Source organism: Salvelinus sp. IW2-2015, linkage group LG16, assembly GCF_002910315.2.
Source record: "Salvelinus sp. IW2-2015 linkage group LG16, ASM291031v2, whole genome shotgun sequence".
Classification (NCBI taxonomy): domain Eukaryota; kingdom Metazoa; phylum Chordata; class Actinopteri; order Salmoniformes; family Salmonidae; genus Salvelinus; species Salvelinus sp. IW2-2015.
Window position 1 is genome coordinate 117406 of NC_036856.1, and position 72089 is coordinate 189494.

At 40.7% G+C, this 72089-nt stretch overlaps 1 protein-coding gene across 1 annotated transcript; it reads right to left on the reverse strand.

The window, feature by feature from the left end:
- Nucleotides 1-6715: 6715 nt before the first annotated feature.
- On the reverse strand, nucleotides 6716-49621 carry vtg3 (vitellogenin 3, phosvitinless). Its single transcript, XM_024004506.1, has 28 exons — nucleotides 49582-49621; nucleotides 49476-49496; nucleotides 49221-49372; nucleotides 48738-48989; nucleotides 48462-48623; nucleotides 48159-48307; nucleotides 47393-47543; nucleotides 47085-47242; nucleotides 45737-45902; nucleotides 45214-45345; nucleotides 44765-44983; nucleotides 44155-44372; nucleotides 43964-44061; nucleotides 43707-43831; nucleotides 43525-43623; nucleotides 43285-43404; nucleotides 42934-43123; nucleotides 42743-42830; nucleotides 40649-40834; nucleotides 40413-40548; nucleotides 40154-40322; nucleotides 39709-39818; nucleotides 39518-39613; nucleotides 39075-39287; nucleotides 34646-34791; nucleotides 14181-14319; nucleotides 7081-7189; nucleotides 6716-6846 (listed from the first exon to the last, which is right to left on the reverse strand). Exons 1-27 carry the CDS (start codon nucleotides 49619-49621, stop codon nucleotides 7082-7084), a joined length of 3843 nt encoding a protein of 1280 aa, XP_023860274.1. The 3' UTR covers nucleotides 6716-6846; nucleotide 7081.
- Between the last annotated feature and the right edge of the window lie 22468 nt (nucleotides 49622-72089).

Consider the following 72089-nt stretch of genomic DNA (forward strand, 5'->3'; position numbering starts at 1 on the left):
AAAACACACCAGCTCACAGAAGTCTTGAACACTAAACAAAGAACAAACACACACAAAACCATGTGGGAACTAGAGGGTTAAATAGGGAATAAATTATAACATAATGGGAACCAGGTGTGTACAATCAAGACAAAACAAATGGAAAAAGAAACTTATATCGGTGGCAGCTAGAAAGCCGGTGACAACGACCGCCCAACGCTGCCCGAACAAGGAGAGGCACCAACTTCGGCGGAAGTCGTGACAGTACCCCACCAGACGAGCGGCTCCAGCAGCGCGCTGACACTGGCCTCGGGGGCGACCCGGAGGACGAGGCACAGGGCGAACCGGGTGGAGACGGTGAAATTCCTGCAGTAAGGAAGGGTCCAGGATGTCCTCCATGAGGTACTGAAGGCCCCTCGCCCGACGCCTTGAGTTCATGATGGCTCGCACAGTAGAAAGCCGGTGACGACGACCGCCGAACGCCGCCCGAACAAGGAGAGGCACCAACATCGACGGAAGTCGTGACACTCCACCTTTAATTCAGAAGTGTGCGACTTGTTCACTCTCCCTGTTGCTAAAAGCCTTTGATTGTTGACAGCATGGCTCAAGGATTTTTTGGACCATATTCCATTTTATACATTTTCAATCCATGAGTATGTGGGCCAATATCAAATCATCCCCTAAACCCTACACCAGGAGTGGGCAATTACAGTCCTCGAGGGCCTGATTTGCCCCAGCCCCAGCTAACCTGACTCCAATAAACATCTAATTATGATCTTCAGTTTAGAATGCAATTTGATTAATCAGCTGTGTTTGCTAGGGATGGAGAAAAAGTGTAACACCAATTAGGCCCTCGAGGACTGGAGTTGCCCACCCTGCCCTACACCCTATGCACTTGTGAAGATCTGAGAGGTTTTGATTGGTATAAGCAATGTTGAGCTATTACCAGATTGATTGCACCTGTCAAATAATTTCAGATCTCCACAAGTGCATAGGGTTTATGGAAAGATTTGGGATTGGACCACAGTGTACCTGTGTGTGTGTGTGTGTGTGTGTGTGTGTGTGTGTGTGAGAGAGATTGTAAAATGCTGACTTTGGGACAGTTTTGGTTATGCTTTCATGTGTTAAATGTTGCACTGGTTTTGTTTCATGTGTTTTTCAAAGCACATGTTCAGAACACATTTTTGTATAATTAAGAGAGCTCGGCTTCTCCAACCTTAACTCCCAGAAGTGTGCAGTTGTTCACTTCCCCTGTTGCTAGAAGCCTTTGATTGCTGTACCATTTTATGTATTTTCAATCCATGGGTATGTGTGTATGCCTGCGTGTGAGATTGTGAAATTAATTGGGTTGGGGGTGCTGCGGAAAGGTTCTGTTGACGCTCAAACAGCAGTAATAAAGGCCATATGCACAAATTTTGTGGGAATTTTTTTTTCTTAAAAAAAAACAAATTTGTTAATTGTAGCACCCTGAACATCCATTCTTCCCATAACTATGTTTTTGCTGATTCTTTATTCCTAAATTCAGATACCATACCTAAAGAGTAGTGCGTACGACCCAGTACATCACTGGGGCTAAGCTGCCTGCCATCCATGACCTCTACACCAGGCGGTGTCAGAGGAAGGCCCTAAAAAATGTCAAAGACCCCAGCCACCCCAGTCATAGACTGTTCTCTCTACTACTGCATGGCAAGCGGTACTGGAGTGCCAAGTCTAGAACAAAAAGGCTTCTCAACAGTTTTTACCCCCAAGCCATAAGACTCCTGAACCAGTAATTAAATGGCTACCCGGATTAACTGCATTGTGTGCCCCGCCCCCAAACCCCTCTTTCACTCTGCTGCTACTCTCTGTTTATCATATATGCATAGTCACTTTAACTATACATTCATGTACATACTATCTCAATTGGCCCGACCAACCAGTGCTACCGCACATTGGCTAACCAGGCTATCTGCATTGTCCCGCCCCCCGCCACCCACCACCCGCCAACCCATGCTTTTACACTACTGCTACTCTCTGTTCATCATATATGCATAGTCACTTTAACCATATCTACATGTACCTACTACCTCAATCAGCCCGACTAACCGGTGTCTGTATGTAGCCGCGCTACTTGTATAGCCTCGCTACTGTATATAACCTCGCTACTGTTATTTTTCACTGTATTTTTACTGTTGTTTTTATTTCTTTACTTACCTATTGTTCACCTAATACCTTTTTTGCACTATTGGTTAGAGCCTGTAAGTAAGCATTTCACTGTAAGGTTGCATTCGGCGCATGTGACAAATACAATTTTTATTTGATTTGAGCAGGCTACACAACTGAGGGAATGTTAGCATGTCCTAAATTTGGTTGAACCATCCCTTCAACACTGTCTTCTGGTGGAGTGGTGGGTGCTTAATGGGGTCTCCTGGTCACATTGGGAGGAGAATTTATAAGGTGTAGAAAATCATGTTTGTCATCACTTGAAGATGGACCATTGGCAATGCTTGACATGTCATGCAACATTTTGGGCATTTGCAGTGAGCAGTGAGCAAAATAACCATAACATGTCAAATAGACAGGAAGGTTTATAAGGTGAGGAAGGTCTGGGATGGTAGAGGTCTGGGCGGGACTGATTTATTCATCCCTCTCCTGCCATCAGCTTTTCATACCGCACACACATACTACTGCAAGAACTGGTCCTGAACCGAACTGCAGTCCTGCAATGTTATTTTAGACTGTATGTGAAGCAGCTCAATTGCCAGCCATGGTCTCAGCAATGTGGCACCATATAGGCAATATAAAAAACGACCTACGAAATAAGTTAAATTACCAGATTTTCTCACATTCAAGTGGCACATTATATCGCCTAAACTATATAAAATATAGCTGACCTTTTTAGGCGAACGATTTTCAGGCTGAAACAAGTAAATGGGTAATCAATATTTATTGAAAATGAAAAGGCACAACGCTTGCTCACCATGCTAGCCTATGTGTGCGTTGCACCTTCTTTTCAATAGCTAGGTTTCCATCCAATTGGCGACAGATTTTCATGAGAATATTTGAAAATCTCCATAAATAAAATATGCGCATTTTCCCCACCATCGAATTTACTTGTTACGGATAAAAGTCTGTGCATGATGACATTTCATTTGTGGTTAAATATCCATGTATCAAATAAAACGTTTTTTTTTGCGTTATATAGCGAATGTCCCCATTCTGGTATTGGCACTTGCGCTCTAGCCAACAGTTTGCAGATACAGTGCCGGTATAGCCTATATGATGAGATTATTATGGACAAAAGAGCAAGATAATACCCTCGATATTTATTGAAAATTAGTATCAAGATCATCACGTTGCACTTTCACCACCCTGTTGAAGTTCATCATCATTTATTTAATCGGTAGCCTTATGAACTGAATATCTTCCAGAGTCATTGTGGGAGGACCACACGGCATGTCATYGTGCGACTCCAAGTTTACTTCGATGGGATGTTTATTATATCAATATTTGCGGAAAAAAGTGTTTCTGACGCCATTTCTGTTGTAATAAATTTTACCGCCACAAAAAGATCCCTCCTTGTCTAGTGTATTTTGTTTTGTCAACATTTTTAAGTTTACTGATAAATTAACTGTTTCCATCAGGCCTATCATGAATTTTCTTTATACGCCATGTACTTTATGCTCATAAAAGGTTGGTTTAAAACCTGGTTGGTTTAAAACCTAAAAGGTTGGTTTAAAACCAATTTTTTGGATTGCACCTCGACTCACATTGGTTGAGCGCACTCCACTTCTTTCCATTTACCAATATATATTTACAGACACTGTAGTAAACTACAGTCTAATCATATTTAATTACATTTCCTTGTAAAGATAACTGCCACGTGATTCTCTGCCTAGATTCCCCACCCATGTATAGGCAGCCTACTCTATTTCATTGAGACCACACCTCCTGTATACTGGGCACAGTTGATCTTGTCACGCCCTGACCGTAGATTGCTTTGTATGTTTCTATTTTTAGTTTGGTCAGGGTGTGATGTGGGTGGGTATTCTATGTCTGGGTATTCTATGTTGTAGGTTTTCTGTTTCTGTGTGTTTGGCCTGGTGTGGTTCCCAATCAGAGGCAGATGTCTATCGTTGTCTCTGATTGGGAGCCATATTTAGGTAGCCTGTTTTCCCACTTTTGTTTGTGGGTGGTTGTTTCCTGTTAAGTGTTTTGTTTCACCTTTCAGGACTGTTCGTTTGTCGTTTTTTTGTTGTCAAGTGTTTTCGTATTTCCTAAAAAAATATGACCACTTACCACACTGCACCTTGGTCCTCCTCTCCTTCTCCAGACGACAATCATTACAGATCTCCCACGCCCAACTAGAAGGAGAAGGAGACGTAGGCTACTGAACTTGAAGCAGCGAATTCTGAGAGTCTGTGAATAATGCGACAAAGATGTCTTTTTATTAGAATAGGTAGGCCTAGGCTAACGCATACAAAGCCAAACATTTAAATAATCTGAGGGACAGCAAAACATTTTCATCCTAAAGTTGTCTGACCGCCCGCTCCCTTGAAAAAAATGAAACTGCACTGCAATGATCTTATAACACAATAATGKCTGGATAATTTTTGAAATATAATTCTCTAAACATTTTGGATATCCTTGGTTGGTTGTTTTTAACATAACTATAAAATAAAGTGCAAAGAATTTGAATACGTTCATTCTCTGTTGAGTAAAATTATTAAAGAATATTAATTTTACACACCAGAGAATTTACATATCTTTCAAATTCTGTGCACTTTTATTTAAAAGTTTTAACTTCTCTGCGCTACGGATCCCTTTAGCGGGATCATTTCCCTAAACAACCGCTGAATTGCAGGGCGCAAAATATTACTAACAATATTTATAATCATGCAATCACAAGTGAAATATACCAAAACACAGCTTAGCTTGTTGTTAATCCACCTATCGTGTCAGATTTTGAAAATATGCTTTGCAGCGAAAGCAATCCAAGCTTTTGTGAGTGTATCAATCAATGCTACAACAGCTAGCCCCAAATTAGCATGGTCACGAAAGTCAGAAAAGCAATAAAATGAATCGCTTACCTTTGATAATCTTCGGATGTTTGCACTCACGAGACTCCCAGTTACACAAATGTTATTTTTGTTCGATAAATATTACCGTTATAACAAAAAAAAACGCCATAATGACAGCTTTCCACACTCCTGGCATTCTCTCAACCAGCTTCATGAAGTAGTCACCTGGAAGGCATTTCAAATAACAGGTGTGCCTTGTTAAAAGTTAATTTGTGGAATTTGTGGAATTTCTTTCCTTCTTAATGCATTTGAGTCAATCAGTTCTGTTGTGACAAGATAGGGGTAGTATACAGAAGATAGCCTTATTTGGTAAAATACCAAGTTTATATTATGGCAAGAACAGCTCAAATAAGCAAAGAGAAATGACAGTACATCATTACTTTAAGACATGAATGTCAGTCAATTCGGAAAATTTCATTAACTTTGAAAGTTTCAAGTGCAGTCGCAAAAACCATCAAGCGTTATGATGAAACTGGTTCTCATGAGGACCGCCACAGGAAAGGAAGACCCAGAGTTACCTCTGCTGCAGAGGATAAGTTCATTAGAGCTACCAGCCTCAGAAATGGCAGCCCAAATAAATGCTTCAGAGTTCAAGTAACAGACACATCTCAACATCAACTATTCAGAGGAGACTGCGTGAATCAGGCCTTCAGGGTTGAATTGCTCCAAAGAAACCCCTACTAAAGGAAACCAATAAGAAGAAGAGACTTGCTTGGGCCAAGAAACGTGAGAAATGGACATTACACCGGTGGAAATCTGTCCTTTGGTCTGACGTGTCCAAATTTGAGATTTTTGATTCGAACCGCCGTGTCTTTGTGAGACGCAGAGTAGGTGAACGGATGATCTCCGCATGTGTGGTTCCCACTGTGAGGCGTGGAGGAGAAAGTGTGATGGTGTGGGGTTACTTTGTTGGTGACACTGTCTGTGATTTTAATTAGAATTTAAGGCATACTTAACCAGCATGGCTACAACAGCATTCTGCGGCGATACGCCATCCCATCTGGTTTGCGCTTGAGATGGTTTGGGATGAGTTGGACCGCAGAGTGAAGGAAAAGCATCCATAAAGTGTTCAGCATATGTGGGAACTTCTTCAAGACTTTTGGAAAAGCACTCCAGGTGAAGCTAGTTGAGAGAATGCCAAGAGTGTGCAAAGCTGTCATCAAGGCAAAGTGTGGCTACTTTGAAGAATCGAAAATCGAAAATATATTTAGATTTGTTTAACACTTCTTTGGTTACTACGTGATTCCATATGTGTCATTTCATAGTTTAAGCCTTCACTATTAATTATACTATGTAGAAAATAGTAAAAAGAAAGAAAAACCCTTGAATGAGTAGGTGTGTCCAAACTTTTGACAATTGCTGTATATCAAAAATGTCCCTAAATGCAATTTTTGAGGATTAGGATGGAATCAAATCTTCTAGTTATATTTTGGCATCTCATTTTTATTCAAATTCACAATATCTGTGAATAATATAATTTTGGGAATGTTTACATATTCGTGAAACCGACATTCTTTCAAATAATGAATGTTCAATGAATTTGAATGATGCAGAATACCATTTTATTTCACATCAATAGGCAAACTGTCAAGTGAAAGAAGGTAGACATTTGAAAATATTGATTTCAGATATGATATCCAAATGAAAGTCTAACACATCTTTTTGTACAAATAAGACTTATGGTCGGTTTGTAGGATGCCTTCTCCAGATCTTCACTTTTTAGAAATGGGAATGTATGCAATTTCCCTCATTGCTGATGAAAAGATTCACTGCATGGTCATGGATGTCTGTTCCTTTCGTTGTCCTTCTGCAGTGCACAATGGCAATGGTAAGACTAGTAAAACAATCAACATGATTCATAACCTTTATGCTAAAAAACAAAGGCCCCTGATGTTTTGAGCACAACACCTAATGAAGTAAGACGGGGGAATAATGGGGCGTTGAGAACAATCCATATCAAATATATAAAAGTCACCTGTACATTTATAAACTGAGCTCAGTACACACTTTTTTCAAACCAAAAATATTTATTGTAATTTACCTTATAGCTCTCTATCCATCTCCAATGTTGAGTTTCCCATGTACTGTTGACCATCCTCAAAATCGGTCACTTGGATTGGAATAGCGATCGCCTGATGATATACTGTCAACTGATGTAATTAGAAATACATAATGTTAGAAAAGCACCAAAAACAGCAAGAAACACATCATAATAAAGGTCATGAGCAAGCATGAAAAATATTAATAAATAGTAAGCATGTATTTTGTATTACAATTAGGGCAGCACAATATTGGCAACAAATCGAATTGCAATTTTTTTTTAACCAAATATTGCAATTTTACACTGAACAAAAATATTAACGGAACATGCAACAATTCCAAAGATTTTACTGAGTTACAGGGCAAATAAGGAAATCAGTCAATTGAAATAGATTCATTAGGCTCTAATCTATCGATGTCACATGACTGGGAATACAGATATGCATCTGTTGATCACAGATACCTTAAAAACATGGGCCTCTGGATCTCGTCACGGTATTTTTGTGCATTCAAATTGCTATTGACAAAATGTAATTGTGTTCATTGTCTGTAGTTTATGCCTGCCCACACCATAATCCCACCGCCACCATGGGGTACTTTTGTTCACAATGAAAATTTGGCAGACATCAGCAAACCGCTCACCTACACGATGTGATCAACAGATGCATATCTGTATTCCCAGTCATGTGAAATTGATAGATTAGGGCCTAATGAATCTATTTCAATATCTGCGGTTGTGAGGCCGGTTGGATGTACTGCCAAATTCTCTAAAACAACGTTGGAGGCGGTTTATGGTAGAGCAATTAACATTCAATTCTCTAGCAACAGCTCTGGGGACATTTCTGCAGTCAGCATGCCAATTGCACGCTCCATAAGCTACGGACAACAAACACAATTGGATTTTATCAATAGCAATTTGAATTCACCAAAATACCGTGACGAGATCCTGAGGCCCATTGTGAGGGCAATTTTTTAAGGTATCTGTGACCAAAACTTGAAATATCTGTGGCATTTTGTTGTGTGATTAAACTTCACATTTTAGTGGCCTTTATACAAGGTTAATCTGTGTAATGATCATGCTGTATAATTAGCTTCTTGACATGCCACACTTGTCAGGTGGATTAATTATCTTGGCAAAGGAGAAATGTTCACTAACAGGGTTGTGAACAAATTTGAGAGATATGCTTTTTGTGCATATAGAACATTCTTGGATCTTTTATTTTACATGTTTCGTTTATATTTTTGTTCAGTGTAGATCAAAACACTTCAGTAAACTTTTGGAATCATAGAAATGGATGATCATTAGAATGATCATGGTGAAGGTCCAAAATTGCCCTCCCAAAAAGCCTGTGTTTCAGACATAAGGAAGTGGAAAGTGGGAAATGTTGGACAAAACAGAGATGCTAATTCTAGGTCCCAAGAAACAAAGATATCTTCTATTGAATCTGACAAWTAATCTTGATGGTTGTACAGTTGTCTCAAATAAAACTGTGAAGGACCTCTGCGTTACTCTGGACCCTAATCTCTCTTTTGACTAACATATCAAGACTGTTTCAAGGACAGCTTTTTCCATCTACGTAACATTGCAAAAATTCAAATCTTTCTGTCCAAAAATTATGCTGAAAAATTATTCCAAGGTTTTGTCAATTCTAGGTTAGACTATTGCAATGCTCTACTTTCCAGCTACCCGGATAAAGCACTAAATAAACTTCAGGCTAGGGCTGATTTCAAGGTTTCAATGCTAACCTACAAGCATTACATGGGCTTGGTCCTGCCGTACATACCTACATGTACGCTACAGTCACAAGACGCAGGTCTCCTTTCTGTCCCTAGAATTTCTAAACAAACAGCTGGAGGCAGAGTGGGTGGGGTTATATCTGCCTGTTTGGTCCTGTCCGGGGGTATCGGAGGTATCGGACAGGGCCACAGTGTCTCCCAACCCCTCCTGTCTCAGCCTCCAGTATTTATGCTGCAATAGTTTGTGTCGGGGGGCTAGTGTCAGTCTGTTATATCTGCAGTATTTATCCTGTCTTATCCAGTGTCCTGTGTGAATTTAAGCATGCTCTCTCTTATTCTCTCTCTTTTTCTCTCTTTCTCTCTCTCTCTCTCACTCTTTCTCTCGGTGGACCTGCACCCTAGGACTACCTGGCCTGATGACTCCTTGCTGTCCYTAGTCCACCTGGTCGTGCTACTGCTCCAGTTTCAACTGTTCTGCCTGCAGTTATGGAACCGTGACCTGTTCACCGGACGTGCTACCTTGTCCTAGACCTGCTGTTTTCAACTCTCTAGAGACAGCAGTAAAGATACTCTGAATGATCGGCTATGAAAAGCCAACTGACATTTACTCCTGAGGTGCTGACCTGTTGCACCCACTACAACCACTGTGATTATTATTATTCGACCCTGCTGGTCACCTATGAACATTTGAACATCTTGGCCATGTTCTGCTATAATCTCCACCCAGCACAGCCAGAAGAGGACTGGCCACCTCTCATAGCCTCGTTCCTCTCTAAGTTTCTTCCTAGGTTCCGGCCTTTCTAGGGAGTTTTTCCTAGGCACCGTGCTTCTACACCTGCATTGCTTGCTGTTTGGGGTTTTAGGCTGGGTTTCTGTACAGCACTTTGTGACATCAGCTGATGTAAGAAGGGCTTTATTATGACATTTGATTGATCATTCTAATTGCATTGTTGCAATACAGTGAGCACTTGGAAATCAGTTTTGTTTGGCATGACAGCGGAACTAAGGGAGGAGATGGTTGTGACAGAGTAGGAACAAATTGAAATGGTACATTCACCAAGTATTGTATTTTCCTCTCTGGTTAAAAACAAGCTGTTTAACTAATGCTGATATACTCCACCGCTGGTACTGGCCTGTATATAACACAATTGATATGGTAGGAGAAAAGTCAAAGAAAACCAATGCTCTTACAATGGAAAGCTATGTGGCATATGCAATTCCATATGCTCCCAGATTGCAATTCCTGTTGCTTCCACTAGATGTCAACAGTCTTTGTTAACGTCTACTTGGTCACCATCCCGGATCCGGGAGCATCCTCATCAGTAAAAAAGCTGACTAGCATAGCCTAGCATAGCGCCACAAGTAAATTCTAGCATATAAATATCATGAAATCACAAGTCCAAGACACCAAATGAAAGATACACATCTTGTGAATCCAGCCATCATTTCCGATTTTTAAAATGTTTTACAGCGAAAACACTATGTATTTCTATTAGCTAACCACAATAGCAAAAGACTCGCATATTTTCACCAATTTTTTTACCGCATAGGTAGCTATCACAAAACCGACCAAATAGAGATATAATTAGTCACTAACCAAGAAACAACTTCATCAGATGTCTTATAACATGTTATACAATAAATCTATGTTTTGTTCGAAAATGTGCATATTTGAGGTATAAATCATAGTTTTACATTGCAGCTACCATAAAAAATATCACCAAAGCAGCCGGAATAATTACAGAGAGCAACGTCAAATACCTAAACACTCATCATAGAACATTTATGAAAAATACATGGTGTACAGCAAATGAAAGATAAACATCTTGTGAATCCAGCCAATATTTCAGATTTTTTAAGTGTTTTACAGCGAAAACACAATATAGCATTATATTAGCTTACCACAATAGCCAACCACACAACCGCATTCATTCACCGCAAAGGTAGCGATCGCAAAAAAACAGCAAAAAATATAAAATTATTCACTAACCTTGACAAACTTCATCAGATGACAGTCCTATAACATCATGTTACACAATACATATATGTTTTGTTCGAAAATTTGCATATTTAGCGGTACAAATCGTGGTTTTACAATGTGAATACGTAGCCAAACGGCACAAAATTATCCGGAGATATTTTGGACAGTCACCTAATCTAATCAAAGAACTCATCATAAACTTTACTAAAAAATACGTTGTACAGCAAATGAAAGATACACTAGTTCTTAATGCAATCGCTGTGTTAGATTTTTTTAAATAACTTTAGTACGACATACAGCTTACGTTATAGTGAGACAGCGCCTGCAATGAGGGCGGAAAATAGAACTAAACAYTTTCCACAGAAATACGAAATAACATCATAAATGGTTCCTACTTTTGCTGAGCTTCCATCAGAATCTTGTACAAGGAGTCCTTTGTCCAGAATAAATCGTTGTTTGGTTTTAGAATGTCCTCTTCGCCTGTCGAATTAGCAACCATAGCTAGCCATGTGACGCAAACGTGCCCAACTTCACGCAAAGAAAAGAAAATTCCAAAACTCGCAATTAACGTTCAATAAACTGATACAACTCGGTTGAAAAAAACTACTTTATGATGTTTTTATCACATCTATCAAATAAAATCAGAGCCGGAGATATCTAACGTGTATACCGAAAGCTTTTCAGAAGTCAATCTTGGGTTCCTTCTCGCGCCTTCGAAGACAATGACATTTCCAGACACGTCATTCCAAAAGCTCTTGTTCGGCCTCAGATCAAGCTAGACACCCCATTCCACCTCTCACTGCCTGTTGACATCTAGTGGAAGGCCCTGGAACAGGGCCTCGATTTCAGATTTTTCACTTCCTTACAGGAAGTTTGCTGCAAAATGAGTTCTGTTTTACTCACAGATATAATTCAAACGGTTTTAGAAACTTGAGTGTTTTCTATCCAATAGTAATAATAATATGCATATTGTACGAGCAAGAATAGAGTACGAGGCAGTTTAATTTGGGCACGATTTTTTACAAAGTGAATAACCTATTGACAAAAGGTTAAAGGTTTCAGGCTTGTTTATTCCCAAACGAGGATGAATTTTGAGTTTTGGAACTGGGAGTCAGAGTTGGTTAATCAGTCTGTGTGCGCGTAATGAAGAGGACGCGCACCTGCTTATTTAGCTTTTTTATTGAACATACTTTTTCCCGTATTAAATATTATAGTGTAATTACATTTTAGAGTACCTGAGGATTCAATAGAAACGTATTTTAACTTGTTTTAACAAAGTTTAGCGGTAGCTTTTTGGATTATTTTCTCTGCATGTTGAATGAGTGGATTACACAAATCGATGGCGCCAATTAAACATACTTTTGGAATATAAAGAAGGATTTTATCTAACAAAACAACCATGCATGTTGTAGCTGTGACCCTTTGGATTGCAAATCAGAGGAAGATTTTCAAAAAGTAAGTGAATATTTAATCGCTATTTGTGATTTATGAAACATTTGCTGGTTGAAAAATATTTTTAATATGGGGCGCCGTCCTCAAACAATCGCATGGCAAGCTTTTGCTGTAAAACCTATTGTAAATCGGACAATGCAGTTAGATGAACAAGAATTTTAGCTTTAAACTGATGTATAACACAAAATACTGCCCCCTAGCCCAAAGAGGTTTTAAAGAAAAGAATAAGCAAACATGTTTGGTGTTCGCCTAATGGCATGTGGGAGACTCCAAAAACATATGAAAGAAGGTACTCTGGTCAGATGAGACTCAAATTTAGCTTTTTGGCCATCAAGGAAAACGCTATCTCTGGCGCAAACCCAACATGTCTCATCACCCCAAGAAAACCATGATTTTCATCGGCAGGGACAGGGAAACTGGTCAGAATTGAAGGATTGATGGTGCTAACTACAGGGAAATTCTTGAGGGAACCATGTTTCAGTCTTCAAGAGATTTGAAACTGCAAGGGAGGCTCACCTTCCAGCAATACAATGACCCTAAGCATACTGCTAAAGCAACACTCAAGTGGTTTGATAAGGGGAATTATTTAACTTTTCTGGCGCAGGCGTTCCTCTAGCGACCCACCTCGACAACATCCGGTGAAATTGCAGAGCGCCAAATTCAAAATACAGAAATAGTCATAATAAACATTCATAAAAAAATACAAGTATTATACATCGGCTTAAAGATTAACTTCTTGTTAATCCAGCCGCTTTTTCAGATTTCAAAAAGCCTTTACGGCGAAAGCATACCATGGGATTATCTGAGGACAGCGCCCCGCTTACAAAAGCATACACAAATTTTACAACCAAGTAAAGGAATTACAAAAGTCAGAAATAGCGATAAAAGTAATCACTTACCTTTGAAGATCTTCATATGGTTGCAGTCACAAGAGTCCCAGCTACACAAATGCTACACACCTCTTTATGTCCCAAAAACTCAGCTTTGTTGGCGTGTTTTTTTCAGTAATCCACTGGCTCAAAGGCGGTCAAAACATGCAGACGAATACATCCTAATAGTACTGGTAAAGTTTGTCGAAACATGTCAAACGATGTTTATAATTAATCCTCAGGTCGTCAATTTTTTTTAAAACAAGCCTGAAACAATGTCTAAAGAGTGTTGACATCTAGTGGAAGCCATAGGAACTGCAATCTGGCTCCAATCCCAGTAGATACTCTTTAGGCATTCAATTGAAAATACCTAACATAAAAAAAATCCCACTTCCTGGATGGATTTTCCTCAGGTTTTTGCCTGCCATATCAGTTCTGATATACTCACATACATTATTTAAACAGTTCTGGAAACTGTAGAGTGTTGTCTATCCAAATCTACCAATTATATGCATATCCTAGCTTCTGGGCCTGAGTAACAGGCAGTTTACTTTGGGCACACTTCTCATCCAGACGTCGAAATACTGCCCCCAAGCCATAAGAAGTTTTAAGAAGCAAAGTGGTAAGCATGTTTGGAAAAATCTGTTGACTGTATGCTGTTGTTTGGTCCATGCATGCAGAGTGAATCTCGAGCACGAGGAACTATCTGCATGATTGACTGTGTGGGTTTGGTGTGTGGGATTGGGACTGGGAAGCGGCCAAAAGACGAACAATAAATCAAAAGAAAAAAAAWTTGTTACAGAAGGGGTGTTTCAAAATATCGCAGCCTCTTCCTATATGGATATTGAGCATGCAACAATTGTATTAATCGTGCAGCCCTTATTACAATGGATTACAATTACATTTAAATGGTTAACATTTATAACAATTCATAAAGCATTTATACACTTATATTTTTCTATAAGCCATTATAACGTTTTATAAAGTGAGTCTTAGAAATTATTACTATGGATAAAAAACAGATTTATAACCAATGTATTGATAGCTTAGTGTATTACCCACATCAGGGAGCTTGATCGTCATAGCAATGCTGCCTCCTGTTGCTGCAACAACTGATGCAGAAACTTCATGTTTGGCATTTGTGTCATGTTCCTGGTAAAACCCCAAAAGGAATGCCATGCCTGGAATGTACTTCTCAATACTAAAGGAGAAAGAGATAATGTAGTTATTTTAGTTATTTAACTTTTATTTAAGCAGGGGGAAATCCCATTGAGACCAATGCCTCTTTTACAAGGGAGCCCTGCATTACAAAAGCAGCAAGAAGTTAGTGACACGATAATCAATCAATCAAGGCGGGAGCACAGCAAACACAAAAACACAAAACATGCACATTACTCTGAACTGCCCAAAAGGGCACTAATGCATCAAAGTGTGAAGTATTTTAAAATCTGTTCCATGTGTGGTGTGTAAAAACAATCTAAATCTGTAGTAACGGAAGGAATTTGAAGAGTTCCCATACCCGCTCACAGCAATGGCTATCTCGTACTTCTGTAAATTAGCAATGATATAAGGTAACACGGGAGTTTGTGCATAAGAGTTTTATAAATTAACAGGATGCCATGTTCAGATCTACGAGTTGCCAATAATGACCATCTATGACCGAAAAGAGGTTCTGGACATCAGAACAGCGATCACTAACCTCGATTTAGATGAAGATTTCTACTTCAACGAGTCGGAGAAGCAGGACATACTGCTCACCCTGGACCAGGCCCTAATCCCAGAACATGGGAGGGGACTGAGCTCCCATGTTGTGGGTCAGTGTGGCTGATGTTTTGTTGCCTACCCTCAGCACCTGGGACCGGCCCGTCAGGAAATCCAGGATCCAGTTACAGAAGGAGGTGTTCCATCCCAGAGACCTTAGCTTAGTGTTGAGCTTGGAGGGCACAATGGTGTTGGATCTGTAGTCAATTAAGAGCATTCTCACGTAGGTGTTCCTTTTGTCCAGGTGGGAAAGGGCAGTTTGGAGTGCAATAGAAATGGCATCATCTGTGGATCTGTTGGGGCGGTATGCGATTTGGAGTGGTTCCAGGGTGTCTGGGATGATGTGTTGATGTGAGCCATGACAGAGCATTTCAGGGCAAACAGATGTGAATGGCACGGGGCGATAGTCATTCAGACAGGTTACCTTGGTGTTCCTGGGCAGACTGGGTTAGGGAGAAGTTGAAAATGACTGAAGACACTTGCCAGCTGGTCAGCGCATGCTCTGAGTACGCATCCTGGTAATCCGTCTGGCCCTGCAGCCTTGTGAATGTTAAAGGTCTCAGTCACATCAGCTACAGAGAGCTTGATCAAACAGTTGTCCGGAACAGCTGGTGCTCTCACGCATTGTTCAGTTTTGCTTGCCTTCAAGCGAGCATAGAGGGCATTTAGCTCATCTGGTAGGCTTGTGTCACTGGGCATCTCGTGGCTGGATTTCCTTTGTAATCCGTGATAGTGTGCAAGTTCTGCCACATCCAACGAGCATCAGTAGAATTCAATCTTAGTCCTGTATTGATTCTTTGCCTGTTTGATAGTTCGTCAGAGAGCATAGCGGGATTTCTTCTAAGCGTCTGGGTTAGTCCTCCATTTTTTGAAAGCGGCAGCGCTTGTCTTTAGCTCAGTGCAGATGTTGCCTGTAATCCATGGCTTCTGATTGGATATGTACAGTACCAGTCAAAGGTTGGACACACCTACTCATTCAAGTGTTTTTCTTTATTTTTTTACAATTTTCTACGTTGTAGAACAATAGTATAGACGTCAAAACTATGAAATAACACATGGAATCATGTAGTAACTAAAAAAGTGTTAAACAAATCAAAATATATATTTGATATTCTTAAAAGTAGCCACCCTTTGCCTTGATCACAGCTTTGCACACTCTTGGCATTCTTTCAACCAGCTTCACGAGGTAGGCGCCTGGAATGCATTTCAAAGAACAMGTGTGCCTTGTTAATTTGTGAAATGTACTTCTTCTTAATGCGTTTCAGCAACTCAGTTGTGTTGTGACAATGTATGGGTGGTATACAGGAGATAGCCATATTATGGTAAGAACTGCTCAGATAAGCAAAGAGAAATGACAGTCCATCATTACTTTAAGACATAAAGGTCAGTCAATCTGAAAAATGGCAAGAACTTTGAAAGTTTCAAGTGCAGTCGCAAAAACCATCAAGCGTTATGATGAAACTGGCTCTCATGAGGACCGCCACAAGAAAGGAAGACCCATAGTTACCTCTGCTGCAGAGGATAAAGTTATTAGTGTTAACTACACCTCAGATTACAGCCCAAATAAATGCTTCACGGAGTTGAAGTAACAGGCACATCTCAACATCAATTGTTCAGAGGAGACTGCGTGAATCAGGCCTATATGGTCGAATTGCTGCAAAGAAACCACTACTAAAGGACACCAATAATAAGAAGAGACTTGCTCGGGCCAAGAAACACGAGCAATGGACATTAGACCGGTGGCAATCTGTACTTTGGTCTGATGTGTCCAAATTTGAGATTTTTGTTCCTACCGCCGTGTCATTGTGAGATGCAGAGTAGGTGAACGGATAATCTCTGCATTCCTACCTGGACAAAAGGAACACCTATGTGAGAATGCTATTCATTGACTACAGCTCAGCTTCAACACCATAGTGCCCTCAAAGCTTATCACTAAGCTAAGGACCCTGGAACTAAACACCTCCCTCTGCAACTGGATCCTGAACTTCCTGACGGTCCGCCCCCAGGTGGTAAGGGTTAGTAACAACACATTCGCCACACTGATCCTCAACACGGGGGCCCCTCAGGGGTGCTTGCTCAGTGCCCTCCTGTACTCCCTGCTCACTCATGACTGCACGGCCAGGTATGACTCTAACACCATCGGCATTAAGTTTGCCGATGACACAACAGTGGTAGGCCTGATCAATGACAACGACGAGACAGCCTATAGGGAGGAGGTCAGAGACCTGGCAGTGTTGCGCCAGGACAACAACCTCTCCCCCAACGTAATCAAGACAAAGGAGATGATTGTGGACTACAGCAATAGGAAGACCGAGCATGCTCACATTCTCATCGATGGGGCTGTAGTGGAGCAGGTTGAGAGCTTCAAGTTCCTTGCTGTCCACATCACCAACAAACTAACATTGTCCAAGCACACCAAGACAGTCGTGAAGAGGGCATGACAAAACCTATTGCCCCTCAGGAGACTGAAAAGATTTGGCATGGGTCTTCAGATCCTCAAAAGGTTCTACAGCTGCACCGCCGAGACATCCTGATGGGTTGCATCACTGCCTGGTGTGGCAAATGCTCAGCCTCTGACCGCAAGGCACACCAGAGGGTAGTACATACGGCCCAGTACATCACTGTGGCCAAGTTTTCTGCCATCCAGGACCTCCATACCAGGTGGTGTCAGAGAAAGGCCCTAAAATTGTCAAAGACTCCTGACACTCTAGTCATAGACTTTTCTCTCTGCTACCGCATGGCAAGTGGTACCGGAGCGCCAAGTCTAGGTCCAAGAGGCTTCTAAACATCTTCTACCCCTAAAGCCATAAGATTCCTGAACATCTAATCAAGTGGCTTCCCAGACTACTTGCTTTGCCCCCACCCTTCCCTCTTTTACACTGCTGCTACTCTCTGTTATTATCTATGTATAGTCACTTTAATTACTATACCTACATGTACATATTATCTCAAGTTTGAAGAATCTTAAATCTAAAATATATTTTGATTTGTTTAACACCTTTTTGGTTACTACATGATTCCATATGTGTTATTTCATAGTTTTGATGTCCTCACAATTATTCTACAATGTAGAAAATAATACAAATAAAGAAAAAGCCTTGAATGAGTTGGTGTCCAAACTTTTGACTGGTACTGTATGTATGATCACTGAGGGGACAATGTCATTGATACCAATGTCATTAGATGAACCCAGGAACATATTCCAGTCTGTGCTAGCGAAACAGTTTTATAGCTTAGCATCCGCTTCATCGGACTACTTCCAAATTGAGCGTGTCATTGGTACTTCCCATTTGAGTTTTTCCTTGTAAACAGGAATAGGAGGATAGAGTTATGGTCAGATTTGCCAAATGGAGGGTGAGAGAGAGCTTTGTATGCATCTCTGTGTGTGGAATAAAGAAGATATAGCATTTTTTTTCTAGTTGCACATGTCACATTCTGGTTAAAAAAATGTATCAAACGAATTTCAGTTTTCCTGTATTAAAATCACCAGCCACGAGAAGTCTGGTCTTACTGCCAGCATCGGTTTGCGGTGGTCAGTATACAGCTACGAAAAATATAGATATAAACTTTATTGGTAAATAGTATGTTCTACAGCTTATCAGGAGGTATTCTAACTCAGGCGAGCAGAATCTCGATACTTACTTATAATTAGAGATTTTGCAACTGCTGTCCTTGATCAGCCACGACTGACGCATAGGATATTACAGTTCTTCAGGTCCCGTTGATTGGATAGTCTGGAAAGGAGCTTGTCTAGTTCGTTCTCCAGTAAGTGTACATTTGCCAATAGAACACCTTCGTAGTTTTATCAGGCTGCCCCCACGTCGGCCTTACACTTCCGAGTGTCGGTGATAATGTCCTGGTCCCAGGTGAGCAGTATGTCCTGTCATTGAAGTAGAATTCTTCATCCAAATTGAGGTTAGTGATCGCTGTTCTGATGTCCAGAAGCAATTTTTGGTCATAGAGAATGATGGAGGAAACATTATTATTATTCTTTTTTTTTTTTTTTTAAAGATCATCGCAAAACGGAGCCCATAAAACGGCCAGCACCATTGATGATGACACAACGGTGGTAGGCCTAATCACTAGCAACGATAAGACAGCCTCCAGGGAGGAGGTCAGAGACTTGGCAGTGTGGTGCCAGAACAACAACCTCTCCCTCAACTTCAGCAAGACAAAGAAGCTGATCGTGGACTACAGGAAACGGATGGTTGAGGGGCAGCTCTCTGGGAACTATGGGGGGATCTTGAAGGGCTGGTGGCCTGGTGGAAGGGAGCTTGGGCCGGTGGCTGATAGGTCGCTGGTTCGCCCCCCTATTTTTGACCTTGTGGGAGATCTGCCGACGTGCCCTTGAGCAGGGCGTTGACCCTGGTTGTTTCTGTGGTTCGCTCTGTTAGATGACTGAACGTAATGTAAATATTGAGCTGCTTCACTGCAAGTAGATATGTTTTAATATTCAATATATATATTTTTTAAGTATTCTCTTGAGTTGGGCTCTAGGATGGAACAACTGGAACATCTAAGCTTGTGGTTGTTTTGGGGGGAAGGGTGGGGAGAGTATGTATATATCCCATATCTGTTGCTAAGGGGTAATGATGTTAGGGAGAGTATAGGATGATTAACAATAATTGTTTCCCAAGATAATAATTTATTGGCCCCAATTTGCTTTTTTATAATGCCAGTCTTGGTTATAGGTAACAATCCTTCGTATGAAGTGCCTTCATAAAATTATTATGCATATTATTTGTTAATCGTGAAAATAAATTAAGATATGCAATATTTTTTTATATAAATACATTTATATTAAAAGTATACAATACAATCGAGGCGAGGGAGTTGGACATGCTGTTTGCTGTTAATCTGCTTCTGTTCTGTAGGTGGAAGTGTGTGCTCTTTTTAAAGGATGGGTCCCAATCTCTCAAAGGCCCTATGATCCAGGTGGACAGAGGAGGTCTGCCAGTCACTGGGACGACAACCCAATTTAGGATGGGGGGAGGTTTTAACAGGTGGAATAGTGGCAAACAGGAGGTTTATTCAGTACTAGCGCAAATATCATGGTACAGCTATATGGACATTCAATCATCATGGTACTTTTGTAATGGTAAGTTTACAAACATATATTATGATAAATATAATTGAAATGTGTATCTTATTATGGTAAATGGTGAAATAAGTATAGCCAGTTATAATTGGAATGGCTTAGCAGATAATAGTAAAAGACAAACAGTTTTTACATATCCTGACCTAGTGAGGTATACATGGCAAAGGCTCAATCAAGCTAGTCGTCTTGAAAACCTTCTTATGTCATTCTCACTGGCACCAAACGTTTTAAAAAGTGTTGAAAAGGGAGAGAATGTGGTCACCCATAAAATAATAGGCATATACATTACTCTTCCAGAATTTCCACATGGGCGAGGTTATTGGAAATTGCATCAAAGCCTATTGGATGACAACTTGTTTTTAACCAGGACAGAATAATTTATAACTGACTTATTCCAACATAACATAGGTACAGCAGATTCCCTTATTTTAAGGGACATGTTTAAATGTGCCGTTAGAGGCCATGTAATTCAATACTCATCTTTAAAAAAAAGCAATTTAGGTCAGAAGAGTTCATATTAATTATTAACAAAGGAAATCGAGTGGCTAACAGTACAGATAGATAGCAATAAAACATTTACCATATCGGCACAGAATAAGTTAGAGGAAAAGCAAAAAGAACTGGAGGAACTTAATCAAGAAAGATCAAGTCTTAATATACACTGCTCAAAAAAATAAAGGGAACACTTAAACAACACAATGTAACTCCAAGTCAATCACACTTCTGTGAAATCAAACTGTCCACTTAGGAAGCAACACTGATTGACAACAAATTTCACATGCTGTTGTGCAAATGGAATAGACAAAAGGTGGAAATTATAGGCAATTAGCAAGACACCCCCAATAAAGGAGTGATTCTGACAGGTGGTGACCACAGACCACTTCTCAGTTCCTATGCTTCCTGGCTGATGTTTGGTCACTTTTGAATGCTGGCGGTGCTCTCACTCTAGTGGTAGCATGAGACGGAGTCTACAACCCACACAAGTGGCTCAGTAGTGCAGCTCATCCAGGATGGCACATCAATGCGAGCTGTGGCAAAAAGGTTTGCTGTGTCTGTCAGCGTAGTGTCTAGATCATGGAGCGCTACCAGGAGACAGGCCAGTACATCAGGAGACGTGGAGGAGGCCGTAGGAGGGCAACAACCCAGCAGCAGAACGTTACCTCCGCTTTGAGGCAGGAGGAGCACTGCAGAGCCCTGCAAAATGACCTCCAGCAGGCCACAAATGTGCATGTGTCTGCTCAAACGGTCAGAAACAGACTCCATGAGGGTGGTATGAGGGCCCGACGTCCACAGGTGGGGGTTGTGCTTACAGCCCAACACCGTGCAGGACGTTTGGCATTTGCCAGAAGAACACCAAGATTGGCAAATTCGCCACTGGCGCCCTGTGCTCTTCACAGATGAAAGCAGGTTCACACTGAGCCACATGAGCACATGTGACAGACGTGACAGAGTCTGGAGACGCCGTGAGAGAACGTTCTGCTGCCTTGCAACATCCTCCAGCTATGACCGGTTTGGCGGTGGGTCAGTCATGGTGTGGGGTGGCATTTCTTTGTGGGGCCGCACAGCCCTCCATGTGCTCGCCAGAGGTAGCCTGACTGCCATTAGGTACCGAGATGAGATCCTCAGAGCCCTTGTGAGACCATATGCTGACACATGCACATTTGTGGCCTGCTGGAGGTCATTTTGCAGGGCTCTGGCAGTGCTCCTCCTGCTCAAAGGCGGAGGTAGCGGTCCTGCTKCTGGGTTGTTGCCCTCCTACGGCCTCCTCCACGTCTCCTGATGTACTGGCCTGTCTCCTGGTAGCGCCTCCATACTCTGGACACTACGCTGACAGACACAGCAAACCTTTTTGCCACAGCTCGCATTGATGTGCCATCCTGGATGAGCTGCACTACCTGAGGCACTTGTGTGGGTTGTAGACTCCGTCTCATGCTACCACTAGAGTGAAAGCACCGCCAGCATTCAAAAGTGACCAAAACATCAGCCAGGAAGCATAGGAACTGAGAAGTGGTCTGTGGTCACCACCTGCAGAATCACTCCTTTATTGGGGGTGTCTTGCTAATTGCCTATAATTTTCACCTTTTGTCTATTCCATTTGCACAACAGCATGTGAAATTTATTGTCAATCAGTGTTGCTTCCTAAGTGGACAGTTTGATTTCACAGAAGTGTGATTGACTTGGAGTTACATTGTGTTGTTTAATAAGTGTCCCCTTTATTTTTTTGAGCAGTGTATTATCAAAAATAAAGCGAACTGGATGGAATATGGGAAAAAATGCACCAAATATTTTTTTTATCTTCCACATAGAACTGCTACCAAAAATAATTTCCTGAAACTTGTTACAAATGACCAATGGTTCACCAAACAATATTTTAAAAGAGGAAGCAAAGTACCTAAAGCATATGTTTTAGTTTCAGTTTCCTCCATCACCCCTAACCAAAGTTAATTGTAAGGATTTGTTTTCTATCAATTATGTAAAATTAACAGCTGTACTGAAAGATTCATGTGAAGGCCAAATTACAGAGGATGAATTTAATGATACAATTAAAGCCTTTAAGTCTGGGAAAACTTCATGGCCGAATGGCAACACAGTTAATGTATATCAAACCTTGTTTTATGTACTCAGAGGACTGTTATTATGTTTTATCCACTCCTATAAAAATGCTAGATTATTAGCTACTCAACAGGATGGTCTGATTTCACGATTACTGAAACAGGACCGAGGTGGTAAATATAAAGATCCCTCCATTTGAAAAATTGGAGGSTCCTTACACTTCAGTTTCGTAAAAGTATAGGAAAATGCATAGCGCATAGAATAAAAAGCTATTGTCGGATATTATTTATACTAATCAGACAGTTTTTTTTTTACATGGACAATACATTTGAGATAATGTAAGATAGGTACTGTAAACAATAGAATACTGGGAAAAATCTTGGAAACCAGGCCTGGTATGCATAGCTGACTTTGAAAAGGATTTTGATAAAGTACAACTGGAATTTATATATAAATGCCTGGAATATTAGCATTTTGGAGAATCTCTTATACAATTGGTTAAAGTTATATATAGTAACCTTAGCTATTAAATAGTAAATAATGCCTACTTCTCAGAAAGTATTAAACTGTCAAGACGAGTTAAACAGGGTTGTCCACTATCGGCATATCTATTTATTATGGCTATCAAAATGTTAGCTATTATTATCAGATCCAACAATAATATCAATGGGGTAGAAATCCAGGGCTTAAAAAAGGTGTCATTGTACACTCATGATTTATGTTTTCTTTTAAAAACACAATTTGGATCCCTCCACAGCCTCATAGAGGATCTATATACTTTTTCTAACCTCTCTGGATTACAACCAAATTATGATACGTGTATTATATTACGTATTGGATCACAACTTTTACATTACCGTGTAGTTTACCAATAAAATGGTCTGATGGTGAAGTGGACATCTTCAGTATTCATATCGTGAAAGAAAGAAATGATCTCACTACAATACATTTTAATAGAAAGTTAGCAAAAATAGATTAGATCTTTATACTGGTTATCATAAGGTGAATGCACCAATTTGTAAGTCGCTCTGGATAAGAACGTCTGCTAAATGACTTAAATGTAAATGTATACAATGACAAGGAAAATACCTGTCCATTTGTAGAAAAATCACCCTGATTAACTCTTTACTCATATCCCAGTTGACCTATTTGCTTATGGCCCTGCCTACACCTAACGACATGTTTCTCAAATTATATGAGCAAAAAAATAAAAAATAAATTTTATTTGGAATGGCAAGCCAGACAAAATTAACCTGGCAAAAAAATGATTGAAGCATTGGACCTCTCACTAAAGGCTTCAGTCATGCAAAAACTACACTTAAATCCAAACTGGTTCTCTAGCAGATTAGTAAGAATGGCTCACCCCGTTTCCACTTAATTCAGATTTCAACCTCTTACTTTTGGTTATTTTAAAATGAAATAATCTCCAGAATATCTCTGTTTTTAAAACAAGCCGTAGAAAGTTTAATTCATCAGAAAACAAAGAACAAATAATATGGTTAAACTCAAATATACTATTATTGATTTAAAAAAATATATACAAAAATAAAAATAGGAAACAGTGTGATATTATAACATGTCACACATGCAGCTGACAAAAATAGATGGAAATGTTTGCTCTATCCAAAATTACAACCAACTGATTGCAGCATTACCGCAAAAATGTAAGAGGCAGGTGGAAGGGGGAGAAAGTATTGAACTTGTCTGTCTGCCCTGCGTTATTAACTTCTCTAGGGTAGGGGGCAGCATTTTCACATTTGGATGAAAAGCATACCCAAATTCAACTGCCAGCCACTCATCCCCAGAAGATAAGATATGCATATTGTTAGTAGATTTGGATAGAAAACACTCTGAAGTGTCTAAAACCGTTTGAATCATGTCTGTGAGTATAACAGAACTTATTTAGCAGGTGAAACCCCGAGGACAAACCATTCAGATGTCTTTTTTTTGGAGGTCACTCTCTTTTCAATATATTTCATTGGGAAACCAGATTTCTAAGCGACCTGCTTGCAGTTCCTACGGCTTCCACTGGATGGCAACAGTCCTGAGAAATTGGTTGAGGTTATTCCTTTGTGTAATGAAGAAGTACGGCCATCTTTAAGTCGAGTCACTCGACGTGTCAGGTTTGTTAGAGGCACGAGACCAGAAAGCATGCTACAGTTGGTTTTAATCCTGTATTGAACACAGATCATCCCGTCTTCAATTTTATCGATTATTAACGTTAAAAAATATCTAAAGATGTATTACAAAAGTAGTTTGACATTTTTTGGCAAAGTTTACCTGAGATATTTTGTCGTCACGTTTGAGCAAGTTGGAACCTGTGTTATTCTGGATCAAACGTGTCAAATAAATGGACATTTTGGATATATAGCGACGGAATTAATCGAAGAAAAGGACCATTTGTGATGTTTATGGGACATATTGGAATTATATTTTTATTTCTGCGTTTTGTGTCGCGCCTGCAGGGTTGAAATATGCGTATCTCTCTTTGTTTACAATTGTGCTATCCTCAGATAATAGGATCGTATGCTTTCGCCGAAAAGCCTATTTGAATTCTGACATGTTGGCTTGATTCAGAACCAGTGTAGCTTTAATTTGGTATCTTTCATGTGTGATTTTATGAAAGTTAGATTTTATAGTAATTAATTTTAATTTGGCGCTCTGCATTTTCTCAGGCTTTTTGCCAAGTGAGACAGTAGCGTCCCATCTAAACTCATATTTTTTTTATATAAATATGAACTTTACCGAACAAAACATACATGTATTGTGTAACATGAAGTCCTATGAGTGTCATCTGATGAAGATCATCAAAGGTTAGTGATTCATTTTATCTCTATTTCTGCTTTTTGTTACTGCTCTCTTTGGCTGGAAAAATGGCTGTCTTTTTCTGTGACTTGGCTCATACCTAACATAATCGGTTGGTGTGCAATATTTTCTCTCCAACAACAAGAGGAGTGTGAACAGTTTGGGGTTGCGGAGTGTGAACAGTTTGGGGTTGCTTAGGTTGTGAGGTGGGTGTTTGTTACTATGCCGATAAATTACATTATCCATCCGGACCTTTGCCACCTAGGTGTGTAACCAGACATTCTCAAATAGTTCTTGGGTACTCCTGGGGTAGCATTTATAAATTGGACTTATGATCAATTTTGACCTTAAGTATGACTTACGCAGAAAACCATGTGTAAGTAGTTATTTATAAAATCTTACTTTGACGTGGAAATGATCTTATCTCTATGCAAAGTCTAGACTTGACATAAATGATTTTCCTCCTGGTTATGTAGGGGTATTGCAGTTTGGGACACATATGCATCCAAGCCTGTGGTGAACTTTACATTAGCTTAATGAACAATTTGTTAGAAATGATCAATTAAAGCTGTGAGGAATTAATTGCCGGACGCAAGGTGTTTTGAATTAAAAACAGAATGCGATGTTCTATAAATAGTGTTTCAAATTGGAAAAAAATAAACCGTGGCTGTTCTTGCGTTATTGGAAGACATTGAAAACCGTGCATTCAGAAGGGAGAGAGTTTTCAGAGACCGGAATGATTTTTTTGCGCATGATGATCAACGGCTATTCCTGACTAAACCCTCATTTGTGCTAGCATTCTATAAGGGGAAATCGCTGATTGTAAGGCAAGTTAGGTGCCGTCAAAAAAAAGCTAGAATATGCAAGCTAGAATATGCATATAATTAGTAGATTTGCATAGAAAAACTTCTGAAGTTTCTAAAACTGTTTGAATAATGTCTGAGTATAACATAAGTCATATGGCAGGCAAAAACCTGAGAAAAAATCCAACCAGGAAGTGTGAAATCTGAGGTTTGTAGTTTTTCAACTCTTGGCCTATCGAATACACAGTGTCTATGGGGTCAAATTGCACGTTCTAAGGCTTCCACTAGATGTCAGTCTTTAGAACCTTGTTTGATGCTTCTACTGTGAATTGGGGGCGAATGAGAGGGGAATGAATCCGAGGTCTGCCAGAGAGCCACGAGCTCAGTCTCGTGCGTTCACGTGAGAGCGACAAAGGAATTCTCCGGTTGGAACATTATTGATTATGTTAAAAACATCCTAAAGATTGATTCTATACTTCGTTTGACATGTTTCTACGGACTGTAATATAACTTTTTCTACTTTTCATCCGTACTTTCCGCTGGACTTGCACGCGCGTCGTGAGTTTAGATTGTGTACTGAACGCGCGAACAACAAGGAGGAATTTGGACATATATGATTGACATTATCGAACAAAACAAACATTTATTGTGGAACTGGGATTCCTGGGAGTGCATTCTGATGAAGATCATCAAAGGTAAGTGAATATTTAAAATGCTATTTCTGACTTCTGTTGACTCCAACATGGTGGATATCTCTTTGGGTTGATTTGTCATCTGAGCGCCGTACTCAGATTATTGCATGGTTTGCTTTTTCCGTAAAGATTTTTGGAAATCTGACACAGTGGTTGCATTAAGGGGAAGTGGATCTAAAATTCAGTGCATAACAGTTGTATCCTTTATCAATGTTTATTATGAGTATTTCTGTAAATTGATGTGGCTCTCTGCAAAATCACTACAGAGGGTAGTGCATACGGCCCAGTAGCTTAGTGGGGCTAAGCTGCCTGCCATCCAGGACCTCTATACCAGGCAGTGTCATAGAAAGGCCCTAAAAATTGTCAGACTCCAGCCACCCATTTACATTTAAGTCATTTAGCAGACGCTCTTATCCAGAGCGACTTACAAATTGGAAAGTTCATACATATTCATCCTGGTCCCCCCGTGGGGAATGAACCCACAACCCTGGCGTTGCAAGCGCCATGCTCTACCAACTGAGCCACACGGGACCACGGGACCACTCATAGACTGTTCTCGCTGCTTCCACATGGCAAGCGGTACCAGAGCGCCAAGTCTAGGACCAAAAGGCCCCCAAGCCATAAGAATCCTGAACAGCTAATCAAATGGCTACCCACTCTATGCATTGTGATTTGAATAACATTGCTAAATCAATAAGATTTGCTTTTGCAAGTTCATTGATGTCCAACTCCCACATTACTGATTAAGTATTGATGATTCATTAACGTCTATATATATTTTTTTTTCTAAAATCCATCGTCTCAAATCCCAAACTTTACAAAACATAATAATTATAATTATAATAATAATAATGATGAGCAAGCTATCAGAGGGGGTGGCCCCCATTCCCCTGCTAATTAGTGAACCCTCACCCATGGAAAGGATGATTGCTGAAATCAGCAACAATATTATCCCAAACTATGCCAAAGGGCTGAGAATGTTAGATCACAATGCAATAAGTGAAAAAACTGCAGAAATGCCAAAAACGGACTCCAAGATAAACCAACAGGCGCAGGCCTTGTACGGTTCTCTCGAATTTAGCTCTGAGGTATGGCCGCCAGCAGAGACTGACATCGGTCAAGTTCCGCAGTGCACAGCAGAAGCATGAGCAAGAAACGGTTGAGATGAAAGGACAGGTGGAGAGAACCAGTTAACTAATGACGAAAGCAGAAAAGGAAAAGATACTGCTAGACGAAGAACTGCATTTGAGAACTGAACAATTAAAAGAATTGGCAAAAACTTATGACGACGAACTAGCACAAACTCTTGAACAAAATCATCTTCTACAGGAACAAAATTGTATTTTACAGGAACAACTCGATTTAGCCAAAAGTAAATACGACGAAGTCCAAGCAAATCTATATAAATCGTGCGAGTTCGCTACAAACAGGGGCGGGCAAATTGATAACATGTATGCCATTTTGATTAACAACACTGAAAGCAATAATGTTCCAGTCCAAATGCTGCAGACCAAAGACGATCAGGTAATGAACACAATGACCAAGTCGGATGACAAAACAGCTACTTTGCTGCACCCAACCCACACAAAGTGTCAGGGCACAAGGGTCAAAAGGCTTCAATGACGATCAAATCGTAGACCGATGCTCTCAAGACGTTCTGCTAAGAGAAATACAAAAGCAGCAACATTTGAGAAAGACGAAAAAGATACGTCACCATGACTAGGCGTGGACTTCCCGGAGAACAGGTCAGCCGAATTTAACACCATTAGCGAGGACGTAAACTATTAAATTCCCCCTGCTCTGACTCAAAACCCTATCCAGGGCCCGCTCGATCAAGAAACAAGCCTACAGGCTTTGACTATATACTCAGATACACATGTTGCTACGCACAATGTAAACAACATCGCAATAGCCAACTCCACTCAAACTCTGATAAGTCAATCTGTTTTCACCATGAAGACAAATGATACATTACGCCATTGCGAACAATCATTCAACTGTGTGGGGAATATGACCACAAGACGGAACTCAAAGACTGCTTAAAACCTGTTGAGGATAGAGGGCGCTATTTACACTTTGGGGGAAAATCGTGCCCAATTTAAACGGCCTCGTACTCTATTCTTGCTCGTACAATATGCATATTATTATTACTATTGGATAGAAAACACTCTCTAGCTTTCCGTGCTAATTGACTGGAGAAGAGGACATTCTAAATCCAAACAACGATTGTTCTGGACAAAGGACCCCTTGTACAACATTCTGATGGAAGATCATCAAAAGTAGGACCCATTTTATGATGCTATTTCATATATCTGTCGAACATGTGAACTAGTAGTTTGCGCCCAGATTTTGGGCACGCTCTCGCCATAACGTAAACTGCATGTCGTAATGAAGTTATTTTTAGAATTCTAACACGGCGATTGCATTAAGAACTAGTGTATCTATCATTTCCTATACAACATGTATTTTTTTGTAATGTTTATGAATAGTTATTTGGTCAGAATATGTGAGTGTCAGAAAAATATGCTACGTTAGCACAATGTATAACCACTGATTTCAGCTCTAAATATGCACATTTTCGAACAAAACATAAGTGTATGTATATCCTGATGTTATAGGACTGTCATCTGATGAAGCTTATCAAGGTTAGTCAAAAATTATATATCTTTTGCTGGTTTGTTACGATCGCTAACTTTTGCTGCTGGTAAATGGCTTGTGTTTCTGGCTATTATGGTAAGCTAATATAATGCTATATTGTGTTTTCGCTGTAAAACACTTAACCCATGATGCGCTAATTGATTCGGACTTGACAATGATCTCAAAAGTGCTGTGAACCCAGGTAACGTTGGTTAAGAACAGAACGATAAGACAAACTTTGAGGGTTAACTCAGACTACCTCGCCTCTCACAATGCGACTAACGCTAAAAGTATACTTCCAAGATGTTTCGCTTATTCACCCTGTGTATGTTACCAGCCTCAACACTGAACACCTGCTACTCGGAGCAGACTTGATGGATCGTTTGGTTTCTCTGATGGATTGGAAAAACAACCAATTGTGGTCAGAGGTAACCGTGCCGTCTCCACTGACCACACTGTCTTCTCCTAACGCTGGCTGTAACACAGTCATCCACAAGGAGTATCTGTTGACAGGACCCCTTGGGAAAAAGACATTTCGATACCTCTTGGTGCAGAATCTGACTCAAGCAGATATGACGATATCTCGTCACATTCAATCAGCAAACCTGATAGACTATTCTTTTCAAGATTTTGAGCTAACATTCTCTGTGAGTGAGCAACTTCCCTCCTCCTTGGAGTCATGCGATACCATAGCTAAGATGAACTTCTCTTGTCCTTCAGACACTTCCACAAGCACTGTGGTCGTATCAGGAAACAAAGCATCAACTTTCAGAGTGGACTCTGCTTCCGATGATACGCTTTCTGCTTGGAGTGGGACTGAAACCCCTTACAATAAAACTAACGGTGTCAGTCCCACCACTGACCCGGTGACTCCAACTGGTGAAAAACTGCAATATTGCCCGAAAGATATCCTTGTCTCAGTTCGCAGGTGCTGGAACGGTTGCCACATGCAGATGTTGTGGCGAATGGCAGGCCACGTCAGCCACTGAGTGTTTTGAAGCACAAACACTAGGAGATTTGGTAGAAGAGTTACAGCCAATCTACTAAAAATGCGGCTGCTGACAACTCGTACAAAGGGCACAATCTTTTCGTTTGTGCCTCGGACACCAACACCAACCGCTGGTGGGGAGGTCCCGAGACACAACGGGCGGGATTACTAGTCCAGACTCATGGTAAGCGTCGTCAAGGCCAGTGGGGGGTGGATCGGGGCTATTTGCAGCACTGTACGAGGCCGCCCGATCAGGAAACAAATCAAGTTGTAAACTTCCCCACGAGAACAGAGAGGAGTGGACAAGCCTCTCGACGGGGATAACCTTAGAATACATCTGCCATATCACTGAGGTGTCCCACACTGGTCATAAAAGAAGTCCAGTGGACTTTGCAACTCCCCCAAAAAATGGTAACAATAGTCTCAACTACAATGCAACTATTTAAATGCTCTAATCATGTGTAGGATAACATTACGGAATAAATTGGTAGCTTAGCTGGTCCCCTTGGATACTAATATCAATGCCAGCAACGGTCAGTCCGGCCACAGTCAGCAAGAAGGTTTGAGACCTAACAATTCGAATTGCCCTTGATAACAGCGACAGAGGAGTTAGTAGTCACTTGGTGGTAGCGAATCTCCAAAACACTCTTCTGATGGTTAACACACATGCTGGTAATAACTTATCATGTAGTTACCAACTTAGGATAGCGCCCTAAGCAACACACCACTAAGTAGAATCACCCTAGATATGACAAGATCGTGGACGTATATAGAATAGAGTCCAATTAGATGATTAAGGTGTGGTAACTATGTTTTGTATATCTTTTTGTTTGTGTTTTATTCTTAATTTCATTTTCATTTTCTTTGACACTTAGGAAGTGATACTGCCACAAACAATTTGGGGAAGAAATGTAATACCGTATTGCGTGAGTGTTGTACATTATTAACGTCTGTCAAAGTTACTGCCTAGATCCACCAGTCTGGACAACTGGACGACCGGTCCGGAACGATGATCCACAACCAGGCCATCCCATGACCATTCTTTTGGTGGGTTGCAACTTGTAGAATCCTTCCAAGATTGAACCTGTCATGACTATTGTGTGAGGATCCAAATAGGTCAGATCAGCTTTGCAATAAATAACTTCAACCAAACCCCCTCTCACCTGCAGAGGGGGGGGGGGACTGGTGGGGGTTAACACCTCACACGCTGTTGTAAATCAACAGTCAGCATCTCTCTCCAATGTTTACCAGAGGAATGTGACTTTGTTTCACATACTCCCGACTAAATATTTCTAACATTGAACGAGGGATATGGTCAGAGGCGATCTAAAGAACAATAATTACATTTTGGTTGTTATTTTGTGATGTAAAAAAAATGTTTTAAAGGAAATACTAACTTGGAAAGTGTCCATCCCATGCGTTGTGCATGAAACATGAAAAATTATGAAATTGTTTTTGTGAAGGGCGGGACACCCGTACTCCCGGGTGGCGCAGTGGTCTAGGGCACTGCATCGCAGTGCTAGCTGCGCCACCAGAGTCTCTGGGTTCGCGCCCAGGCTGGGCTGGGTTCGCGCCCAGGCTCTGTCGCAGCCGGCCGCAACCGGGAGATCCGTGGGGCGACGCACAATTGGCATAGCGTCGTCCGGGTTAGGGAGGGTTTGGCCGGTAGGGAGGGTTTGGCCGGTAGGGATATCCTTGTCTCAGTATGTAAAAAAAAAAAATTAATAAAATGTATGCACTCTACTGTAAGTCGCTCTGGATAAGAGCGTCTGCTCTTGGCCGGTAGGGATATCCTTGTCTCAGTATGTAAAAAATGTAATAAAATGTATGCACTCTACTGTAAGTCGCTCTGGATAAGAGCGTCTGCTAAATGACTAAAATGTAAAATGTAATGAGTTTAGGAGCCATAAGAGATAATAGTTGTACATAACTTTCTACAAGTGACAAGTCACGCCCCTGAGTGAGGTCAGAGAGCGTGTCAGCCTGACGGAACCGCCCCTCTCGAACAAACTGCATAAATGATGGGTAACGAAAATGAACATATCAGACCAGAGAGATGTAGAGCTGCAGCTCATGTTTAAAGTGGTTCGAACTCTGAATCTCAACACGAGGTAGAGACGATAATGTCACCTCTCAGACAATCACTGGTATGGCTGATTAGCTGTCCTAAGTAAAGTATCTAGAAAAGCGAATTTAAGTGGGACCATTCCATTACTCTGTTCAAATCATCATATTACGCTATTCTCATCACCCCACTGGGAACCATTGACACGGCTGGCTAGCCTATCTTCAAAGAAGCATCCTCCAGAGCGAACGGAAGGAGAATCAACTCTGTAGTTCTGTTCAGGACTACATGACAACTACAAACAGTATGAGACTTGTCGGAACCATTTTGGACAATAAGAGCCTTACAAGCATGCCACGAAAAGACCCAACCCCCTTTCCAATGTGGCCCGGTTCTGACAGATATGACCTTTCACGTAAATAAATTAATGATTTCTTACTCCAAAGCGGGCGGCGGTTTGTGTGCAAAGTACAGGAGTACTATAATTGAGAGTAGTTTCTAAATGTAACAACGTGAAGTGTCTCTGTCTGTTAGCTAGTAAAGAAATAATTATTCCAATTTGTGTAGTACTGAATCATAACTAAGACTCGGGTTTTTGCAGATACAAGGAGGTTACGACTGTTCTGAATTATGATATGATACGAGGTTATGATTTAATAAGTTGACTGTTTATGAAAACCTTTATAGAGTTATCATCTCACAAATTAAACTCTAAAGAACCGCCCTCGTTGTGCCCCAGATCTTAATGAGTTAATTGTTACATCATTCATTTAATCAATAACAATAAAATATATTTAGGTTGATTAGATAAATAACAGTCTTCAGATTAATGAAAGTAAAGTCACAACACAATCAATAATATAATTGCAAAAAATTATCGTTGTCCTGTTGGAAGGTGAACCTTTGCTGTGAACCTTTCAGGGTCCAGTCTGAGGTCCTGTGCACACTGGAGCAGGTTTTCATCAAGGATCACTGTACTTTGCTCTGTTTATCTTTGCCTCGATCCTGACTAGTCTCCCAGTCCATACAGCATGATGCTGCCACCACCTTGCTTCACCGTAGGGATGGTGCCAGGTTTCCTCCAGATGTGACGCTTGGCTTTCAGGCCAAAGAGTTCAATCTTGTTTTCATCAGACCAGAGAATCTTGTCTCTCATGGTCTGAGTCCTTTAGGTGCCTTTTTGGCAAACGAAGCGGGCTGTCGTGACTTATACTGAGGAGTGGCTTCCGTCTGGCCACACTACCATAAAGGCCTGATTGGTGGACTGCTGTAGAGATGGTTGTTCTTCTGGAAGGTTATCCCATCTCCACAGAGGAACTTTCGAGCTTTGTCAGTGTGACCATCACGTTCTTGGTCACCTTCCAGACCAAGGCCAATGTGCAAAGCTGTCATCAAGGCAACGTATTTCTATTTGAAGAATCTCAAATATAAAATGTATTTTGATTTGTTTAATTAACACTTTTTATTCTACAATGTAGAAAAACCCTTGAATGAGTAGGTGTCCAAACTTTTGACTGTTACTGTATATATAAATAATATAAATATATCATAGTTGGTACAGTTTGAATGAGTAATTTGGTGAAATGTTGTACAATTTAAATACTCGAGTGTTAATTGTTTTTTGATAGTGAGTGTCTTTACACAATGGGAGACAAAATTGGTGTCATATTTAACCTAAGTTGACTTGTGATTGTCATTTGTTTTCTGTTCTTGAACTATGTCTGTTTATTTGAAATTTGTGAGAAAATGTGCTTAATCTTGAAAATTCTCAGTAATCTACAGCAGCATTCTATAATTCTATTGGGGTCCAAAGGGTTAAATCAGTGGAGTCAATGTTGTGGGCTCTCTAGAAAACAACTTTTTTCCAAACTACTTGTTTAAGGTCAACAAGTGCTTTTTGTATGACATTACATGCAGTCTGTAGATCGGCTATAGCCTGGTTCACAGAGGAGTCAGTACATCACAGTGTCATCAGCATAAAAGTGAAGTTGTTTTTCATTAAGGAACCAATAGCGTTTATATACAATGTGAATAGTCACACGACCTGCTAATACATTACTCTGAATGCAGTAGGTTTGGGAAACTGAATATACTTTTCAGTGTACTGAATGTGTGCTTGTCTCACCTTTTTCCAACCTCTGTCATGTACACTGAAACAGTCTTCCAGTGAATCTTGGCCTTCAGAGTGGGTTTGGACCCAGGCAGATGTGCGGTGGCAGTTTTCATAGACATCTCATATGACTGACACTCATCTCCCCATCTTACGTGCATCTAACATGAAAAAGAGAACACTTATGAATTAACATGTCATGTTTCTCCAATCCCTATTGAGAGATATCTCTTCCCACCTTGTATCTACACTATTTAGAAAAAAGAGTTCGAAAAGGGTTCTGCCGTTCTCCTGCTACGAGAACCCTTTTTGGTTCCAGGTAGAACTGTTTTTGGTTCCATGTAGAACCTTCTGGGGAAATATTTCTACATGGAACACAAAGGAGTTCTACCTGGAACCAAAAAATGGTTCTTCAAACGGTTCTCATATGGGGACAGCTGAAGAACCTTTTAGGTTCTAGTTAGTACCTTCTTTTCTTAGATTGTACTGCCTATAACCTTCAGGGKKGGGGGGGGGGGGGGGGRGGGTAACAGATTACATGTAATCTGTAACATGTAAGGATTACAAAAAATGTTAACTGTAATCTGTTACGTTACCAGCAAAAATATTGTAATCAGATTACAGATACTTTTGAAAAACTAGATTACTTCGATGATCACTTTTAAATTCAGAAATTATGTTTGCAAAAACATATTTGTCACTTCTGTGTTTTTTAAATTGACATTCAAATGTACATTTGTTCCACCTGAGTGTCTGACCACAAGTCCGAGAGCACTATGATGACACACCAAATGTGTTTGATGGATCGCGGGAAAAGAGCAGGAATAGACTTTTGTAGTCTACAGTCCAAGCTATGTCTTCCAATGGTGTGACTACTGCCGGCATAAAAAGATTATCCAACTTGAACAAACGCTTGGAGGTAAGGATAACAGCAGTGTTGTAGTCTATGGCGAAACGGATATCAATTATTATTGATATCTACATAGCGCATTGATGTGAATCACACTGCTGCTCTCTCATTTAGCTATTTGCGCCTTACGGATTGTGGTTGTTGTGGATGGCTGTTCACAAATGTAGATATGCATGTGAACCAAATAATGGTTGAATTCAAGAAGTTTAATTTGCACAACAGTCACTGTTTTTGAAACCAGTGGACAGCCAGTGAAATATGCGCTCTTGGAACAGCTACATAGTGTGGATCCAAGCCTATGAGTAATAAAATGCCCACCTTTATTCCAATCTAATTCATGCTGATAAGAAAAGAAAATACATAGGCCTAATGGACACATGCTCAAATTCGTACACTTTTGATAGACTTAAAGGGGCAATATGTAGTTGCTACATCCATTTTTGGACTAATACATTATATGTACAGTAATATATATATATATATCCATTGATTCTTGACGAATAAAACTTGTAAATGCCCCATGAGCTTAGTTCAACTGTCACACTCCATAAGAACCCAACATATAAGCTTGTTTTTCTGCCTTGTTTGTAAACATTGTAAATGTAAACAAACAAGGTATATATATTTTTTTTATTTCACCTTTATTTAACCAGTTAGGCTAGTTGAGAACAAGTTCGCATTTACAACTGCGACCTGGCCAAGATGAAGCAAAGCAGTGCGACACACAAACAACAACATAGAGTTACACATGGAATAAAACATACAGTCAATAACACAATAGAAAAAAAAGTCTATAAACAGTGTGTGCAAATGAGGTAAGACAAGGGAGGTACGGCAATAAATAGGCCATAGCGTTGAAATAATTACAATTGAGCAATTAAACACTGGAGTGAAAGATGTACAGAAGATGAATGTGCGACTAGAGATATTGGGGTGCAAAGGAGCAAAAAAATAAAAATAACAGTATGGAGATGAGGTAGTTGGATGGGTTTTTTAGAGATGGGCTATGTACAGGTGCAGGGATCTGTGAGCTGCCCTGACAGCTGGTGCTTAAAGTTAGTGTGGGAGATATAAGTCTCCAGCTTTTTTCAGTTCGTTCCAGTCATTGGCAGCAGAGAACTGGAAGGAAAGGCGGCCAAAGGAGGAATTGGCTTTGGGGGTGACCAGTGAAATATACCTGCTGGACCGCGTGCTACGGGTGGGTGCTACTATGGTGACCAGTAAGCTGAGATAAGATGGGGCTTTACCTAGCAAAGACTTATAGATAACCTGGAGCCAGTGGGTTTGGCGACGAATATGAAGCGAGGGCAAGCCAACGAGAGCATAGAGGTTGCAGTGCTGGGTAGTATATGGGGCTTTGGTGACAAAACGGGTGGCACTGTGAGTAGAGTGTTGGAGGCTATTTTGTAAATGACATCGCCGAAGTCGAGGATCGGTAGGATAATTCGTTTTACGAGGGTATTTTTGGCAGCATGAGTGAAGGAGGCTTTGTTGCGAAATAGGAAGCAGATTCTAGATGTACTTTTGGATTGTAGATACTTAATGTGAGTCTGGAAGTAGAGTTTACAGTCTAACCAGACACCTGGGCATTTGTAGATGTCCACATGTTCTAAGTCAGAACCGTCCAGAGTAGTGATGCAGGACGGGCGGGCAGGTGCTGGTAGCGATCGGTTGAAAAGCATGCATTTAGTTTTACTTGTATATAAGAGCAGTTGGAGGACACAGAAGGAAAGTTGTATGGTATTGAAGCTCATCTGGAGGTTAGTTAACAGTGTACAAAGAAGGGCCAGAAGTACACAGAACGATATCGTCTGCGTAGAGGTGGATCAGAGAATCACCAGCAGCAAGAGTGACATCATTGATGTATACAGAGAAAAGAGTCGGCCCGAGAATTGAACCCTGTGGCACCCCCATAGAGACTGCCAGAGGTCTGGACAACAGGCCCTCCGATTTGACACACTGAACTCTGTCTTAGAAGTAGTTGGTGATCCAGGCGAGGCAGTCATTTGAGAAACCAAGACTGTTGAGTCTGCCGATAAGAATGTGGTGATTGACAGAGTCGAAAGCCTTGGCCAGGTTGATGAAGACGGTTGCACAGTACTGTCTTTTATCGATGGTGATTGTGATATCGTTTAGGTCCATTGAGCGTGGCTGAGGTGCACCCATGACCAGCTCGGGAGCCAGATTGCATAGCGGAGAAGGTATGTTGGGATTCGAAATGGTCTGTGATCTGTTTTTTAACCTGGCTTTCGAAGACCTTAGAAAGGCAGGGTAGGAAAGATATAGGTTTGTAGTAGTTTGGGTCTAGAGTGTCTCCCACTTTGAAGAGGGGGATGACCGCGGTGGCTTTTCTATCTTTGGGGATCTCAGACGATACGAAAGAGAGGTTGAACAGGCTAGTAATAGGGGTTGCAATGTTTTTGGCTGATAATTTTAGAAAGAGAGGGTCCAGATTGTCTAGCCCTGCTGATTTGTAAGAGTCCAGATTTTGCAGCTCTTTCAGAACATAAGCTATCTGGATTTGGGTGCTGGAGAAATGGGGGAGGCTTGGGCAAGTTGCTGTGGGGGGTGCAGGGCAGTTGACCAGGGTAGGGGTAGCCAGGTGGAAAGCATGGCCAGCCGTAGAAAAATGCTTATTGAAATGTTCAATTATCGTGGATTTATCGGTGGTGACGGTGTTTCCTAAACTCAGTGCAGTAGGCAGCTGGGAGGAGGTGCTCTTATTCTCCATGGACTTTACAGTGTCCCAGAACTTTTTGGAGATTGTGCTGCACGATGCAAATTTAAACTGCCTAAATTTAAGCATCAGCTGTCAGAGCAGTTTACCGATCACTGTACCTGTACACAGCCAATCTGTAAATAGCACACCCAACTACCTCATCCCCATATTGTTATTTATCCTCTTGTTCTTTTGCACCCCAGTATCTCTACTTGCACTACTCTTCTACATTTGCACACACTGTACATAGATTTTTCTATTGTGTTATTGACATGTAACTCTGTGTTGTTGTTTTTGTCGCACTGCTTTACTTTATCTTGGTCAGGTTGCATTTGTAAATGAGAACTTGTTCTCAACTGGCTAACCTGGTTAAATAAATGTGAAATAAAAAAATATGAACAATTTGGCTAATCTATCAAGGAGCATATCATTTATTGGAATGACTGGAATTCTGATAGACTTTGGTTTTCAATGTAAAGATATAATTTAAACGTGTAGTTTATATGTAGTAGAAAGCGATGGGTTAGAATAAGCCTACATTACCAACCCGTAAAGTAATATTTAACTTCCATGTATTGCCAGCTATGTAAACTTTAACATTGATTTATCGTGCAATAGATGTTGTTCAATTGGTAGCATACATTTTTGTCTTCTTCTAATGCTTCTTACGGGGAAAGTAATCTCAAATTAACTCAATGTAATCAGATTACGTTACCGAGTTTGAGTAATCCAAAAGTTAAGTTACTGATTACAATTTTGGACTGTTAACTAGTAACAGAGTACATTTAGAAGGTAACCTACCCAACCCTGATTACCTTTAGCTGCTCCTGCCGGACCTTATCCACATTAGCATCTGTGCACAACTTCCAGTTGGCATCCTCCCCAACCTGAGACACGATCAACTGGGTGTTGTCCATCTGGGCAGCAGGAGTGTAGTAAGCAGCTGCTTCGTAACCCTCTGGCTTTGTCTTGCCACTCATGGCCAGAACCTTGATGGTGAACAATGGTTCAGGATTGACATTCCAAGCCTGAGGAGGAGTACAAGAAGGCGCAAAGGTCTTTATACCGCCATCACTGTTTTGTAAACACAACTAGGTTTCAGAGTGAAATACATAATACTGTCGCCATGTCTGAAATAATGCAGACAGTAATGAAACTCTCTTTGAATATTGATTGAGATTGAATACACCCCCCCTTAAAACAACAACCACAACAACAAGTTACAGTAGTCAGTGGTGCACTTCAGCCATAGCCCTACCTCAGAAGCAGAAGCTTCTTTGGCTTTGAAGCTTGCTTGATGAGACGTTCTGCTGCTTGAGGAACCAGAGGAGAGATGGAAACTATTGGTTGCGTCCTGCAAACACAAAAATAGAGTAGAAATGGTCACATACTGTATGAACTTAGCAATGCATGTGTGCAGATCATGACAGTACAACCATGACCAAGTACCTTGGAAAGCCTCCGCAGGGTGTCAAGCAGGTGGCGGACACTAACTGGGTCCTTGGTTGGGCTGGCGTTCATCTCAATGTGAATCTTGTCAACAGGTTTGTTGGACTGGACTGATAATGAAAGAGGAMTTCGATTATATAGTCACACTTATGAAATCTAATGAGGCTTTTTTTTTAATGGAATTCCATTTTCTTTTCAAATGTTTTTTGCTTTATTGTGAAAGAATGAAAGGCAAAGATTAGAGGGATGTATAGAATAGGTCCAGTTAAGTAAGGTGTAAGCAAGGACTGAACCCTGCCACTGGGCTGATGTCCCTTCCGGGGTCGTCAGCACTACCACTGGACCAGTTCCTGGCACATCCAATAAGGCTTAATAAATGACAGTCCAAAACAATGTACAAGAAAAAGCATATTATGTCATACTTTATACTTGTATATGCTGTTACCTGGTTGAATTGTATATGCAAAGTTGGTGTATCCCAAGAAGTAGTAAAGGGGGTATTCATCAATGTAGTGTGATCTCGTTGCCTCTGAGTCAACACAGAAAGCTGCCCCATAGATGTTAGCCTCTGCACACACCTTTACTTGTGGATGGTAAGTGTCAAATTTGACAATCTATTTAGCAAAAAAGAAAGCATATTAAGAGTGCACACATATCTATCTTACTTTGCGTGTAATAATCTTTGCCTTGGAGAGTGGTTGTACCTTTTGTCCAGAGGTCAAATAGCTTTGCTTAGGTGGCTCTATATCCTCATTAGCCTCAATAGAGTCAGGCATCATTGGGGTCATTTTAGCAAGTGATGGCTCCTCAATATTCCTTGAGACCGCATATACGTCAAACCTATTGTAACAAAAAGAAATCGAGCATCTGTTAGATTACAATCCATTTCGACACTTAAAATATTGTTTTTCACAGGTGTAATGAAATGTGAGAAACATACTTGACTGAGAAAAGCTTAGTCTCTTCTTTGCAAGCAGGAAGGTCAATTTCAAATGTATTTTGTTTGATGTTCATTTTCATGCTGATTTCCCATGGCATGGCAACTACTGTTTTACTCTTCAGTTCCACACCACACTGGAACATGTCAGTGTTTATCCCATGGAAGACAAATTGGTCCTTTGAGAAACTGCAGCAAAATTACATATAAAACACAATCAGTTATACAGTGAGTGAAAAAAGTATTTGATCCACTGCTGATTTTGTACGTTTGCCCACTGACAAAGAAATGATCGGTCTATAATTTTAATGGTAGGTTCATTTGAACAGTGAGAGACAGAATGGCAACATAAAAATCCAGAAAAACGCATGTCAAAAATGTTCTAAATTTTAATGAGGGAAATAAGTATTTGACCCCTCTCAATGAGAAAGATTTCTGACTCCCAGGTGTCTTTTATACAGGTAACGAGCTGAGATTAGGAGCACACTCTTAAAGGGAGTGCTCCTAATCTCAGTTTGTTACCTGTATAAAAGACACCTGTCCACAGAAGCAATCAATCAATCAGAATCCAAACTCTCCACCATGGCCAAGACCAAAGAGCTCTCCAAGGATGTCAGGGACAAGATTGTAGACCTACACAAGGCTAGAATGGGCTACAAGACCATCGCCAAGCAGCTTGGTGAGAAGGTGACAACAGTTGGTGCGATTATTCACAAATGAACTGTCAATCTCCCTCTGCCTGGGGCTCCATGCAATATCTCACCTTGTGGAGTTGCAATGATCATGAGAACGGTGAGGAATCAGCCCAGAACTACACGGGAGGATCTTGTCAATGATCTCAAGGCTGCTGGGACCATAGTCACCAAGAAAACAATTGGGAACACACTACGCCGTGAAGGACTGAAATCCTGCAGCGCCCGCAAGGTCCCCCTGCTCAAGAAAGCACATATACATGCCCGTCTGAAGTTTGCCAATGAACATCTGAATGATTCAGAGGACAACTGGGTGAAMGTGTTGTGGTCAGATGAGACCAAAATGGAGCTCTTTGGCATCACCTCAACTCGCGTGTTTGGAGGAGGAGGAATGCTGCCTATGACCCCAAGAACACCATCCCCACCGTCAACCATGGAGGTGGAAACATTATGCTTTGGGGGTGTTTTTCTGCTAAGGGGACTGGACAACTTCACCGCATCAAAGGGACGATGGACGGGGCCATGTACCGTCAAATCTTGGGTGAGAACCTCCTTCCCTCAGCCTGGGCATTGAAAATGGGTCGTGGATGGGTATTCCAGCATGGCAATGACCCAAAACACACGGCCAAGGCAACAAAGGAGTGGCTCAAGAAGCACATTAAGGTCCTGGAGTGGCCTAGCCAGTCTCCAGACCTTAATCCCATAGAAAATCTGTGGAGGGAGCTGAATGATCGAGTTGCCAAACATCAGCCTCGAAACCTTAATGACTTGGAGAAGATCTGCAAAGAGGAGTGGGACAAAATCCCTCCTGAGATGTGTGCAAACCTGGTGGCCAACTACAAGAAACATCTGACCTCTGTGATTGCCAACAAGGGTTTTGCCACCAAGTAATAAGTCATGTTTTGCAGAGGGGTCAAATACTTATTTCCCTCATTAAAATGCAAATCAATTTAGACAATTTTTGACATGCGTTTTTCTGAATTTTTGTTGTTATTCTGTCTCTCACTGTTCAAATAAACCTACCATTAAAACTATAGACTGATCATTTCTTTGTCGGTGGGCAAACGTACAAAATCAGCAGGGGATCAAATACTTTTTCCCCCTCACTGTATTAGCATTGAACAATAATTGAGCCATGAAGCCATTGATCTGGGAGGGTTCCTCATAGTATTGTTCTTCTCATAATATGATGCAAAATATTGAATAAATACTTGCCGAGGCCTGGGGTGGTCAAGCTGTGTAAGCCGCTGCCCTCAGTGCCTCCCGATCACACTTACTTGGTAGTGCTGCAAGCAACCCACTGCTCTAGCACTACCTCTCTTTTCTCACAATCCTTTACAAGAAACATACAACTATGCAAGGACTTTGACTGCCCCAGCTACCAAAACATAAATACATATATTACCCAGCAAATCCATCAGTCACTAGTGAAACATCTGAGGTCAACAGTTGTCCCAGGCGATCAGTCAGTGGTGGGCTGATTGCAGCCTCAGCTACATAAGAGAAAATGTTAGCGTTTTATTGATTATGTATATATTTATTTAAAAAATGGTATTCTGCTTTGGAATTCAAATGGCCTTGGTATTCAATGTTTACCATTGACGGTAATGGTTGTTACTGTGTTATAATATTTGCTGATTTCCAGTGGGAGACCGAGGGAGGTGGCTTGGATGTAACGGGTCTCAAACATAAGGAAGGCCTTGGTCCAGTGCCATGACATCCCCTTCTGAAGATTTTCAATCATTCTCCAGGCTGGGTTCTTTTTGCCTGCAGATGGACTGACAGTCTGCATGGAGATACCGTGGCAGAAGAGCACAGTGTGTAACAGCTTATGGAGACCACAGGAAATGTGTATCATGAGGTTTTGTTATTGCCCAGAGTGGATAGAGAGGGACATGATGTTATACTGAGTAACATGCAATACTTGATTGACTGTAGAAATCTCACCTTGATAATACTCTGAATTAAGTCCTTGCTCAAATCCGCGAAGAAGAACTCTTGACCAAAGATTCGTGTATAGGCAGACAAAAGAGGCTTATCCTCGGGCAATGTCTGCCAATCTTGCAGCTGAAAGAAGATGATTCAATAGAACAAAGTTTAGTTTGAAGGGATGATACAGTACATTTGAGGGCACTTTTTTAGTGCCCTCAACAGTGCAGTATGCGTTTTGAAAAGTCATGAACTCACCACTTTGAATATGGCCTCGAAGTCAGTGTAGCTGAGATGGCCGTTAACTTGAATGTTCTGTCTAAACAGTTCCTTAATTCCATCAGCACGGAAACCGAGCTTTATGACACAAACAATAGTCAAATAAGGTTTTACTTCAGCATGAAACAGAACAAGTTCAAAACAATTAATATGAACATTACCTCCACAAGTTGTAATATTTTGCCAATGAAATGGAATTTCCCTTTAGTCACTATTTCTGTTGGGATGTAGCTTGCAGCATTTTTCAGCATGAAGAACTCAGTGGCTGTACCAATCAAGAAGTCGTCTGGATATTCAAGAGATATGTGGTCAGTCAATGTTTTTTTGCTGATGAGCGAAGAAAACAGTTTCCTCAGCCTTTCATATACTGTATGTTCTCAAAGTAAACCCATGCCGSTTACAGGTCCTTTGAACTTACCATTAAACCAATCTAGGCGCATAGCTTTGCTGTAGTGGTAACTGACACGACCAAATTTAGGGGCCAGGATTTTCTCAGCGACATTGCAGGCTGTTGAGCTTTAACAAAGATAACAAAACAGCCACAGTTGAAATGCATAATCAGAAGCATTGACAGAACAAATGTCACTCTGCCCAGATAAAAACACTCACAGGAAGTGGTTGTCCGGAGTGCTTGATTTGGCAATGCTCCTAATGAGAGAGTAAGAAAAGCTAGCCACATGCATGTCAGCCTCCTCCAATAGGAATTCAGTCACTGTAGACACCAAAGCCAAAGGTGGCTTAGTTTCAAACAGGATCATACATGCCAACATACGGATCTCAGTGGGAAGGTGCCTCTGCACAAACAGGCTCACTGTGATGTCCTGGACCTGAAAGCACATACGTAAGACATACAGTAGCTAAAGTCATATTATCAAAGAGATTAGACTGGGACTAATACAAAATCCRACTGTATGTCAACTGGTTATCATTTCATCTGATATAAAGTCAATTTAGTAAATCAATAGATACTCAGTTGCATATTTGTCAATGAGGTATTTAATTAATTTTCACTTTGGGAATTGACTTGATATCCTAATGTGAGTGTGAGTATGTCGAAATGTTACTGACACCAATTCAACTCTGACACCAGAACCACAATATCTATGACKCACTTCCTAAATATTATCACCTTTTTCTTTTCTTGTTTGTATTCTGGAATTCAGCTTTTAGTTGTGAATGTGTACACAATGAAATAAACCAAACTACTGCTACTACTAACGCTGTGGGGGTCTCTGACTGCCAGGTGTCTCAGAGACTGCACGGCTGCACTTAGCACACGGGCTGGGAGGGTCACAGGAGTGGCAGACACTCCGGGGAGGAAGCGCCTGATGGTCTTAATGCTGGAGGGGTGGCCAGCATTCCCAATGGCCTTCAGGGCTAGCAACATGTCCAGTTCACTGTTTCTCTTCAGGCCATCGATCACCATGTCCAACAGGGGCTGTTTGAGACAGACGTGTCACATCTTGAATTCTCTAATCCGCAGTGATTTGCAGCTAATATCTATACAAAAAGAGTCTGAACAACAGCAACGCTACACAAGATTAACGCAGCAGTAGTCATAACATTCACAATTCYATCTTCTGTCATATAACCAGAATAAACTGGAACATAGCTTATGCATTTGGTTTCTTTACCAGTAAGTAATGCAATGGTAATGTAGCCTATTACCTGAACAACTGCCACCGGGCAAGACGGACCATACTCATAGGTACAGTACCTGTAGACCAGTGATCCATAGGACAGCACCACAGTGTTCCACAGCATTGGGTGGGACTTACTGAAGGGCATGAACAGAAACTCCTACAGAGGGACGATTGATAGATTATGAATCACTCTGAACACATCACATCGACCACATGATTTTGTCATCTAGTGTAAAAAAAAAAGTTAAATGGTCCATAAGCCCATGTAGGGACAATGTACTCTTTGTCTTTCTACCGTATAACAATAATACCTCCTGTAATATAGTGAACATTATGCCAAAATCCAGTCTGTGTATTAGTACGGTGGGATTCCAGTTCCATGTTTTACAGTAGCCAGACAGTGGSAGTGATATGCCATGTGAMCTATGTAATACCAGCATACTTCTGAGTAAAAGTTCAACTAAAGTATACGAATGCCCCAACCTCAGTTCTTATAAACATATGCAATTTAAATAACTGTACGTTACACCTCCAACCAAGACAATCACCTTGGCCATCTCCAGCAAGTCGGTCTCTGCTGCTAAATGATTAAATGCGATCAGAAGTGTTTGTCCAGCCTCGTTGGCTGATACATCRCCGGCTTTGAATCTGTTCTTCAGGAATTTGAGAACTCTTGCGTCTCCAACTTCAACAATCGTGTCCAAAAGCCATCGTCTGACAAGAGAGAAGGATGACAATAAAAAAAACCTCACATTGTAGGAAACATAGGCAATCCTTTGATATATTACACTTAACATAGAAATGTTTACAATGGAAACCATAAAATGTTTAAATTAATATTAAAATKTGCCTATATCTACACACTACCGTTCAAAAGTTTGGGGCGACTTCGAAATGTCCTTATTTGAATTTTTTTGTTTTTGTTTAAAATAACATCAAATTGATCAGAAATACAGTGTAGACATTGTTAATGTTGTAAATGATTATTGTAACTGGGAACGGTACATTTTTWATGGAATATCTACATAGGCGTACAGAGGCCCATTATCAGCAACCATCACTCCTGTGTTCCAATGGCACGTTGTGTCAGCTAATCCAAGTGTATCATTTTAAAAGGCTAGTTGATCATTAGAAAACCCTTTTGCTATTATGTTAGCACAGCTGAAAACTGTTGTTCTGATTAAAGAAGCAATTAAACTGGCCTTATTTAGACTAGTTGAGTATCTGGAGCATCAGCATTTGTGGGTTCGATTACAGGCTGAAAATGGCCAGAAACAAAGACCTTTCTTCTGAAACTCGTCAGTCTATTCTTGTTCTGAGAAACAAAGGCTAGTCCATGCGAGAAATTGCCAAGAAACTGAAGATCTCGTACAACGCTGTGTACTACCCCCTTCACAGAACAAAGCAAACTGGCTCAAACCAGAACAGAAAGAGCAGTGGGAGGCCCCGGTGCACAACTGAGCGGGAGGACAAGTACATTACGGTGTCTATTTTGAGAAACAGACACCTCACAAGTCCTTAACTGGCAGCTTCATTAAATAGTACCCGCAAAACACCAGTCTCAACGTCAACAGCAAAGAGGCAACTCTGGGATGCTGGCCTTCTAGGCAGAGTTGCAAAGAAAAAGCCATGACTCAGACTGGCCAATAAAAATAAAAGATTGAGATGGGCAAAAGAACACAGACACTGGACAGAGGAACTCTGCCTAGAAGGCCAGCATCCCAGAGTTCCAGCTACAATAGTCATTTACAACATTAACAATGTCTACACTGTATTTCTGATCAATTTGATGTCATTTTAATGGACAAAAAAACAAGGACATTTCTAGGTGACCCCAAACTTTTGAACGGTAGTGTCATAAATATGATTATACATTTAATAAACATGAATATGCACCTGTGTTCATCATTCCCTGAGAGCTGTTTCCACAGAATCTCGTGGTTTTCTAGCGATGTCACACGCAGGAGTTGGTAAAGAAAAACAACATCCTCACTTGTTGCACTGTCTGTCTGGTAGATGTTCGCTTGGGCCAAACGTTTGATCATGTCTGCAATCTGTGAACAACAATGTGGTTGCATGTGTTTGTGGCATATCACATGTTAGCAGTAAATAATCATGAGCCATAAACATCTTCATGACAGGGTGAGGGGRAAAAAAAAMAWWTTMGAGCAAGTTTTGAGTATTATTGATACGCTGTTGTTTACCTTGGGCACTGGATCATCCAACTTCTTCATCAAAATGGGGATTTGGGCCAACGCTTTCACAAACTTGTAAACCAGATTCCCTCGGCTAATCATGGGACCAACAGTAGGGGTCACCACTGTATCAGTTACCCGGAGCAGCACAAGCTCTTTCCTAAAGGAGAGTCAACACGAATAGCACCTTACACATACACATTTTGGCAGGTAATTGGTCATCCTGGTTTGTTCCTCACTGTAGCCCCAAGACTGAGAACCTCTTCGGTGCATTTCATCTAAGGCTGTGTTTACAGGCAGCCAAATTCTCATCTTTTTTTATCACTAATTTGTCTTTTGACCAATAAGATCAGCTCTTTTGCCAATAATCGGGCAAGAAATCTGAATTGGGCTGCCTGTGTAATTGCAGCCCTATAACTCATGTCTGGACATCTCCTTCTGGACATTCCTTCACATAACTTAGTGTTAGGCTGTGTTTTCACTAAGGAAGCCCAATTGTTATTGTTTGCTTAATTATTGGCAAAAGATCTTATTGGTCAAAAGACCAATTAGTGGATTTCATCAATTATCAGAGTTGGGCTGCCTGTGTAAACGCATCCTTAGTGTGTACATGGCAAATAAACCACTTTCACCTATTATTCTGTATGTTGGTGTTTAGTCATTACGCCTCTAACCGTGGCATCTCTTTCGAGTCCTCCAACTACCAGGTGGTTCTCATTTTCAGACACCCAATTTTATATAGTGAAAKGAAAGAAAACAAAGAGATTTGTCATACATGGCTTGCAGTTTGGAGTTCCCCCCTTTCACGTTGAATGGGGAGAAATGCTGGCGCTCCAAGGCATGAGCCTTCTTGATCAGGCCTCCGTCAACTGTTGGTTTCACTGTGTAGACATATCTCACTGTTGAAATGACAGAGTCACCTCTCTAGATGACGTAAAAGAATACAAAAATTATTGAAAGTGAGTGACTGTTAAAGTATACAATTTACCTCGATGGTCTCTGTAGTATTGGCACTGTATACTCATTTAAATAGAATTGTGCATGTTCACATATAGGTTTATGGATTGGAAAGACAAACCTCTTTGGAAAGTTTGTTGTCGACAGCAAGTGCCATTCCTCTGTAAATGGCTGCCTTTTTTTTGCAGTTATTAATGTCAACAATTTGGGTGACTGACAATTCTTGGGAGTTGGCATCCTCCTCATTGGCATAGGTACTCTGGCACAATCCATGGATCCCGACCTGATAACAAATACGTAGAATAAACCTCACATTAACAGTGCTCYCTGCAATTTCTTTACAGATGAAAATGCAATATAACGTAAGCATTGTTTATGTAAAACCTGTTTTAGTTACCTCCTCCAGCTCATACACTCTTTGGGTGGTCTTGACTGTGACTTGGAAAAACCCAAGTATGCCTCTCACAATATTGACGATGGTGTCAGATACTTCAGCAGAGGTGCGAATGTCACCAACCCGTCCCTTGGCGTACTCGAACAAGAAGGGTTTGCTGAGCTCGGCAGCAATCCGTTTGGTAAGCTTTGGTGACGTAACAAATGCATTCTTCCCTGGGATGCCATTGAACTCCTCGAAGTTCAAGTTTGAAACCTTAAAACAAGAAAATATAATTGGATCACCAGGTAGAATGAATTGTTTATTTACGATTAAATAAAACATTTTCAAATGAGTTTGTTTAAATTCTCAGGATATTGACACATTTTATGTTCATCAAAAGAAATGTAGATCCTTAAAATAACACATGCAGTATATTTCGCTYCTGAAAAATGAGGTAAAGGCCTATGAAGTACCTTGCATTGGTAATTTTAATTGAATGCATACCCGGAGAAGGAATTTTTGTGCAGACACACCAATGATCTTGACTTTGCACATGAGTCTCACGCCAGACTCTGCAAGGTTTGGCATGCCACGCCCAATATTCACCATTCCCTCATATTTGTACTCATARGTTTTCTTAGGGTTCAAGCCAGGCTCTACAATACATCATTGATATAGAATTATTCATGAAAACATGCTCATTTGAATGTAGCGTTAGTTTTAAATGATACATTTCAAATCACTTGATAAAGAACTCACCATAACTGATATGGTCACATGCTGAAATGAAAAAATGAGAAAAAATATTCAAAAAGTGTCATAATTAGCTAATTAAAAATAATTTTCATATTTTTAACACACTTACCGGCCAAGGCCACAAGGTGACAAAGAAAGAACCACCACATGGTGAAATGCAGGAGTGGGATCCTGCAGCTCAGCGTTTCCTTTTATATGCAATGCTATGTTCACAATGACTAAACGAGTACATGACCCAGTGTCTGCACAGCACATCTTTGGCAACAATGAGGGACATGAAGTAACAAGGGGGCAAAGGTGTGTCAGATGAGTGTAACCAGTGACATTGACAGTGGTCAGTATGACATGCAAAAGGAGGACATTTCAGGAAAAATAAACAGTGACCTAAAATGGACACTAATAATCAGTGCTTTGTGAAACTCACATATTGTACATTACAAAGAATTGTTTAAAATTCAACATCTTTGACCTTATTTGAATTCACAAATTATATATTCACAGAATGTACACAACATTAGGAACACCTGTGCTTTCCATGACATAGACTAACCAGGTGAAAGCTATGATCCCTTATTGGTATTAATTCCACTTCAATCAGTGTAATGAAGGGGAGGAAACAGGTTAAAGAAGGCTTTTTAAGCCTAGATAAAATTGAGACATGGATTGTGCTTGTGTGCAATTCAGAGGGTGAATGGGTAAGACTAAATATTTAAGTGCATTTGAACAGGGTATGCTAGTAGATGCCAGGTGCAGAGTTTTTTCACGCTCAACAGTTTCCTCTGTGTATCAAGAATGGTCCACCATCCAAAAGACATCCAGACAATTTCAGGCCAGTTGTCGAAAACGGGTCATTGATGAAAGAGGATAAAGGACTCTGACACAAATTTTGCAGAGCAACTGACAGTCAAAATCAAATCAAATTATATTTGTCACATGCACCAAATACAACAAGTGTAGACCTTACATGCTTACATGAAATGCTTACTCACAATCCCTTAATCAACAGTGCAGTTCAAGAAGAGTTAAGAAAATATTTACCAAATAAACTAAAGTAAAAAAAAAAGTAAAGTAACATAATGAAATAACAATAATGAGGCTATATACAAGGGGTACCGGTACCAAGTCAATGTGCGGGTGTACATGTTAGTCGAGGTAATTTATACATGTAGGTGGGGGTGAAGTGACTATGCGTAGATAATAAACAGCGAGTAGCAGCAGTGTACAAAACAAATAGAGGGGGGTCAATGTAAATAGTCCAGTGGCCATTTGATTAATTGTTCAGCAGTCTTATAGCTTGGGGGTAGAAGCTATTAAGAGCCTTTTGGTCCAAGACTTGGCGCTCTGGTACCACTTGCTGTGTGGTAGCAGAGCCGTACGCACTACCCTCTGTAACGCCTCATGGTCAGATGCCGAGCAGTTGCCATACCAGGCAGTGATGCAACCGGTCAGGATGCTCTCGATGGTGCAGCTGTATAATGTTTTGAGGATCTGGGAACCTATGCCAAATCAGTGACCTGAGGTGGTGGTGTCGTGCTCTCTTCACGACTGTCTTGGTGTGTTTCAACCGTGATCGTTTGTTGGTTTGTTGGTTTGTTCATTTTCCTGTAGTCCACGATAAGCTCCTTTGTCTTGCTCACATTGAGGAAGAGGTTGTTGTCCTGGCACCACACTGCCAGGTCTCTGACCTCCTCCCTATAGGCTGTCTCATCATTGTCGGTGATCAGGCTTACCACTGTTCTGTCGTCAGCCAACTTAATGATGGTATTGGAGTCGTGTTTGGCCACGCAGTCATGGGTGAACAGAGAGTACAGGAGGGGACTAAGTACACACCCCTGAGGGGCCCCACAGTTGAGGRTCAGCGTGGCAGACGTGTTGTTGCCTACCCTTACCACCTGGGGGTGGCCCGTCAGGAAGTCCAGGATCCAGTTGCAGAGGGAGGTGTTTAGTTCCATGGTCCTCAGCTTARTGCTGAGCTTAGTGGGCCCTATGGTGTTGAACGCTGAGTCTAGGGTTTCTGGGATAATGGTATTGATGTGATCCATGACCAGCCTTTCAAAGCACTTCATGGCTACATACGTGAGTGTTACGGGGCGGTAATTATTTAGGCAGGTTACCTTCGCTTCCTTAGCCACAGAGACTATGGTGGTCTGCTTAAACATGYAAGTATTACAGACTCAGTCAGCGAGAGGTTGAAAATGTCAGTGAAGACGCATGCCAGTTGGTCAGCACATGCTTTGAGTACACGTCATGGTAATCTGTCTTGCCTTGCGGCTTTGTGAATGTTGACCTGTTTAAAGGTCTTGCTCACATCGGCAACCGAGAGCGTTATCACACTGTCGTCCAGAACAGCTGGTGCTCTCGTGCATGCTTCAGTGTTGCTTGCCTCGAAGCGAGCATAAAATGCATTTAGTAGGTAGGCTCGCGTCATTGGGCAGCTTGCGTCTGGGTTTCCCTTTGTAGTCCGTAATAGTTTTCAAGCCCTGCCACATCCGACGAGTGTCATTGCCAGTGTAGTAGGATTCAACCTTAATCCTGTATTGACGCTTTGCTTGTTTTATGGTTCGTCTGAGGGCATAGTGGGATTTCTTATATGCGTCCGGATTAGTGTCCAGCTCCTAGAAAGTGGCAGTTGTAGCATTTAGCTCGATGCGGATGTTGCCTGTAATCCATGGCTTCTGGTTGGGATATGTACGTACGGTCACTGTGGGGACGACGTCGTTGATGCACTTATTGATGAAGCCGATGACTGAGGTGGTATACTCCTCTATGCCATTGGATGAATCCTGGAAMATTTTCCAGTCTGTGCTTGCAAAACAGTCTTGTAKCGTGGCATCCGCGTCATCTGACCATTTCCGTATTGAACGAGTCACTGGTACTTCCTGCTTTAGTTTTTGCTTGTAAGCAGGAATCAGGAGGATGGAATTATGGTCAGATTTGCCAAATGGAGAACGGGGAGAGCTTTGTATGCATMTCTGTGTGTGGAGTAATGGTGGCATAGAGTTTTCTTTCCTCTGGTTGCACATTTAACATGCTGGTAGAAATGTGAGGTAAAACTGTTTTTAAGTTTGCCTGCATTAAAGTCCCCGGCCACTAGGAGCGCCGTATTCGGATGAGCATTTTTTTTTTGCTTATGGCCTTATAGAGTTGGTCTTAGTGCCAGCATCAGTTTATGTTGGTARATAGATGGCTATGAATAATATAGATGATAACTCTCTTGGTAGACAGTGTGGTCCACAGCTTATTATAAGGTACTCTACCTCAGGCAAGCAATATCTCAAGACTTCTTTAATATTAGATATTGCGCACCAGCTGTTATTGACAAATAAACACACCCCCACCCCTCGTCTTAGCAGGCGTAGCTTCTCTGTTCAGCCGGTGCATGGAAAATCCCGTCAGCTCTATATTATCCATGTCGTCGTYCAGCCACGACTCAGTGAAACATAAGATSTTACAGTTTGTAATGTCCCGTTGGTTGGATAATCTCGTAGGTCATCGATTTTAWTTTCCAATGATTGCTTGTTGGCCAMTAGAACGGATGGCAGTGGGGGTTTACTCGCTCTCCTACGAATTCTCAGAAGGCAGCCCGACCTCCGCCCTCTTTTTATCCRTCTTTTCTTCAAGTAATGACAGGATTTGGGCCTGTTCCCGTGAAAGCAGTATATCCTTCGGGTCGAACTCGTTAAAGGAGAAAGCTTCTTCCAGTTCGAGGTGAGTAATCGCTGTTCTGATCCAGAAGTAATTTTTGGTCATAAGAGACGGTAGCAGCAACATTATATACAAAATAAGTTATAAAAAATGCAAAGAAACCTAACAAAATAGCACAATTGGTTAGGAGCATGTAAAACGTCAGCCATCCTCTCCGGCGTCATTTTGTGTACAACATTGGTGGCCAAAGACCAATAAAAGAATGCACAACTCGTCGTACATTGACACGAATGTGGTATGGCAGCCTTCGACCTTACAGAGTTCCACTTCTTTCAGCAAAAAACAACAGAGGATACAGTGGGCTTAGGAATGAAACCAGTGGACACGGGAGAATTTGAAAAACATTGCCTGGTCTGATGAATCCCAGTTCCTGCTGTTTCACGCTGATGGAAGGACTAGGGTACGGAGAAAACCCCATGAGTACATGCATCCATCATGCYGTGTGTCAACATTAAAGGCTGTTGGTGAGATGATGTGTTTTCAAGGCCGAATTGGGCCCCTTGATAAAAGTAGAGCAACATTTGAATGCCACAGGATATCTGAACATCATTGCCAATCAGGTGCAGTGTATCCATCTGCAAATTWKAATTTTTTCAGCAGGATAATGCTCCATGCCAGAAGGCTAGGATTGTCCAGGAATGGTTCCACGAACATGACAGTGAATTCAGCTTACTGCAATGGCCTACCCAGTCACCAGATCTCAATCCAATKGAGCATCTGTGGGATGAGATGGAACAAGCTAACTTAGAGATCCACTACCAGCCAATTTGACACAACTGTGGGAAGCATCGGACTCAACATGGGSCAGTATCACTGTGGAACGCTTTCGACACCTTKTAGAGTCCATACCCGACAAATTGAGGCTGTTCTGATGGCAAAAGGGGGTGCAACTCAATATTAGGAAGGTGTTCCTAATGTTTTGTACACACAGTGTATGTCTTACTTAGGCATTTGGATTGATATGGATTTGACGTTTAAAACCCATGTAGATGAGCTGGTTAAGAAGCTACGATTTAAAGTTGTATTTGTCTACAGTAACAGATCGTGCCTCTCTCTAAGAAGTAGGAAGCAGATTATTCAGTCAACTGTTTTATCTGTTCTTGATTATGGTGATATTATTTATCAAAGCGCAGCTACTACTATTCTTAAACCTTTGGATGCCATCTATCATAGTGCACTTTGTTTTGTTACTGGTAACAGTTTTGATACCCACCATTGCACCCTGTATCAAAAGGTTGGCTGGATTTTGCTAAGGMCCTGTAGATTTCTACATTACTCCCTTTTTGTTTACAAGGCCCTACTTCATAAACGTCCATCTTATCTAACTTTGCTGTTGAAGTATAGACACCTGAGTTGCCTAACCCATTCACAGGATTGGTTAACTCTTGAGGTTCCTAAGACTTCACCGAGCTAGGTCAATCTGTTTTTTATAACGACACAAGGCGAGACCCAGATGCAGACACATGAGTCAGATGGTTTGAGCTCTGGTATTTATTATAATCCAAGGGATAAACAAAAGGCAGGTCAGGGACAGGCGAGAGTTCATAACCAGGGCAGAGTCCAAAACGGTACAGGGTGGCAGGCAGGCTCGAGGTCACTGGCAGGCAGAGTGGTCAGGCAGATGGGCTGAGTGTCAGGACAGGCAAGGGTCAAAATCAGGAGGACGAGAAAAAGAGAGACTGGGAAAAAAACAGGAGCTAAGAGAAAACCGTCGGTTGACTTGGCAAACAAGACGAACTGGCACAGAGACAGAATCACAGGTATAAATACCCAGGAGAAAATGGGGAAGATGGGTGACACCTGGAGGTTGGTGGATACGAGCACAAGGACAAGTGAAACAGATAAGGTGTGACACTTTTAGTTTTAATGCACCGTATTGGTCGAACAAAATTCRAAACATATTTCATCATGATGTTCTTGTGCCGTTCAGGTAATTTCAAGCATTGATTGGGGATTTATTTGTTGAGGAATGTATCTGTTTTTCTGGTTGATTGATGATGTTTTATTTGTGCTTCCCATGACTGAGTTTACATTTTTTAATGCATATTGTTATATTTGGTAGCACTTATTTGTTATCCCTTGCCCCCAACCCCTTTCGATGCGTGGAACGAATGGGCTAGTGAAACTGGAGGGTGCGCAATTCAAATAAATAATCATAAACAATATGGATTTTAAATATTTATGTATATGTATATTGGCTGAAAGCTTAAATTCTTGTTAATATAACTGCACTGTCTGATTTACAGTAGCTATTACAGCGAAAACATGCCATGCGATTGTTTGAGGACAGCGCCCCACATCAAAATATTTTTCCACCCGCACAGGATTCATACATTCACAAATAACGGTCAAATATTCACTTACCTATCTTCCTCTGATTTTTCATCCAACAGGTCCCAGCTATAACATGTAGTGTTGTTTTGTTAGATAAAATCCTTCTTTATATCCCAAAAAGTCAGTTTAGTTGGCACCATCGATATAAGTAATCCACCCGTTCAACATGCAGAGAAAGGAATCCAGAAATCTACCCCTAAACTTTGTTTCAACAAGTCAAAATACATTTTTATTTACTTCTAAGAAACCCTAAAATGTAATCTAACTATAATATTTCTTATGGAAAGAAGTATGTTCAATAGGAAACCKATTTTAGCAGGTGCGTAATTTCTTCAGGGTGTGCGCAAACACGAATTTCCAAGACTGTGTCTTTCTGCTAAAACTGATATTTCTTATTTGTTTTTGAAGTTACAAGCCTGAAACCTTGAACATGGACTGCTGACACCCTGTGGAAACCAGATGAAGTGCATCCAGGGAGCTAATTATCAATATGACCTTTTACTTGCCTTTCTAAGAGGATGGTCTCTCAAAAAAAAGATTCTGGTTGGTTTTTCTTTGGATTTTCTCCTACCATATATATCGTGTTATATTATCCTACATTATTTTAACRTTTCCACAAACTTCAGAGTGTTTTCTTTCCAATGGTACCAATTATATGCATATCCTGGCTTCAGGGCCTGAGCTACAGTCAGTTTACTTTGGGCATGTCATTCAGACAGGAAGTGTAGAAAAAAGGGGCCTAGCCATGATGCCAATACCTAAAGCTTATTAAAGATCAGTGATACGTCAAGGGCTGTTGCCATGCACCTGCAAAAAAGATAGTCCAGATGTGCGAGTGCCTTTTGAATTTTGAATTTGACTTTACAAGCAACAAGAGGGCTTAATTGGAGTCTATTTTTTCGGAGCCTAGACCTATATAAAATAACTGGCTGAGGTAGGCTATGAGACTTAACTTCTAATTGGTCCCAATCCCGGATCCGGGAGCACCCTCATCAGTAAAAAAGCTGACTAGCATAGCCTASCATAGCGCCACAAGTAAATACTAGCATCTAAATATCATGAAATCACAAGTCSAAGACACCAGATGAAAGATACACATCTTGTGAATCCAGCCATAATTTCTGATTTTTAAAATGTTTTACAGGGAAGACACAATATGTATTTCTATTAGCTAACCACGATAGCAAAAGACACAACTTTTTTTTCCCACCATTTTTTTCCTGCATAGGTAGCTATCACAAATTCGACCAAATAAAGATATAAATTGTCAGGACCCGGTGTGAGAAACAGTCACTAATAGTCGGCAGAACCCAGAAGATGAGGCAGACACAGCAGTACTAGAGACGGTGGTTTAATCAAGGTAAAAGATCTWMAGGCAAAAATATAAATCCACAACGTCAAAAGTAAAGCCAATAGAAAAAATGGATATCCTCCAAAATACAAAGAAAATCCACAAAGTGGTAAGAACAGCAGGGAAAAAACAAACCTCAAAAGACTAATCAAAAATAAACAAGAACAAAACCAGAGAACCTCTGGAAAATCCAACAAGAGAAATATATGTTCACAGCACGGCTGGGGCTGGGTGCTAACATACAAACACAGTGCAAAGAACTGAGGAACACRAAGGGATTAAATACCTACAAGGAAATGACACACAGGTGCAAATAATAATTAGAACAATGGAAAAACAAAAGGTTCAAAAAAGGCGCAATGGGGGCATCTAGTGACCAAAAACCTGAACAATCCTGGACAAATCCTGACAATAAATAGTCACTAACCAAGAAACAACTTCATCAGATGACAGTCCTATAACATATTTATTGTATAGCATATGTTTTGTTAGAAAAATGTGCATATTTCAGGTATAAATAATAGTTTTACATTGCAGCTGCAATCTGAAATAGCGCCGAAGCAGCCAGAATAATTACAGAGACCAATGTCAAATACCTAAATACTCATCATAAAACATTTCTGAAAAATATATGGTGTACAGCAAATGAAAGACAAACATCTTGTGAATCCAGCCAATATTTCAGATTTTTTAAGTGTTTTACAGCGAAAACACAATATAGCATTATATTAGCTTACCACAATAGCCAGAAACACAAGCCATTTACCAGCAGCAAAGGTTAGCGATCGTAACAAACCAGCAAAAGATATATAATTTTGACTAACCTTCATAAACTTCATCAGATGACAGTCCTGTAACATCATATTACACAATGCATATAGGGTTTGTTCGAAAATGTGCATATGTAGCGGCACAAATCGTGGTTATACAATGTGAATAGTAGCCAAACTTCAAGCAATCTGCCCGGCGCCATCTTGGAGAGGCACCTAATCTAATCAATAACTAATCATAAACTTGACTAAAAAATACAGGTTGGACAGCAAATGAAAGATCCATTAGTTCTTAATGCAACCACTGTGTTAGATTTTWAAAATTAACGTTACTACGACATACAGCGTGCGCTAAAGCGAGACCGCACCGAAATTAATGGCCGAATAATAGTTTTACATTTTTCAACAGAACAACGAATTAACATCATAAATAGTTCTTACTTTTTGATGAGCTTCCATCAGAATCTTGTGCAAGTGGTCCTTTGTCCAGAATCATCGTTGCTCGGTTGTAGATTGCCGTCTTCAACTGAGGAATTAGCATCAAACTTTAGCTATGTGGCCCAGACGTGCCCAACTCTTCATAACGCAGGACAAAGAAATATCCGAAAATCGCAATATACTGATATAAACTGATATAACTCGGTTTAAAATAACTACATTATGATGTCTTTAACACCTATATCGAATAAAATCAGAGCCGGATATATCTAAGGCCTATAACGAGAGCTTTTCAGAATGCCATCCTGAGGTCCTCCTTTGCGCCATGACGAACGTTGAAAAGAGGGCACCCCCGGTTCCATGAGCCTTTATATGGCCTCAGATCTGCCTAGCAACACCATTCCAATTCTCACTGCTTACTGACATCTAGGGGAAATCGTATGCAGTGCATGTCGACTCATAGATCACATGCAATTTAATAAACTGACCCTGGAACAGAGCATCGATTTCAGATTTCTCACTTCCTGACAGGAAGTTAGCTGCAACTTGAGTTCTGTTTTACTCACAGATATAATTCAAACGGTTTTAGAAACTAGAGAGTGTTTTCTATCCAATAGTAATAATAATATGCATATTGTACGTGCAAGAATTGAGTACGAGGCAGTTTAATTTGGGAACGAATTTTTACAAAGTCGAAATGGCGCCCCGCTATTGAGAAAAAGTTTTAACAGCCTAATAGAAGTAGGATTTGTTTAATTAGGCCTACTTACAATTGCAGCTGGTCAAAAAATGTAGCATCCTACATAAAACAATAATTTTAAGAAAAAAAGTATGCACATTCAAACTAAAACAAAGTAACTAAAAAGAAAGCACACATTTGTAATTCCCAAACTCTAAAAGTAATTGGAAAGGTAGACAAAATTACACATTATGTGTGACACTGTGTGTTACAATAAAGAATGAAGCCCATCATGCAAATGATTCCTATTAGCAGGACAATATACTTTTTATATCCTGGCTACTGTTGTGAAAATCCCTCAACTTGCAATGTATTTGATGCTTAAGTACTCTAAAGTGTTACATTTCTAACTCAAAACAGCATTTCTCCATCAACATCTTTATGCTTTCGTTAATGTTCTTGATCTTCATTCTCTTTTTCTGTCGCAATTCTGAGCAAATTGCACAAGGGCCACGGTTGATTAGTCTGTGAAGATGACATTATTGAATGTCTCGCCAGCATGACTGGGCCTGCAGGACATGAAGTTCTTTGTTTGTCAGACGAATCATTGGATTAAAACTACAGAACAGTACAAAACAAGCGAAYACACATGGTTAATGTTCGGAGAATTAAAATATATATATATATATATCCATGCCAGGCACACCTGTGAGCTCTGGAACTCCACCTCCGACAGGCAGAGTCAACATACGTGGCGGGTTCGTCAGGTTTTCGGTTCACCCTGACATTTCCATTTCTATTCTGACAACAGAACTTGACCAACTGGTCACCAGGCACAGCAAGGGCCGCCCGGCCCGTTATGCTGTTCTGCTATTCCAAGGATGTGTAACCGAAGAGATACCACAAGTGGGCACAGAATACATAACCTTCCCGCTGTGGATGTCTATTTTAGCACCGTTTCGCGTTGCTCTGAGACAAGCATGGAGAAATGAAAATGTTCAAATATTCCATGATATTTTTAAGATATCTGTTGACTGAATATAAGCAATTGATGTCTGCGAAATAATGACGTTAGGTTTCTCCAGAAATAAATCATTCTAAATAACTGGCTTTATTTACAAATTAGTGAGAATGTCTCACCCCATGTTCAAGAATTGACTTTTTCTCACTCACTCTAGGTTAAATGAAAACGAAATCTCCAAAATATTGTATATTTTTAAACATAGCGATTACTAGTATTAATTAATTTAGAATGATATAAAAGCCCATTTAGATATTCTCAGATATTCTCAAGGATCCTAACGGAAAATGCCCCTTAGATATTAATACAGAGTCCTCCAATCCTCTAAATGTAATTATTGGCACAATATACTTTTTATAACCCGGCTACTGTTGTGAAAATCCCTAAAGTTGAAATGTATTGGATGTTTAAGTCCTCTAAAGTGTTACATTTTTTAACTCAAAACAGCAGTACAGTATTTGTTCATCAACATCTTTATGCTTTTGTTAATAAAATAAAATAACCAGAAACAAGGACATTCAAATGCGGATGTTTATATTTCACTTAATCTCCTTTTGGGTATTGGTTAGACAAGAATTAGATAATTAGAGTGCAGAAATATTTTGCTCTTAGTGTACCCTTTATTTAACTAGGCAAATCAGTTAAAGAACATATTCTTATTTACAAGAACAGCCTATTCCTTCCTCATAAATAGCCCAGTACTGTACTGCCGACCATCATTTTCCGTTCCAGCAAGTACCAGTCAAAAGTTTGGACACCACTCATTCCASGATTTTTCTATATTTTTTACTATTTTCTACATTGTAGAATAATAGTGAAGACATCACAACTATGAAATAACACATATGGAATCAGTTAAGAACAAATTCCCGATTTACAAGGACAGCCTACTCCTTCCTCCCCAACGGGGATCCCGCGTGCCCAGCATTCTGTAGGACAGACATGGCCTGCTCTCCCTTGTGTAAGGAATTAGGCACTTTCCCATGTTAACTTCTCTAGGGTAGGGGGCAGCATTTTCACGTTTGGATGAAAAGCATTCCCAAATTCAACTGCCAGTTACTCATTCCCAGTTGCWAATATATGCATATTATTAGTAGATTTGGATAGAAAACAATCTGAAGTTTTTAAACTTTTTGAATCATGTCTGTGAGTATAACAGAACTTATTTAGCAGGCGAAACCCCGAGGACAAACCATTACGTWTTTTTTTTGAGGTCACTGTCTTTTCAATGAGGTTTCATTGGGAAACCAGATTTCTAAGAGAATTGCTTGCAGTTCCTATGGCTTCCACTAGATGTCAACAGTCCTGAKAAATAGGTTGAGGTTAATCCTTTGTGTAATGAAGAAATACGGCCATCTTGAAGTTGAGGCACTCCTGGTGTCCTAGACATGCGCTTCAATCAAACAGAAGGCATGCTACATTTCGTTTTAATCCTGTATTGAACACATATCATCCTGTCTTCAATTTTATCGATTATTAATGTTAAAAATACCTAAAGTTGTATTACAAATGTAGTTTGACATTTTTGGGCAAAGTTTACAGGTAACCTTTGAGATATTTTGTCGTCACTTTTGAGCACGTTGGAACCGGTGTTTTTCTGGATCAATGCGCCAAATAAATGGACATTTTGGATATATATCGACTGAATTAATCGAACAAAAGGACCATTTGTGATGTTTATGGGACATATTGGAGTGCCAACAACAGAASCTCGTCAAAGGTAAGGCATGAATTATATTTTTATTTCTGCGTTTTGTGTTGCACCTGCAGGGTTGAAATGTGTTCTCTCTTTTGTTTACTATGGTGCTATGCTCAGATAATAGCATCGTATGCTTTCGCTGAAAAGCCTATTTGACTTCTGACATGTTGGCTGGATTCACAACCAGTGTAGCTTTAATTTGGTATCTTTCATGTGTGATTTAATGAAAGTTTGATTTTATAGTAATTTTCATAGTAATTAATTTTAATTTGGTGGTCTGCATTTTCTCAGGCTTTTTGCCAAGTGATACAGTAGTGTCTTGCCTAAACTCAGATTTTTGGATATAAATATGAACTTTACCAAACAAAAAATACATGTATTGTGTAACATGAAGTCCTATGAGTGTCATCTGATGAAGATTATCAAAGGTTAGTGATGAATTTTATCTCTATTTCTGCTTCTTGTTACTGCTCTCTTTAGCTGGAAAAATGTCTGTATTTTTCTGTGACTTGGCTCATACCTAACATAATTGTTTGGTGTGCTTTCGTCGTAAAACCTTTTTGAAATCGGACACTTTGCTGGATCTACAACAAGTGTAGCTTTAAAATGGTGTAAAATACTTGTATGTTTGAGGAATTTAAATTATGGGATTTCTGTTGTTTTGAATTTGTCGCCCTGCAGTTTCACTGGCTGTTGACGAGGTGGGACGCTACCGTCCCACATACCCTAGAGAGGTTAACTACAGTATGTATTGTAGGCTATGTTTACTTGTCAGACTGCACAGTAGCCTAATAAACAAATAAACACATTTTGTTTATAAAATAATTATAAAAAAATATTATTTCAAATTGCAGATGTTGATTTAGTTATGGATCCATAACGAATTACTATGGGAATAAATATCACTGATTTACAGAAATATTGGAACAAAGTTGTCTAATGAAGGCAAACAATTTATAATCGTCCAATCCTATAGCCTACTCCCGACCGTCATGTTGTACAGCGCAACATTTTCCATTCCATCCTAATGGAAACACTGAGGGTTTCGTTTTTCGTTTATCTCTGAATAGAAATGGAATATGGAATACTATCAAATGCTTCTCAAAGAATCCCTCAGGTGGTCAAACTAGCAATAACTTGCAGTAACAGAAAAAATGGCTGAGAATTAAATGACGTGCCACAGAACGCTGCGGCAGCACGCAAGGTGAACCGGGGAATGACGCAACTTTTAAAGGAGGAACCACTGTAGCGTTTAGGACGAAGCCCTCTCTGTTGCCATCTCCTCTGTCCCACCTCTCCTCGGTCCCAGTTTACACTCAACAAGCTAATCACTGTTTCAGTACATGCATCCATCCACACACACACACACAGAGACACACATAAATGTAAATAAACCATACACTAACACTATCTACAAACAATTAACAAACCAATCCGTAATTAGGAATGTGGTGAGGGGTAAAGTTGATCACCTCCTCCAGTACCTTATCATAGCGGACTCGCACCTGGGGTTGTTGTCGTCTCAACGTCATTTGTCAACCTATTATGATGTGGAATCTACGTAGATTACACATTTGGATTTGCAAAAAGTAGTCAACCAGTACTGTTTTCATCTMATTTCAACCAGCGTTGTAAACATTGAAATTATGGTAAAACTTCAACTTTCATGCAATGACTTACCCTGACTAAAAGGTTGTTACATCAATCTGATTTCAACATAATCATCAAAACTATGTATACATTGAAGTTGAGTATAACATTACACATAGAAACGTTACAAATCCTTTTCATATTGGGTGGTGTGGCGGATGAATCAGAATTAGTTGGGTAACGTAGATAATTCAGATGTCTTATCTGCATAATATGCTTATGTGATATACTTGTTATTAGAATGTATCCCTTTGGACTCTGGTGTTGGCAGTTGTACTTCTTCCCTCAGCTGGGGCTCAGTCACTTGGCGCCCAGAGAGGGGAGAGGTCAGGCTTGTCTTTTACATGACCCTCGTGATATGCAGAATATCAGAAAGGGAAGAGGACAGGATGGAACATTGTTTTCATATCTGAATATGTCTTTACCTATTCTTAAACCATGTGAAGGGATGGCGTGATTAATGGGGAACCAATTATTTGTCTCCACAATGTCTGTGCGCAAGTCACTCCCTCCTTTACATTGGGGGAAGGTGTATGGCAGTGTCTGGAACCATTGTATGTCCTCTCTGATGTTGCACTTATCCTGGGATAGGGTATGACCTAGAGGCTCACTCCCCTCAGTGAGCTTGTCCAGGAGTGGGGTCAAGAAGGGATTTTACTTGAGATGGGAGTATCTAGAGTTGACAATTGAGTTATGCCATTGGATGAGTTGGTGTTTTTGTGCTATGAAGTACCAGGAACGAGATTAGAACCTTATTTTAGGGATCAAACTGAACGATAATTTATAGCGAATGCTATCTGGCTACGGGATACTCCTCTCTCATTTATAAAGTCTTCCTTTGTGAACTGTTCCTAATATCTGTGGTTTGTTATGTCAGCTAGGGGGTGGATCTTTGCTATAAAAGATCTCAGTAGCCATTGGGTTTTCACTCTCAACGGTTCATTAGAAATGGCGATCGTTGAAAGTCATTGCTATTGCAAAGATCTTATTATTAAAGATTTAGTTTAAGTATAACTCTGACTCGTGTGTAAAGTTTTTATCTGTCTCTGTTTGATAGTAAAGAAATTATGTCGAATTTTAAATTGAATTAGACATATTTTATTTGACTTTGTTTCAATGTTGGTAGTGCAATATATATTATTATTATATTGAATATATAATTGAATATTTTTTGTTCATATAAATTTAAAAAACAAGTTGTTAGGTTTAAACAGGGTCATAGGTAAACAGTTAAACTGGGATATGACTAATAGAAAGGTGTTGTTCTTTCAGTGATAGCAAGATTTTATGTACAGTGCCTTGGGAAAGTATTCAGACCCCTTGACCTTTTCCACATTTATTTAATTTACAGCATTATTTAGAAATTTGATTGAAATCCACCTGTGGTAAATTCAATYGGCTTCTCAGATGACTGCCTCGCCTGGTTCACCAACTACTTCTCAGATAGAGTTCAGTGTGTCAAATCGGAGGGCCTGTTGTCCGGATCTCTGGCAGTCTCTATGGGGTGCCGCAAGGTTCAATTCTCGGGCCGACTTTTCTCTGTATATATCAATGATGTCGCTCTTGCTGCTGATGATTCTCTGATCCACCTCTATTCAGACGACACCATTCTATATACATCTAGCCCTTCTTTGGACACTGTGCTAACAAACCTCCAAACAAGATTCAACGCCATATAATACTCCTTCCGTGGTCTACAACTGCTTTTTAATGCTAAGTGCATGCTCTTCAACCGATTGCTGCCCGCACCCTCCCGTCCGACTAGCATCACTACTCTGGACGGCTCTGACCTAAAATATGTGGACAACTACAAATACCTTGGTGTCTGGTTAGACTGTAAAATCTCCTTCCAGACTCACATTAAGCATCTCCAATCCAAAATTAAATCTAGAATCGGCTTCCTATTTTGCAACAAAGCCTCCTTCACTCATGCTGCCAAACATACCCTCGTAAAACTGACTATCCTACCCATCCTTGAATTCGGCGATGTCATTTACAAAATAGCCACCAACACTCTACGTAGTCTATCACAGTGCCATCCATTTTGTCACCAAAGCCCCATATACTACCCACCCCATATACTGGCCCTTACTACTATATCCGTCGGCCAAACCACTGGTTTCCATCAGTCTCTATAAGTCTTTGCTAAGGTAATGCCTGCCTTAATCTCCAGCTCACTGGTCACCATAGCAAACCCACCCGTGAGCACGCGCTCGCAGCAGGGTATATTGAACTGGTCATCCCCCAAAGCCAACACTTAATTTTGGCCGCCTTTCCTTCCAGTTCTCTGCTGCCATTGCAAGTCACTGAAGCTGGAGACTTATATCTCCCTCTCTAACTTTAAGCATCAGCTGTCAGAGCAGCTTACCGATCACTGCACCTGTACACAGCCCATCTGTAAATAGCCACACCCAACTACCTCATCCCATATTATTAACTTACCCTCTGTGCTCTTTTGCACCCCAGTACTCTACTTGACATCATCATTGCACGTCTATCACTCCTTTATTAATGCTAAATTGTAAAATATTTTGCCTCTATGGCTATTTTTTGCCTACTTACACCTACTCTTCTACATTTGCACACACTGTACATACAGTTACAAAGGTGTATTGTGAGAGTGAAATGTTGTTCAACATAATATCATGTATAATGTTAATGTACAACATTTTTTGATCATATATACTCCAGTGCTAGCCTCCCTACCTGGCTTCCTGTTAAGGCAAGGGCTGAGTTCAAGGTTTTACTGCTAACCTACAAAGCCATTACATGGGCTTGCTCCTACCTATCTTTCGAATTGGTCCTGCCGTACTACCTACACGTACGCTACGGTCACAAGACGCAGGCCCTAGAATTTCTAAGCAAACAGCCTGAGGCAGGGGCTTTCTCCTATAGATCTCCATTTTTATGGAATGGTCTGCTTACCCATGTGAGAAACGCACACTCGGTCTCAACTTTTAAGTCTTTACTGAAGACTCATCTCTTCAGTAGGTCATATGATTGAGTGTAGTCTCGCCAAGAGTGTGAAGGTGAACGGAAAGGCTCTGGAGCAACGAACCGCCTTGCTGTCTCTGCCTGGCGGTTCCCTCTCTCCACTGGGATTCTCTGCCTCTAACCCTATTACAGGGGCTGAGTCACTGGCTTACTGGTGCTCTTTCATGCGGTCCCTGGGAGGGGTGCGTCACTTGAGTGGGTTGAGTCACTGACGTGATCTTCCTGTCTGGGTTGGGCGCCCCTTTGGGTTGTGCCATGGCGGAGATCTTTGTGGGCTATACTCGGCCTTATCTCAGGATGGTTAGTTGTGGTGTTGAAGAATATCCCTAGTGGTGTGGGGGCTGTGCTTTGGAAAAGTGGGTGGGGTTTATATCCTTCCTGTTTGGCCGCTGTCCGGGGGTATCATCGGATGGGGCCACAGTGTCTCCTGACCCCTCCTGTCTCAGCCTCCAGTATTTATGCTTGCAATTCAGTTTATGTGTCGGGGGGCTAGGGTCAGTTTGTTATATCTGGAGTACTTCTCCTGTCTTATCCGGTGTCCTGTGTGAATTTAAGTATGCTCTCTCTAATTCTCTCTTTCTCTCTTTCTTTCTCTCTCTCGGAGGACCTGAGCCCTAGGACCATGCCTCAGGACTACCTGGCATGATGACTCCTTGCTGCCCCCAGTCCACCTGGCCGTGCTGCTGCTCCAGTTTCAACTGTTCTGCCTGTGGCTATGGAACCCTGACCTGTTCACCGGACGTGCTACCTGTCCCAGACCTGCTGTTTTCAACTCTCTAGTAGACATACTCAGGTTATTTTCATTAGTGCAAGGTGAGCTGCACACAGTGGACTTCCTACTAGGGCACACCACCTCAATGCTAACACTATTTGGAAAGACACGCACCAGTCTATATGAGGTCCCACAGTTGACAGTGCATGTCAGAACAAAAACCAAGCCATGAGGTTGAAGGAATTGTCTGTAGAGCTCCGAGACAGGATTATGTCGAGGCACAGATCTGGGGAAGGGTATCCCCAAGAACACAGTGGCCTCCGTTTAATGACAGGAGACAGTTTTATTACTCATCACTGTATTATTTACCAAAAGGTTGCCTGGACATCCTTGAAGTCAAGTAGATSACATCATTACGCTCTTTTTTTTTTTTTTTTACAAAGCCCTGCTCCACAAGCTTCCGACTTACCTAACTTCACTATTAAGATTTGAAATGACAAGTTATCAAAACCAGTTCACAGGGTTTGTTAACTCTGGAGACTCCTTTGGTGTCTTCAGAGTTAGGTAAATCAAATTTGAGTTTTTCTCCTCCATATCTTTKGAATAATCTCTAAAGAAAACAGTACACATAGATGCCTTTGTGTCCCTGGGGCAGTTTAGAGTGTGGACAGAGAAATTTTACAATGAAGAATAAAATACAAAAAATAAATCTATAGCGTCATACTTTCCAAAATCAATAATTGACCTTGTCTAACAATTCAGTATACAGGAAGTATCAAAAGTGGGCATTGAATAGCTTTGGGTGTTGGAGTCAAATGTAAAAGACACGATTGCCGTCTTCTTACCAATTTCACTCTCTTTGATCTCAATCTCAGTTGTCATTTTTGGCCAAGGTCAGATTACTTTCCTACAATGTGTATAAGAGTTTGGTGATGGTGTAGCCCCAGTGCTCCTCTTTGATTATGTTTAATGACACAAACTCATCCTTCTCAACCAGATTGTTTGCCACATTTACAAATGACTGTGGAAACGAAAGSAAGGCAGTTAACGCAACAACATCATTTATGAGGGAACGAGACAATGCATACTGTGATGATGACAATGAGGAAAATGAAAACATATACTGTACATACTCCTAGGCCTAGAACATTTTAATATGCTACTCCTAAAAATAGTAATAGCTGAGGGTTGGGATGTGGAATTGGAGAGTAGAGTTGCTGGGCGGGGGGTAGAATGATGGTAAAAGATACAAGTAGAAAATATAATAGAAAGTACGTTTGAATGACACTAAGGGGCACTGTTGTTACAGCTAATGCAGGTTTGCCTGAGGCTGATGCCGTGCAGGTGTTTGTACACATTAGGCTGACAGCAGAACAGTGGTAGGTCTGATCACCGACAACGATGAGACGGCCTATAGGGAGAAGGTCAGAGCACTGGCAGTGTGGTGCCAGGACAACAACCTCTTCCTCAATGTGAGCAAGACGAAGGAGCTGATCATGGACTACAGGAAAAGGCGGGCCTAACAGGCCCCCATTAATATCGACGGGGCTGTAGTGGAGCGGGTCGAGAGTTTCAAGTTCCTTGGTGTCCACATCACCAACGAACTATCATGGTCCAAACACACCAAGACAGTCGTGAAGAGGGCACGACAAAACCTTTTCCCCCTCAGGAGACTGAAAATATTTGGGTCCCCAGATCCTCAAAAGGTTCTACAGCTGCACCACCGAGAGCATCCTGACCGGTTGCATCACCGCCTGGTATGGCAACTGCTCGGCACCTGAGCGTAAGGCGCGAMGGTAGTGCGAACGGCACAGTACAWCACTGGGGCCAAGCTTCCTGCCATCCAGGACCTATATAATAGGCGGTGTCAGAGGAGAGACCATAAAATTGTCAGATTCTCCAGTCACCCAAATTAAAGACTGTTTTCTCTGCTGCCGCAAGGCAAACAGTACCGGAGCGCCAAATCTAGGACCAAAAGGCTCACTGACATGGTACCGGTGCCCCCTGTATATGGTCTTGTTATTGTTATTCTTATTGTGTTACTTTTTATTATTACTTTTTTATCTTAGTCTACTTGGTAAATATTTTCATCTTCTTGAACTGCACTGTTGGTTAAGGGCTTGTAAGTAAGCATTTCACGGTATAGTCTACACTTGTTGTATTCGGCGCATGTGACAAATAAAGTTTGATTTGATTTTGATGTGCACATACACGGACACACACAGATGTGTTAATAGTGCAATACATGCACTCAAACATACTCAGTTGGCCTTGCTGTTATGATTTTTGTTGTCCTTGATGTTTTTTGCATTGTTGTTTTTTGTTGGTGCATTGGGGTGTGGGGAATGGAATTATTATTATTATTTTTAGTTATTTATTTTTTCTGTGGGGTCACTGTGGGGGGGTGTCTTTGATAGGTGAGGGGCATCTTTTGGGGAACTGTGGGGGGGATCTTGGAGGGCTGGTGGCCTGGCGGTTGGGAGCTTGGGCCGGTGGCTGATGGACCGCAGGTTCGAGTAAAAAAAGAGTAATAGCAATGSTAGTGGAAATAAAGATTACTCCGAGACTCGCTTTAGTCACGGCCAGTTTGGCGGTTTGATTATTCTCCCTACAGCTCAACAGCGAGGCTGATGGAGAGAGGGCCTTCACATAGGAGATCACATCCACTGAGGACAGCTCTCCTGACATCTGTTTGTCATTCTCCACCAGCAGGCTCTGAGGTAAGGTTGCTGATCTACAATTGGAAGACACAAGTTGGAAGACACAAGTAAGCTCCTAAGAGGAGAAATAGGATGGTCCATTTCAAATTGTGTTCTAAATCTAAAAGCAAAGCTGACAATTTAATAAGCGCATTACAAATGAAAGTTCTTCCCACACAAAATGTTCAGGCCAATGCCTGGAAATCCTGATTGACAAACCTATGTACCAATTGAATTCCATATCTATAAAGAAAATACATCTATGCCTTGACAGTGRCCATCAGAGGGCAGTGTCCTCCTATAAATGATTTTATAAGTGGTACTACTTCCCTAGTTCATGTTTTGGAGAACCTACATATTCAAGTGTTTTGTTGACACTTTGTGTTATGCACACAATGTTGTCATGGTAATTTYTCTGGGGATGCTCTGGAAAACATATGAATCAACATACTAATTTGACAGTTGACCAGAGTAACCTCAAAACTACAGTTTTTTTTTTAAATTATATCACCAGGACATACTAAATTTGTTACATATTTAAGTTTTAAAAGATAATTGTGATAACACTCCTCACAATTTCTTTATTAACGCTCAGAAAATATATATAATATATATTATACGGTAACCTCAAATAATTAGCATATTGTATCCTCCCATTTCCCTCAAAACCTTTATTTTCAAAACGTGGAGGGGTGAATTGATAGTTCATGCAGATTTGCATCCAAATGCTTACTTTTACATATTATTCCATTCTTCCATTCCATTCTTAGTGCCTCAAGTAGAGAAAAAATCTMTTTGGCAGCTGCAAAAGAAAGATCCATTTGTATTGTGGCAACGTGAAAATGGTCCACAGATTTGGCCGTTCTTGCATTCAAAGTAAAAAGCAAAACAGGGTGTTTTTTGGGGGGAAATGAAAGACATAAACAGCCTGGGTCTGGTAGTGTTCCAGTCCTCCCTGTCATAATTAGCAACAGAGGACACGGAATGCATATTTTGTCCCGTGGTGCGGTTAATTTATGTTCCTTTAACTCCCCTGAATAACTCTGTAAATCCAGCAGCTATCCATGTCGAGATTGGTTTATTGAATCTAAGATCTCAAAAAAATAATTTGTTCATATTCAATGATTTTATTATTTCCAGTGACATTGATATTTTCATGTTAAATGAGACGTGTCTTAAAACCGAGGATTTTAGTTCTCTAAATTAAACTATCCCTCCAGCCTTTTCTTATCTACAGGAGTCCAGACCGTCTGGCCACGGTGGTTGGGTAACCGTCATTCATAGAGACAAGTTTATATGTAGCCCTGTGTCATGTTGTGAATTTTCCTCATTTGAGAGCCTTGTCTTTAGCTTGAAGAAGAAACAGCCCGCATTGTATATTMTTGTGTTCCACCCTCCTATACCTAATATTTTGTTAATTGCAGAATTGTCTGACCTGATTTCTTTGGTTACTCCTAAATATGACAGGGTTGTTATTCTTAGAGATCTAAACAATGTGTTGCCTAAACAATGCTACCAGCTGGGGAGTTTATTCACCTTTTAGAATCCTTTAACTCAGTGCTACATGCCACAGGGCTTACACACAACAAAGGCCATTCTCTTGATCTCATGCTGTCCTATAGTCTGAATATTGATAACTTGAAAATCATTGATGTGTGTGTCTCTGACCATCTCAGTATTGTTTTTCAAATGCTTTCTCCTCTACCTCCTAAAAATGCGTCTGTCCCCCACTCGCTCTCGCATCATTAACTCGACAACTGCTAGTACATTTATGAATGCTTTTCTATCCCCTACCACTGATGCTGTTCTTTGTCTTCACAACAATGATTTGTTGAACAGTTTCAATTACATATGTCAGGCTACTTTAGATTCAGTGGCACCAGTTAAAACTAAGAATAGATTGTCTGCCAGTATCTCACCCTGGTTAAATGACCACACTTGTGCTTTAAAAAGTTAACTTARAAAGGCTGAATGTAAATTGAAGGCCTGCAAACTGATGATCTGATGACAAATTACAATGACATGCTCGCATTCCCTGATCTCTGTGAACAGTTTTTACGATTCTTTACAGAAAATATAGAAAATATTAGATCCCAAATTGACAGTAAGCTGCCCCATACCAGCATTTCTGGTCAGGAGGCACTTGAGGCAACTACACCGTAAACTCCAAAGTATTTTTAACTGAAATACTTCTRGTAAGTTGAACTCAAAGTCAATGAAAAGTAATAATTACTTGAAATGTTTATGTGGTACGGACTCCAAATGAAATGAGAAGTCACATCAACTCTATTTTTTAAAGTTATGATAACAAATGTACTTTTTTACCCAGCATGCTCTACTGCGGGTTGTTTTTAATATATGTGCTTTTGCATGTACATTGAGTGATTGATTGAATAATATTATGCTGCACAAAGATAAATAAAACAATTCTGAACAAATCCAATCATTTAGTTAGATTCTTTGCACCTGTTACTGAAATGGTTGTTCCAGTTTAAATGTCTTAGGCAGTCTCCTCACACTGTTCCTAACCCTGGCCTCATTATGGATGCAGGTTATGGGTGAATA